The 69,694-nt window shown below is 44.6% G+C and overlaps 5 protein-coding genes and 1 pseudogene across 10 annotated transcripts; 2 read left to right on the top strand and 4 right to left on the bottom strand.

The window, feature by feature from the left end:
• Window positions 1-19,090: 19,090 nt before the first annotated feature.
• Window positions 19,091-20,657, top strand: LOC101761629 (zinc finger protein ZAT4). Its single transcript, XM_004986836.3, has one exon. It carries the CDS (start codon window positions 19,363-19,365, stop codon window positions 20,578-20,580), a length of 1,218 nt encoding a protein of 405 aa, XP_004986893.1. The 5' UTR covers window positions 19,091-19,362; the 3' UTR covers window positions 20,581-20,657.
• Window positions 20,658-26,325: 5,668 nt separating this feature from the next.
• On the bottom strand, window positions 26,326-29,173 carry LOC101779464. The gene is made up of 3 exons (XM_012843104.3): window positions 29,018-29,173; window positions 28,064-28,400; window positions 26,326-27,971 (listed from the first exon to the last, which is right to left on the bottom strand). The coding sequence occupies exons 2-3, from the start codon at window positions 28,392-28,394 to the stop codon at window positions 26,818-26,820; spliced, it is 1,485 nt and encodes a 494-aa protein (XP_012698558.1). The 5' UTR covers window positions 28,395-28,400; window positions 29,018-29,173; the 3' UTR covers window positions 26,326-26,817.
• A 488-nt stretch (window positions 29,174-29,661) lies between these two features.
• On the bottom strand, window positions 29,662-36,484 carry LOC101779858 (diacylglycerol kinase 1). 6 transcript variants are annotated; one of them, XM_022829861.1, is made up of 9 exons: window positions 35,631-35,740; window positions 34,183-34,274; window positions 32,778-34,091; window positions 31,818-32,184; window positions 31,673-31,749; window positions 30,811-30,930; window positions 30,560-30,724; window positions 30,337-30,474; window positions 29,662-30,224 (listed from the first exon to the last, which is right to left on the bottom strand). In XM_022829861.1, the coding sequence occupies exons 3-9, from the start codon at window positions 33,987-33,989 to the stop codon at window positions 30,075-30,077; spliced, it is 2,229 nt and encodes a 742-aa protein (XP_022685596.1). In that variant the 5' UTR covers window positions 33,990-34,091; window positions 34,183-34,274; window positions 35,631-35,740; the 3' UTR covers window positions 29,662-30,074. The 6 variants fall into 6 exon arrangements, with proteins under 6 accessions (XP_022685596.1, XP_004983987.1, XP_004983988.1 ...); XM_004983930.2 differs by lacking the exons at window positions 34,183-34,274; window positions 35,631-35,740 and adding an exon at window positions 36,347-36,484; XM_004983931.3 differs by lacking the exon at window positions 34,183-34,274.
• Window positions 36,485-39,163: 2,679 nt separating this feature from the next.
• Window positions 39,164-41,780, bottom strand: LOC101780527 (WAT1-related protein At4g08290). Its single transcript, XM_004983932.3, has 7 exons — window positions 41,253-41,780; window positions 41,096-41,158; window positions 40,857-40,973; window positions 40,531-40,768; window positions 40,225-40,383; window positions 39,982-40,133; window positions 39,164-39,856 (listed from the first exon to the last, which is right to left on the bottom strand). The coding sequence occupies exons 1-7, from the start codon at window positions 41,444-41,446 to the stop codon at window positions 39,682-39,684; spliced, it is 1,098 nt and encodes a 365-aa protein (XP_004983989.1). The 5' UTR covers window positions 41,447-41,780; the 3' UTR covers window positions 39,164-39,681.
• Window positions 41,781-43,579: 1,799 nt separating this feature from the next.
• LOC101781204 (40S ribosomal protein S19) lies at window positions 43,580-45,607 on the bottom strand. Its single transcript, XM_004983934.3, has 4 exons — window positions 45,413-45,607; window positions 44,249-44,339; window positions 43,973-44,156; window positions 43,580-43,881 (listed from the first exon to the last, which is right to left on the bottom strand). Exons 1-4 carry the CDS (start codon window positions 45,500-45,502, stop codon window positions 43,809-43,811), a joined length of 438 nt encoding a protein of 145 aa, XP_004983991.1. The 5' UTR covers window positions 45,503-45,607; the 3' UTR covers window positions 43,580-43,808.
• Window positions 45,608-54,695: 9,088 nt separating this feature from the next.
• Window positions 54,696-57,114, top strand: LOC101762042 (annotated as a pseudogene).
• Window positions 57,115-69,694: the final 12,580 nt, after the last annotated feature.

The following is a 69,694-nucleotide window of genomic DNA, read 5'->3' on the forward strand; positions in this document are numbered from 1 at the left end:
ATAGGTTAGTTCATTCTTAATCTCACCATGGTGGGTACATGGACCTGGTAAGGTTGCCCCAGATCTTTGGATCAAACCAACTCAAATCCCATGTTCTAGACCAGTTCTCATTGTATTTCTCTGCATGTGTGTGAAGTAGGCCGAGAGGCGATCCAAATCAGGGTTGCCAACCCTCCTCTTACAATGGTTGGTCCATTGTCAGGTCCCCTTGGGTCTTATGATGAGAAAAGAGCCTTTGAGCAAAATGCATTGGTCATTCGACTTGATTTAGGGTCAACCAAACCATGGAGGCTTAGCTGACCCTTCTCTTTTGTCCGATTTGTGTCACAATCTTCCAGGGAGGCATAACTTTTGCATTCGAACTTTGAGTTGGATGAACCAAAAGTTCATTTCATTCAATCTCGAGGAGCATTGGTATTGTCCAACTTTGCATTTGAGATTGTTTGTGATGATGATATATTTGGAGTTCATTTGCACCACAATTGCATATATGTTCCACTTTATGTCATTCTGATCATATTCATGCAACATATTTTAAACCATCAAAACTCATGGAACATATTAGTTTAAAGTTAATAATGCATAGAACCATATCTATACCAATTTATTCATCGAGAGATAGACGGTCCAAATTTAAAATAACAGCAGCCAACATTAGGTACTTGTTTGCATATGGTCTTTGATAATGCAACCGGTGCAAAAATCGTTGGAAGCTTTAGCCTTCAAAGAAGCAGTACCTTTATCCGTAATTTGCTTTTTCACAAGGTCTTGGTGGCATCCGACTGCTTGACAGTGATAGAGTTCTTGAACAGTGTATCATTGGGCACTTATGACAAGATAATTCGAGACATCAATGTGTAGAAGTCTTCGTTTGAAGAGATGCAATTCAGCCATGGCCCATGGGAAATGCTGACACAACACACATATGCATATTTTGGCGAGGATTAGTATTTATGTCATTGTGTGTAGGCATGTGACAGGCACCTCTACTGCAGGTACCCCTGAGGCGGTGTCTTGTTGACGCTCGTTATTGACACACTTTTAGTGTTATTTAACGAGTGTTTTCATGCTTATTCTTATACTAACCCGCCACTTGGCACCTGAAATAACCCTATTATTGCATATGTGTTGTATTTTGGAGCATATTGTATTTTGTCAGGAAATACGACATAATCAAGAGGGTTTATATAAAGAGCTTAACGGATATTTGGACATGGGTCGTCGAAGGAAGCTAGCACGAGGAAGGAGAGGACTAGAAGAGCCAAGAAGGACCCAGGGCCCGGTCGACCTCCCGTTTCTTCAGCGTGAAATCTACGATGATCTTTAGGGTTTTTTCACCAACATTGACCCGGAGCCGCCACCTATTGGAGACTATAAATACCCCCTCATGGACTTCAAGGAAGGAGAGATGGAGAAGAGAGGAAATCACCACGAAAACACCATCCACTGCCGCCACAAGTAGGAAAAATGGAGAGAAGATTGGATCCAAAGGAAGGCATGCGAAGAGGAGCACCAGGGGAGGAGAAAACCCCTAAGCCGATCGGCTTAGAGGTACCCAGGCCAATTGGCCTAGGTCTTCCCTGGCCCTTTTCATCGTCATCTTCGGTCCAGTTGATCTACAGGGCGCCTTTACCCCAAAATTCATCAACATGTGTAAGGTTATGGGGTAATACCTCTGTTTGTCCTTAGGGTTGTATGGAGATCTTGATTTGTAATCGTCGAACCTTTGGTTAAGATCTATTTTGTTATCAATCATATCTTGATGATGCTCTTCCATGTAAAGGTTGACCAGTGCTACTTTGGGTTGCTTATTTGCTTACCTAAAATAATCATCGTGACGTGTTCTTATGATCCCATATTATAGTGATAGTATTGCGAGTGGGAAAGTGTTGGGCATAGTTCACAACCACTCACAATAACACCTAGATCTAATTCGTTCATGCTTGGAGATTGCATCTATAAGTGATCCTAGATCCCTAGGACAAGTGTTTAATCTATCTTGTTCACAACCTTTACTCTCTATCCATCTTAATATTGATTGCTTAGTTCTTTTGTTAGCATAATCATATCATATATAAAGAGCTTTCAGTTGCATTGATTAGTGCTTAGTTAAGCGTGCAAATCCCTTGTTCCGTGGATTGATAAACCTTGGGGGAATCTCTAAGGAAAAAGCTACAACTGATCCGTACGCTTGTGGTTCACAATTTGACGTGCTAACTGCCGTCAACAAGCTTTTCTGATGCCGTTGCCAAGGAACAAGTCAGTTTTTCTATGTTTAACTTTGTATTAATTTTTGTTAACCTCTAACATCTAACTTTTTCTCTAGAAAAGAAAATCTTTGTTTGTGTTTTTGGTGTCTAGATGGCTCTGATCAATCACTGCAAGGAGGAAGTAGGCAAGTCGCTGATGGACTATGCAATCCCATTAACCAATCAATTCGACATGCAGAAATCTGACTCAGTGCTTGCAGCCAAGGAGTACGATCTGAATAAAGGAATAATCGACATGACTAAGAGCAATCCTTTCTAAGGAGTGGAGACTGATAATCCATATAGACACATTGAGCGATTCACAATGCTTTGCAACACGCTACAACAAGAAGGAATTCCACTAGCTTGGTTCAGATGGAATCTGTTCCTATTTTCATTTGCAGGCGAAGCAAAATGATGGTATGTAGAAGCTTCTTTCGATGCAACATGGAATTGGGAGGCACTAATTATAAAGTTATGTGGGATATTTTTCTCTATGAGCAAAGTTCAAAACCTTCGGAAGGAAGTGATCAGCATGTAGGCAGGGATGTGCTATTGCTTGGTGAAGAATTGGTATCCTTAGCATCGGCGGACTAGTTCCTCAACGTTAGCGAGGGATGTAGGCCAATTGAACCCTACTTTGAAAGCTTTGCCCACGAACGTTCGTGAGGATGCATGGTTGCCGTAGATGCCTTTGTTAATTTCCTCCAGTATGTCCTTGCCATCTTGTCTCGAGACAAACTTCATGAGTACTCGTGATGATGCGCCTCTTCTATAAAGCTTGTCTCCGACTAGAACATAGTTCTTGCCATGCCGTGAGACCTGCTCTGCTTCTGTTTTGTCTGGAGATAACTTGTACTCTTTGATGTAGTCGATGAAAGGAGCTCTCCAGTCTGCGTTGATGATCATAACTTCCCGGTCTGGTGCGTCATGACCTCGATCAGTGGTTGTTGATGGTGTCGGCTCCGTTGTGGATGGCTTGTGTAGCTCATGGACAAAACCCCTGCTGGAACTTTAACATGAGTAGATCCATGCTTGGATAGGACGTCTGCGCCAACGTTGTTGTCATGAGCTATGTGGTGGAACTCCGGACCAGAGAATTTATTCTCTAGCTTGCTTATTTCTAGGAAGTACGCATCCATGTTCTCCTTATGGCAATCCCACTCGTCATTGATTTGATTGATCACCACAATGAGTTGCCATAGACCAACAATCCCAGCGAGACTGCCAGGCGGAGCCCGTGCAGAAGCGCTTCGTATTGAGCTTCGTTGTTGGATACTTCCTAAAAGATTTGCAAGACGGGAGTTGTTCACCTTTGGGGGATATCAGGAGTACTCTTGCGTCGGCGCTCTCGAGCTTGAGTGATACGTCAAAATACATAACCCAATGCTTTGGGCGCTTTGCTGGTGTTGGTAGTTGATTTTCTCGCTATTTTGCCATGAAATCAACTAGTGCCTGGAACTTGATCGCAGTCCTCTATTTGAATTCCAGGGACAATGCTCTGAGTTCTATCGCCCACTTGGATATTCTTCATGTTGGATCCTTATTGTGGAGAATTTCTCCTAGGGGGAAGTCTGTGACGACGGAGATGTTGTGCTCCTAGAAGTAGTGTCGTAGTTTCAACGAGGTGAGTAGTATTGCGTATAGCAATTTCTGAACTAGCAGGTATCTTGCTTTGGAATCTAATAACACCTCGCTGACGAAGTAGACTAGCCTCTGTACTTTGTATACATGGCCTGGCTCTGGTCTTTCAACCACAATCGCCGTACTGACGATATTAGTAGTCGCGGTGATGTAGAGCAGCAAGTCTTCGTTGGGATTTGGCACCGTAAGGACTGGTGACTTTGATAAGAAGTCCTTTAACTGTTGCAGGGTTTGACTGTCTCCTCGGTCCACTGGAATTTATCTTGCCGCTTGAGTAATTTGAAGAAGGGCAGTCCCTGTTCTCCAAGCCTTGAGATGAATCTGTTGAATGTCGCCATGCATCCAATTAGCTTCTGGACATCCTTGATGCATGATGGGTATGTATGTCGGTGATGGTGGAGATCTTCTTAGGGTTAGCTTCAATTCCTTGGTGGTTAATGATGAACCCGAGTAGTTTTCCAAAGGGTACGTTAAAAATGCACTCTATTGGTTTAGTTTCAACCGGAATTCTCGCAAGCTTGCGAGGTTTCTTCTACGCTTTTACGTACGTCCACGTCGTCCACGTATGCTTCTACATTGCGGTGTAGCTGCTTCTTGATGCACTTCTAGATTGCCCATTGATAGGTAGCGTCGGCGTTCTTCAACCCGAAGGACATTGTTGTGTAGTAGAAAGCTCGTATGGGGTGATGAATGCAGTTTTGATTTGATCTTCTTCCTTAAGAGCTATCTGGTGATACCCCAAGTAGCAATCGAGGAAATAGAGTAGAGCACACCCAGCTGTGGAGTCGATGACTTGATCAATCCTAGAGAGCCCGAAGGGACCCTTTGAGCAGTGCTTGTTGAGGTCTGTGTAGTTGACATCCACCACTTGTTGTTTTTCTTTCGCACCAGGATGGGATTGGCAAGCCACTTTGGATGATAGACTTATTTTATGAAGCCCGTTGTGAGTAGTCTGGCTAGATCTTTTTTGATTGCTTCCCTTCTGTCTTGGGCGAATTGTCATAGGTGTTGCCTTTTTGGTGTAGCTTTTGGATCCACGTTTACTGAGTGCTCGATCAACTCCTTGGGCATCCCTGGCATATCCGTTGGCTTCCATGCGAAGATGTCTTGGTTAGCCTGAAGAAAGCTGACGAGCGTGATTTCCTATTTGGGATCCAACCCTGCGCCAATCAAAGCTGTCTTGGATCTATCACCAGTCTCAAGGTCAATGGCTTTAATGTCTACTTCACTTGCCAGCTTGACCTTGGTTGCCCCCGACTTCTTTTCTGGGATCTCGACTGTTGACGGGGACAGTTCCTTGGATTCGGGCGAAGACTTGCATCATCGAATTTGGTACTTGTGTAGTTGCTGCTAGCTACACGGCTTCTGTGTTGCAGTCGTATGATCTCTTTAAGTCTCCGCGGAGGGAGAGTAGTCCCTTGGGCTCCAGCATCTTGAGTACTAAGTACACGTTGTGCGGGATGACCATGAATTTGGCCAATGCTGGTCTTTCGAGGATAGCAAGATATGATGTTTCAAAGTCTGTCACCTCTAACCGGATGTATTCTGTCTGGTAGTGTTCTTTGATCCCAAAGGTAACTGGCAAAACCACCTGTCCAAGAGGTACAGCCGTGTTGCCTGGGACAATTCCGAAGAATGGAGAGTTTGTTGGGGTGAGCATGTCAGTGATGTCGAGGTCCATCTTCTTCAGTGTCTTGGCAAAGAGTACATTGAGACCGCTACCGCCATCGATGAGTACTTTGGTGAGTCTGGAGCCAGCGATAACTGGGTCCAGGACGAGGGGATATTGTCCTGGGTCTGAAAAACTAGTCCATTGGTCCTTCCTGGAGAAGGTAATTGGCACCTCAGACCATTTGAGTAATGTTGGTGTTGCAGGTTCGATGGACATAATCTCTAGGACCGCTCAGTAGCAGTACCTGAAGTGCCGCCAAAGATGACGTTTATGGTGTTGGATGGGTTCTAGAATTTACCATTGTCACCATCATCTTCATCGTCATTAGCCTTGCCGTTGTCTTTAGTACCAGATGGCTCCGGCAGTTCTTTCATGACTCTGCGTAGACTGAAACAATCTATCGCAGCGTGCTTGTGGTATGGATGCCATGGGCACTGCTTCTTCAGGAGCTTGTTGAACAAGGGTCTCTCTTGATTCCTACCGCCGCCTTTCATGGATGATTGTGACATTGCCGCAACAGTATTGTCTAGCTTTTGCTTGCGGTTATGACCTCCCGAGTAGTTATTTCAGTTGTCATTGTTAGGGCAATCGTTACGGTTCTTGTCATTGCATTGGCCACTGTTCTAATTACTGTTGTTCCGACCCTTGTTGCGATTAGACTTGAACCTCTCGATCTCCCTATCTTCTTCATCTGCCCATGCCTGTACCATGATATTGAGAGACTTGACATCACCGGGGCATTTTCTGCTGAAGTACTGGAACATTCGGCGCTCGTAGAGGCCGTTCTGGAAGCAATCTATAACGTCGCGCTCCGTGACGTTCACAACTGTGGCTTTCTTGTCGAAGAAGTGACATAAGTAACTCCGCAGGGTCTCACCTTCTTGCTGTTTAACTTGAGACAAGTCAATCCTATTGCCAAGATACTGCATTGCCTCTTCGTAGTTGGTGAACGCCACCTTGAGGACCTTCCATGTGTTGATGGAGTTCTTATCCAATGATTTTGAGCCATGTGAGTGGCGCCGCCTCCATGCATATGGGGAAGTATATGACCTTGGTGTCGTCGTTTCCTCCAGCTGCTTGCACTAACAACGAGTAGCACCGGAGCTATTGGACTGGGTCCTGCTTGCCATCGTACTTGGTGATGCCTAGGGGTTTGAATTTTTCAGGTAGAATTGTCCTCCTCACATGTCTGGAAAAGGCTGGAAACCCGTCAGAATCATCCCCTGAGTGTTCGACTTCTTGCTCATGCTCGTGACGCTGTTCGTCAATGATGGTACGGGCACCGCGGCCGGCGTTGATCATGTTGCAAAGATGTTCTACTAGGCGTTCAAGCTCTATGTTAGCCCCACGGTGGCCACGGCCTCCCGAGGGTCCCGCCAGACTACCCTCTGCTCCAGCTTGGCTTGGTCTGGCACCTCCAATTTGACTTGGTCTGGATGGAGTACGCCTATGGCTACTGCCATGTTGACTACACTAGGATGGGGTGCGTTGAACTGAATGTATCAGGTTTTGCTCGAGTTGTTCATGCGCGCTCTACTAGTTTATCCAATTGTCTAGTGTACTTGTCCTGTGGCATTGCGCGGGTAATAAGATCAACGGACGCGATGGTAGCAAGGGGAGTACGATGTTGATGCAATTGAACTACTTCAAACGTGTGATCCCGATTCATGATTGGCAAGTTTGCTGCAAGACGGCGGCAGTGCTCTGCTCTTGCAGCATTTCTTGCTCACCATCGAGTTATTTGGGCTTCAGTCTCCTCTCCGAAAACATTGGTGATGAGCTCATCCTGCGAGACATCATCTGGGTGACGTTCATGCCGTGGATTCCTATCCGGTTGCTCTTCTTCTTCACCCTCTTGAGCAGTGATGAGAGTGAAGAGTTCTCATTCCGGAGAGTAGCTTCCCAAGCTTGAAGTGATGACCTCCATGGAGCCACCTTCTTCGTAGATAGGCAATAGAGGAGCTCCTTCTTGGTATAGGAGGGTATCAAGGTAGGCGATAAGGCGTGAATCGTCGCCCTTGGAAAGAGAAGGTGGCTTCATGTTAGGCCAGTAGACGAATCTGCCTTGTGGAGTCAATGTGATTACCAGGCCCTGTTGCGAACCTGATAAAGGGTCTCCTCGTCTGGGTTCGAGTAGTAGTCGAGTTCCTCGATCGTATCTGTTTCGGATTGTGATCAAGATGGGACTGCCTGGTAAACAGTGGTCGTGTTGCGGAGTTTGTACGGGAATCGACTTGAGTAGTAGTCTGACTCGCATGATGGCTTATGAGCTAGCTCGTGAAAGTCAGTCCGACTAGGGGGAGAAGTCAAGTTGTACTAGGATTCGTCCACCCAACCTCTGACTAAGTCAAAAATTGAAAATTCGTTGAATTTTTCGACGAGATCCTCCAAAGTTAAACACTGGACCTTGATGGCTTGTTGCTCCTTCTCTGAGGCCGACGCAATGTGGCAATGGAAGTTTCCAGCGCCGTCTGCGACACAAACCCAGGAGCCGAAGATGAACGTTGCGCTCGCTTCGAACGTGACAGTTGCCTTGATGATGACTTGGGCCATCAAGTTCGCTAGTGGATTCTCAGTGAGAGCCCCTACCTAGCACGGCAGCTGTCGGTGTTTAGACCCAGCAACCTACCGAGGGGGGTGCCCGAGGTAGTGTTTGGTTTGTGGGGCTCACCGAGAGTAGGAACTCGAAGATGAACATAAACACACGATTTAGATAGGTTCGGGTCACTAGATTGCGTAATACCCTACGTCCTATGTGTTGGTTGGATTGAATTGATTTGGAGGGGGTCCCTGTCTCACCTTATATTGCCGGGGGCAGGGTTACACATCAATTGATTTACAAGAATACTAGTCGGATTTGACTAGATGAGTCCTACTCTAATTGCTACGAGTTGTTTTCCTATTCCTCGACTAGTTCCTGCCCTGCCACATAGACTACGCCGTCATCCACCATAGCCTCCATGTCAGATACGTCTCGGTGTCCAGCCCTGTATTTAGGACTGTCCAAACCTTCTGGTGGGCCCATATATTTATATACGACACAAGGCAACTAGGAAGGATCACTTCCCTTTGCCTTTCATTGATGAAATGCTTGAAAGGTTAGTAAAATATTCTCACTTTTGCTATCTTGATGGATATTCCAGGTTCTTTCGAATTCCTATACATCCGGATGATCAACATAAGACCACGTTCACCTGTCCCTATGGAACTTTCGCTTATAGAAGAATGCATTTTGGTCTATGCAATGTGCCCGCATCATTTCAACGCTGCATGATGGCTATATTCTCGGATTTTATTGAAAACATTATGGAGGTATTTATGGATGACTTCTCAGTACACGACACTAACTTCGATAATTGCTTGGAGAATCTTGATAAAATTCGAAAATGATGTGGGGAAGTTGATCTAGTCCTGAACTGGGAGAAGTGCCACTTTATGGTGAAACAAGGAATAGTGTTGCGGCATGTCATCACAGAGAGGGGGATAGAAGTTGATAAAGCAAAGATTGAAACTGTGGAAAAGCTACCTCCTCCAATAGACATCAAGTCACTAATAAGCTTTCTCGGACACGCCGGATTCTACAAAAGATTTATTAAGGATTTCTCGAAGATAACAAAACCATTAACACTTCTGTAGAAGGATGTGATCTTTGAATTTAATGAAGATTATCTCCATGATTTTAGAACTTTAAAGCAATCACTTATCAGCGGGCCCATTATTCAACCTCCAGATTGGAATTTACCTTTTGAGATAATGTGCGATGCGAGTGATTATGCTGTTGGAGCAGTCCTTGGGCCAAGAAAAGAAGGAAAGGTACACGCAATTTACTATGCTAGCAAGACTTTAAATGAGGCTCAAATAAATAATGCAACTACATAAAAAGAATTGTTTGTTGTAGTATTTGCTTTTAAAAAATTCAGATCATATATTGTGAATTCTAAAGTAATTGTGTACACCGACCATGCTGCAATTAAATATCTTTTATCCAAGAAAGATGCTAAACCACGTCTGATTCGTTGGATATTGTTACTACAAGTGTTTGATGTGAAAATCAGAGATAAAAAGGGGTCAGAAAATGTGGTAGCTGACCACTTGTAAAGGATGTACCAACAAGATGATGGAAAGGAGCCTATTGAAGATCGAATGAGGGATGGACATTCATACAGAATACTTAACAAGGATGATTGGACGCATGACATTATTAGAGCAATAAAAAGAGCATCTTTGCATCATTTGGATAGGAATGAAAGAAGAAAAGTTGTTGCTGAAAGTAAGAAATACTATTGGTATGCACATTTTCTATATAGATATGGAGCAGACGGAGTATTGAGAAGATGCATTCCTAGAGAAGAAAGAGATGCGGCGCTTAGAAAATGCCATTCATCGGAATACGGAGGACATTATGGACACTTCAAAACTCAAGCAAAAGTATGGGCAAGCAGATTTTATTGGCTGGAGATGCATGAATACACAAAGACGTTCGTTGCTACTTACCTAGAATGCCAAAGAATAGGAAATCTAGAAACTTTATACCCTTAAACTATAATTTGCAAGTAGATCTATTTGATGTTTGGGGCATAGACTTCAAGGGACCATTCTTAAATTCACATGGGTATGAGCATATCCTGGTTATGGTTGATTATGTGTCTAAATGGGTGGAAGCTATTCCATTTCGAAAGGCATTGATAGAGGAATCAATTCACATGATCAAGACGATGATATTTCCTAGGTATGGAGTGCCTAGAATATTGATAAGCGACGGAGGATTGCATTTCATAGGAAAAGATTTTGGCAAAGGTTTGAAGAAATTGGGGATTGAACATAGAGTGTCTATAGCTTATGATGCTCAAACAAATGGCCAAGAAGAAACCTCAAATAAGTAGCTCAAAGATATATTGAAAAATACCATAGTCAAGGAGGGAAAGATTGGTTGAAGAAACTAGACGGAGCACTATGGGCGTATAGGACAACACATAAAATACCTATAGGTATGATCCCGTATCAATTTGTCTATGGAAAAAATATGTCATCTTCCTGTTGAACTTGAACATAAAGATTATTGGGTCATAAAAGAGATGAATCTTGATGTTGATGCTGTGAGAGTAAAAAGAAGCATTCAAATAAGTGAATTGGAAGAGATGAGGCTTATAACTTATCACAGTGCAAGCATTTACAAGGAAAGAATCAAGTGATGGTTCGATAAAAGGTTTCACAAGAAGGAATTCAAAGAAGGGGATAAGGTGCTATTGTTCAACTCCAAGTTCAACCTCTTCGTAAAAGGAAAATTAATGAGCAAGTGGGATGGACCATACGTGGTTCATTTTGTGTCACCTACCAGAGCAATAACAATCATGGACGTCAAAGGAGATCAATATATTATGAATGGACAACGGCTAAAGGTATTCTTGGAACCAGATGTCATGCCTATCAATTATGTTAATGTCTATACCATGGAGGAAGAATGGCCACGTTAAGCCTGACGACACTAAAACAGGTATCTTGTACATACTCTATCTTAAATTCTGTTATTTTCTTTCAAATTTTCTGTGGGACTTGAAAAGATAGATATATTTTTAGACGTACGTGCTGCTACGAAAAATTGGGAGGCAGAGGGGCTGAAAACCCCCGGGCCAATCGGCCCAGTAGCCCCCAGGCTGATCGGCCTGGGAGGTTTTCACCTCTGATTCGGTTCCCCCTTTCCCATCTTTGGTAATGATAGAATATGGAAGTGAATTTTTGCGGGAAGAGGTGAGGAAGTTTTTGCAAATGTGTGGATCCCTGACCAAGATTTCAAGAGTATATAATGAGGCCAATTGGAGCTTGAGTTTCGCATCTACACAAGCAATTCAGATCCACCAAATTAGAAAAAAAAGTGCAATATCGACGTCCAGGAGCTCGGGAGATGAGAGGGGGCAACAGCCGGCGAAGGAGGAGGCCAGGCCGATCGGCCTGACCTCCCCAAGCTGATCGGCACCACCCCCTCCTTTGGCCGCCACCTTCACCCTTCACATGGAAGCCAAGAGGTGCGAGTGGGGTCCCAAAACTCTGCCAAGGACCGCTTGTAATGCTCGCATCAGTGTTGGAGGCAAGACACCATCTGGAAAGCTCATGGATCGCAAGTTCATCGTCCTCTCGAATGATGATGAAGCAACCAAGAAGAAGAAGAAGGAGGCCGTCATTGCTCCCACAAGGCGTTCAATAAGGCTCCTCGGAATCAAGCGCAAGAGGTATGTGGAGAAGACATCCGAGTACTCGCCGGGTGACTATGGAGGTGATAGTGATTTGGAGGACGACAGGAGCCCCGGATTGTGGGGTGCCGCAGGCCGTGATGAAGAAGAAGATGACACCATGTACTGGGATTTGGCTGAAGACAAGAAGGAAAGAAAGGAGCAAGATGGCCGCCGTCAAGACAAGGGCAAATAAAAAGATCTAGAAGATGACGGACCATAACCGGAGGAGCATGATCGTACGTGTTGCACCGCTTGTATAAAGAACATCCACTACCTCTTCGACGCCGTCGATGACATCATGCAAGCCTTGCAAGCTCTAGATCAAAAGGTAGAATATAATGATCGCCGTTAGGAGGACGACTTCAAGTTCTTGCAGAGGCAAGTGAGCAAGCTCTTCGGGATGTGCAGCAACATAAGGAAGAACATAGCTCATGGCAAAGGAAACAGCAACCGTCCCATATGCAAGCGGTGCGGGCAGTGTCACTAGTGCGTTTACGAGCGTCTTTTCGTTTGTACTTCATGTAGTTACGACGAGGACGTCGTAGATTTTAAGCGTGGGGGGAGATCACCGCTCATAAAAAGTTTTTGGATCTAGTTTGGTTGAGTTGAGTCATGTGAGAGTCTAAATTAGTGTTTTTATTTCAATCAAAAGTAGATTAAATAGTAGTCTTCTTAAGCTTCTGGGAAGACTTAGGCCCAGATCGCTACTTTAGTGTCTTTGTGAGAAGAAGCATGAAAAAAATTCAAGGATCGTGCGAGTGTTTTTAGTGTCTACCTTGGTTTGCTTGTCTTTTACTTTGTCTTTGCAACATTGGATCATGAGCATTGTCTTGAATTCTAAATCTTTATTGTGGAGTTTAGTAATCGGTTTGCTTATGCAATACCCATGCTTTATGATGATCAAGTGCTTCGGTTTTGATTATGCTTTATGAGTAAGGCTTGAATTGGAGGTTATTTAAAATTTTATTGCTTATCTAAAACCTGTGCAAAAACAAGATTGATCAAAATCTTTTAACCAAGTTGAGAGTTATTATTTATCCTACCCAATGCTTAAAAAGATTTATTCGTACCACCATAAGCAGAATTGATGCTTTGAATTGAGTTAGGATCACTCTCACTTGGTTTGCTTTAATTCTCAACATTGATCATATCCTTTTTACCATGTTTGATTGCTAGCCTCGTCAATTTTAGTAATAAGAGTTCTTCACTGGAACAATCATATTTTCTACTGAATTCCTAAACCCGAACCATAAATTTCCTAATTTTATTACCTATCCCTTGAACACAACCCAATATACGTAGATCTGTTCCATTTCTGATCGAGTTTGATGAAAAATAAGGAAAGAAACAAGATAAGGAAGCTTCACCACAAAGGAGAGCTAGAGGGGAAGAAAGGAGAGGCCAGGCTGATCGGCCTGGGGCTTCTTTGCCTTGTTTCGCGTGCAGAAAAATCGTTGAAAGCCTCTGGAAGGATCTAAAACTAATTTTATGGTGTGGTGTTCAGAGCAGGTTCAGAGAAAAAGATATAAAATAAAAGAAAGAAAGAAGGGAAAGAAAGAGAAGAAGTATTGAGAAAAGGAAAAAGAAATAATAAGTGAAAAGGAAGAAAGAAATTAAGGAGGAGTTTTATTGTCATGAAGATCAAGAAAAGTGCAAAGGAAGATGATCTTGTTTACGGAACGGATTTTCATTCCAACCATGTGTAATCTAATGACGAGAACATCGCTTGCGCCTCAGAGTCACTATTTTATTTGCCTTTGCACATGTCCACCATTCTATATCTTCTCATTCTTAAAAACCTCATATTATGTGGATATTCTTATGATCATTGGCTCGGAAGGTAGGCAACCGTTAGAGAGTTTTCTTAATTCGATAATACAAGTGTTGATTCTAGCTAGCCATATCCAAGCTCCACCATATAATTGAGTGACCTTTGAGAGATGAGAGCTTGAAAGAAAATAGGATAGCTACCTTTTATTTAGTGACATTTGAGCACCTAGAAAAGAATTCATGTTTCAATTTTGTTACAGTGAGATTGTTTTATGACGAAAGAAAAACCCTCCGAAAAAAGTCGAAAAGTAAGTGTAGTTGATTCTTGAAATTACTTGGTTCTGAATGATAGCTGTGGGGGAATCTTTGCTTAGGTAAATATTTGAACACCCATACTTTGGTTATCTTTGCTACTCCTTTGATCTTTTGTTTGAAGGCTAGGTACTTGACTCGCTTACTCAGGTTTAATTCAAGATCTTTGTTCAACCCTGCTAGAGAATTTTATAGTCGCCTGACTTGCTCGAGGACGAGTAAGAGCTAAGCATGGGAGGATTGTTGACGCTCATTATTGACACTCTTTTAGTGCTATTTAATTAGTGTTTTCATGCTTATTCTTATACTAACCTGTCACTTGGCACCTAAAATAACCCCATTATTGCATATGTGCTGTATTTTGGAGCATATTATATTTTGGTAAGAAATACGACATAATCAAGGAGCTTAATGGATATTTGGACATGGGTCGTCGAGGGAAGCCAGCACGAGGAAGGAGAGGACCAGAAGGGCCAGGAAGAGCCCAGGCCGTTCGTCGTCATTTTTGATCCAGTTGATCTACAGGGCGTCCTTTACCCCAAAATTCATCAACATGTGTAAGATTATAGGGTAATACCTCTGTTTGTCCTCGGGGTTGTATGGAGATCTTGATTTGTAATCGTCGAACCTTTGGTTAAGATCTGTTTTGTTATCAATCATATTTTGATGATGTTCTTTCATATAAAGGCTGACCAACACTACTTTGGGTTGCTTATTTGTTTACCTAGAATAATCATCTTGACGTGTTTCTTATGTTCCAATAGTATAGTGACAGTATTGCGGGTGAGAAAGTGTTGGGCATGGTTTACAACCACTCACGATAACACTTAGATCTAATTCGTTCATGCTTGGTGATTGCATCTACAAGTGATCCTAGATCCCTAGGACAAGTGTTTAATCTATCTTGTTTACAACCTTTACTCTCTATCCATCTTAATCTAGATTGCTTAGTTCTTTTGTTAGCATAATTATATCCTATATAAAGAGTTTTCGGTTACATCGATTAGTGCTTAGTTAAGTATGCAAATCTCTTGTTCTATGGATTGATAAACCTTGGGGGATCTCTAAGAGAAAAACTACAACTGATCTGTGCGCTTGCGGTTCACAATTTGGCGTGCTAATTGCCATCAACAAACTTTTCTGGCCCTGTTGCCGAGGAACAAGTCAGTTTTTCTATGTTTAACTTTGTATTAATTTTTTGTTAACCTCTAACATCTAACTTTTTCTCTATAAAAGGAAATCTTTATTTTTGTTTTTGTGTCTAGATGGCTCTGATCCATGCGCTTGCGGTTCACAATTTGGCGTGCTAACTGTCATCAACATACCTGACACCTCGCTTATGGTTGGCCACATGGCCCAAATGACCCGCCACACACCAAGACGGCCCGCGCCCTGACCTCTGGGGCAGACGGGGGCACATGGCGTCTCGCCGACCTCCCATCGGTCGGGCCTAGTGGGAAGTATCATCTAGCATCACGAGGCACCTTGGCGGACCGTGACAACAGGAGCACGTGGGAGCCACGCCGATGGGACGGCCACGCCCCACCTGCCCGCGTACGATTCTGCGCCAGGGACGAGGCGAGGCGAGTTGGCATCGGACTGATGAGTCGTCCAGTGCTGCCTCACCCTAAGAACCGCCACCCACATGGCCCCAGCAAGGGGGCCATCATGGCCCATACGCCATGCTAGGGGTGGAGCACTGTGGCGCTTGCCCACTGCCACGTCCCATCATGAACTGAGCGGTAAGGCCACACCCGCCTCGACACCAGCTTGCACCTAAAAAGCAGGACCCTCCATTAGGGGGGCCAAGGCTAGCATGGCATCAGGATGTATTGCTCAATCCAACAGGGGGCCATCGAGGCCTAGGCGGCCGCCCATGAGCCCCCGTACCGCATGGGGATGCATGTCGTCCTATCTCCTGTAATGGGAGTTGGTGGATGGAATGACCGCCACGAAAAGCATAGTCCCTTCTACGATGCACAGGACCCCAACGCTGCACAGTGCCCACTCCATCGCGCGGCGCGGGATGACGGTGCCCGAAATGCTAACAGGAACTAGGGCAGGATGCGAAGCAGGACCGCAAGGGGCCGACATCCACCAACAACGAAGGAGCGCCAACCACCTTCTACTGGAGCCCTGACCACCAGGGCTAGGGGGTCCCCTCTTTCTCATTGTTGCCCAGCCCCCAACCTATATAAGGGGAGCCGGGTGCTCTCTCCCAAGACTCACGCATACACAACACACCACACTCGCACGCTAGCTTATGAGCACCCTGTTGTAAGCCTCTTGCGCACTTGAGCTAAGAAACCGACTCCTGCTAAAACTGGACGTAGGGATTCCTCCCGAACCAATATAAATCCTTGTTCTTGAGTGCAATCTATCGGGAGCGAGGAGAGCGCGGTGTAAAATCACTTGTCGGTGGTACGAAACACCGACAGCATGCATGACTGATTAGTCCACCTGAACACTTGTATTTTAGAAACAATTGTGACGTCGCCATCCTTCCTTGCGACCTTGCACATCTCATGCTTGCAACATCGCCGACCCCACCGACGACGACAGCCAGCCTCGATGGTGACCCTACGCGAGAGAGCTTGCTTGGTTTCCATTCCTCGCTTGGGCGAGGAGGACTAGGAGGTTCCTCGATCGTGTGGGTGGAGAGGAAGCCGCAGCCGGATCCAAATCATCCAACTCGACGCCACATGTTCCAGCTCCCAATCAGGTATGGTCGCCGGAGGAATCAGCTTATGAGTAATCGCCAGCATGTCCAGTGTAGTGCCATGGACGACCTCTCTGCCGGAGTACGGAGGAGTGAAGGGAAGCGGAACCTAGGGTCCTAGCATTAGGTTGTAATCACGCCAGGCAAGATGACCCAAGGGCGCAGACCCCACCACTGCACTACGCCCTCAACATACGCGTGATTGCTGTCGTCGAGTGGCGCGGCCAGAACCACGCGCGTGCGACACAGGCGGTCGCACAATCTGCAAATCCGTTATAGCCGAGCTCGTCTTTGCCAGAGACCAGCATCAGGCACCCCACAGACGACCCTTCCTCGAGCACTTGCTGCATGGGCTCCCGAAGGGAAGCGGCAAGGGTGCGGGTGAGTGCAACGCGGATGCCGGCGCGCCCAAGCTCGTCGATGGGGAAGGCAACGGCGTCCATGCCCGCAGTGAGCTCGCAGGTGGCCTTCTCGTACTTGGAGAGCTTGAGGAGAGCACGGCGGCGAGGCGCACGCGGCGGTCGCCACGGGAGGAGTCGATGTGTGCGATGGGCTTGGCATGCTCGCGGGCGAGCATGGCGTCGAAGTGGCACAATAGGGGTGTCGCGGGCGCAGAAGCGCACGCCCGCAGACGTGTCAGAGGTGGGTCGTGGTGGCGGACGCGGCCGGTGGGGCGTGGATGTTTGATGTTTCGGTTTGGCGATGTGATGTGTATGTTGTGAGCCTGCGAGGCATGAAGTATGAACGAGGTAGGCATGTAGTATCGCGTGTCTGCGTGTGCCGTTCTGATTTACACTATTGGGAAAATAAAATTGGTTTGCATGAGCTTATATATATTTAAATATCACATGTATTTATCGAGATAAGTTATCTTTTTTTTCAGAGTGACTAATCAATTTTCAGTAGAATGTTTTGCATGTCCAGCAGAGTGTCTAATCGATTCAATAGTGTTCTTGCATGTCGAGATGAACGGATGATCCTTCTGCTGCCTATACGGACAAAGGACCTTTCAATCAACCTAGAGGTGTTTCTAAAATTGGTTACTACTCAATATGGTTTCCCTTGGCAGTTTCATACAATAACTTACATAATGATACAACAGACCATTGTTCCCAATAGGTGATAAACACACTATATATTACTTCATTTATATATGTAAAAGCACACTATATATTTGTACATTTCTACATGTATAGGATTTACCGTGGTCAAGATGACAAAAACAGGTGTTACACTTTAGAGGTATTTTAATTAAAATATATGGGGTCACATATGATTTTCTCTACACTAAGTTTACCACTTAACATGCTAATGATAAAATGTATGATGTGATGAAATTTGATATTTATTTTTCCCATAGCAACGCACGCTATGCCCTGGCGTACATTTAAATTTTAGAATTTCAAAAAGAAATAATATACATAAATTGTATACAATGTGTTACTTTTATTCTATACAATATGGTTGTTTAAAGGGATTTGATGATAGACTAACCATTTCAAAGGAAAATGCATTTCACGTTTGAGATTAAACTAATTAATCATCTTTCCATTTCATCCGAAAATGTTGTTTTTGTGATTTGTAATGAAACAATTAAATATTTATCTTTTGATTATCAGCATGCTAAATCTATTTGGACATTGGTTCAAGTGGCTTCTGAGTTAGCATCACCTAGATATATAATTTATATGCTTGATAATTGGCTAGCAGGCATATGAAACAAGAAAAGAAGATTCGTCTTTGTAAGAGTCCCTACTTTTTTAGGCAACATGACGTACTCTCATAACAAGTTGTTTTTAAGAAAAAAAATGATTTACATCTGTCATGTAAGCCTCTGTACAATTACAACGTGACGACACAAATGAGACCAGTCATTCGGCAAGAAAAGCCATGAATGTTGTCCCTTTGGAGATTTTTATCGAGTATGGGTAGAAAAAGCAATAACATATTTTTCTTACTATTTTTCTTTCATTGTATAAATTCGTTTTCCTTTCTACTTTGTGGTCAGCTTTATGTGCTGAGTATGATGTGATGAGTCGACTGTGTGCGGTTACAGAGGTTGGAGATATTTTATTTTTCTAAAAAAATCTACCCATTTTATATGTAATTAAATTGTGACATATGTCATTCATATAACTGATTGGTTTTGCTTCCTCCTACTTCATCTCAACGTCGATCTCGCATTAATCCATCCAAATATTCTGATGAGCCCAAAGTTTTGACAAACCTGACCGACGGTTAGCATCTCCCTTATCTCCGTGCTGGTTTTGGAGGCTCGGCAAAGAAACCAAGCTCGCGGCCCTGCCAGACACGGCACGCCCTTCGATTCCCATCCGTAGCTTGCATTGCCAGCTAGTTTACGTGGGCTTGTGATTCGTTTTCTCTCTCCTGTCAGTTTGCTAATTTTGCTTGCTTGGTTGCATGCTGGGCAGAGATTTCTCCTGCCCAACCAACCGCGCATACGAAGCATGACCTCCTCCTCCACCCTCTGCTGCTTCCTTCCCCTCCTCCCATCTACTGCTACTTTAGCTGCTCCTCACCTAGCAGCTTCCTCCCGCAAGCTCGATCATTCGCGGGCAATGCATGGATCTCTCTCCAGCTTGATCTTCTTCTTCTTCTTCGCTTGACTTCTTCTCCTTACACCCACTTCTTCCACTGTGGCCTACTTATACCTTTCTTGGCTAATCGATCTTGATCCGACGCGATCGACGTGCTTAATTAGTTCCTCACATCTTGTTGATCCATCGATCCATCCTCAACCATACCATGGGCGATGTGGTTGTGCTTAGTAGCAGCGCCACTCGGCACAGCTGCAAGGTGTGCCGGAAGGGCTTCCCCTGCGGCCGATCGCTCGGCGGCCACATGCGCTCGCATTCCCTGGCCGAGGTGGAGACGGCCGTGGAGGACGACGCTTATAACAATGGCGAGGAGCAGCAGCAACGGCGGGGCTCGGATTGTGTGATGGCTCCGGGCGCCGGAGGCTACGGGCTGAGGGAGAACCCCAAGAAGACGCGGCGGCTCTCGGGACTCGATGGCGGCGACGAGAGCGGCGGTCGCCAGGACGAGTGCGGCCATGGCGACCGCGGCGAGCTGCTCTGGCCACGTGCTCCGGAGGTGGACAACGAGCGCTGCCATGCGCCCGGAGTTGGGTTCGTGGAGGTGGAAGAAGCGGAGCGGGAGCAGGAGGACGCCATGCTGATCCCGGCTGAGCCGGCTGCCGGCCTGATGCCGGCGCCGAGGCGGAGGCGGCGTTCTATGCGCGTGCCGGCCCCCGCGCCGCCACCTGCGTTCGACAAGGAGCCGGAGGACGTCGCGCTCTGCCTCATCATGCTGTCGCGCGACATCCTAGACCGCCGGGACTCCACGGATACGGGGGGCGGATACTCGCCGGAGAAGGACAGGAGGAGGAGGCGGGACTACCACCACGACGCCGACTCCGACGACGCCTCTGCTCTCTTCCAGTACACCGACATCGAGATCAGCACCAAGATCAACAAGAGGAAGCCTAATCGCAGCCTCGCCGGCGACGAGAAGCGGGGCCGGTACGAGTGCCCCGGGTGCGGCAGGGCGTTCCAGTCCTACCAGGCGCTCGGCGGCCACCGCGCCAGTCACAAGCGCATCAACAGCAACTGCTGCATCGCCAAGGCCGCGCCCGATAAGCCCGAGCTAAGTGTGGAGACCAACGCATCCTTCAGCACGGCGTCGCTGGACACCGAGTACACAGCAGACATCACGAACAACACTGCGGTGGTGGCCTTGAAAGCAAAGCCACCGAAGGCGATCAAGTTTGAGTGCCCAATCTGCTTCAAGGTATTTGGGTCAGGGCAGGCGCTCGGCGGGCACAAACGGTCGCACTCAATCGCCGGCGAGCTATACCAGCACGCACCTGCTGACGGAGACGCTGGCATTGATGAACCGGAGCAGCCTATGATCGCTGATGGGTTTCTTGATCTCAACCTGCCAGCTCCAGGAGCTGAGGATTGAAGCATGGCTGGTTGCATTGGGTACGTACAGACTATTCAATTCATTCTTCGGAGATTGGAGTTAGAAGTGAGCCTGGGGGAATAAACAATGCAACTTGATAGTTTCATTGGATTCAGCAAGCTATTTCAAGCTATTGTTTTACTAGGTTCTTTTGTTCTTCTGCATATGAAGAGAATAATAACCAATAATAAGCATTTCATCATCTGCAATTGGAGAAATGGAACTGATAGAATGAAAGGCTTTCATCATTATCTCGCTCACTTTGAGTTCAGTCAATATTTTTTTTTCATTTTTCAGATGACTCTGCTTTGCTTTGTTGTCTCTGTATCTGATTTCAAGTGTTCATGAGTTGTGCTATCCTTTTTACTGGCTAGAACTAGAATTCAGAGCGAGCAGTAGCAGCCAGCTGACACAAGGACTGCATTCTCTTGATACTAGTGGTTGGCTAAATTAGGCAAAGATTGAAGCAACAAACAGATCAATCGACCCCTCCCTTTCCATCTCATCATTTCTCCCTCTCTCTTTATGTGACACACACCTGACACAAAGAATGAATTGTGACCCACCCTAACAGAAACAATGGGGGAATAAGAACGTGGCAGAACCCAAATTAATGCGGCTTAAATGTGCTAAATATCGTCTTAAATGCGATCAGACACTTTAAAGATGGCAGTTTGCTGGATTTCACCTGATACAACCACGTATTTGAGATCGAAACAAGCATGCAAATACTCGTACGAAGACGAGCCCAGATATTATAACAATCCAGATAAAAACATCACAGAGGTCCATATTTATTTATTACAAACCGAGTTCAATTCATAAAATGGTTCAGAGTTCAAGTGCAGCAGAAAGAAAAGATACTCTAACGACGATACATGACATCATGGTGAAACCGTCCATGACATCACTCACCACGGTCCTCGCCCACCGAGAATGTGTCCCACTCAACCGTCCATCCCGGAGGGAGCTGGTACGGCCAAGTCAAACTAGCAACCATTTCATCAATTTCATTACTTGAAAACAAAGCCACAAGCAAGATTGAGTATACTAATACTCCGCAAGGCTTACCGACAGGTGGTATCTAATCCACTCACTCCTAGATATGCAACCCTTTTTTACTGAGGGGTTGTTTTTGCCAAAAGCTTCTAAAGTGGGTTCTTACTTCAAGTTTTAGCATCCAATCTAGTAGATTAACCATTCTAGAAAAGTATCTATTCTAAGCAAGCATGGTAAAACAGTCAATTTAATCAAGCCTCAATATTTAGTATTATCATTGTTCATCTTCTTACTCAATGCAGCATAGTGGTCAAGCAGTCTCAATAACTGCGAGAAACAGACGATTCGAATTGAATTTCTTAACCTTGCAAGGTGGACCTAAACACACGACATGCGCATACCGTAATGGGTCCATGCATTATCAATAGTTCCCATCAATCCCCAGTGCGTGTCCAGGGTCCACTTCCCTTGGATACAACGTCCCAGCGGTCCCCCGAATGATGTCGTACCGTGGCCGCACTTGTACCCATATGATGCACCAAGGGGAACGTTTTCAGAGAGAGCCGGGAAAAAGTCCACACCCCGGTTCAATCAGGTATTAGGCTTACCGATTAACATATTCTCAGCGTTTAGTACGTTCAAAAACTTGACCACGAACACCGACATGTTTCGACCTTAGCAATTTCCTCTATATAGACGGGACATCAACAAATTCAGGAACATCGCACAAAGCTCCACCTGTCGACCTTATGATTCCAATATAAGTAAACAGGCAACTCCTATATCTCACAAGTGACAAGAAATTACTCGACTTTTACCGTGTCCCTATTTAGCATAGCAACTAAGTGAGCTATCATGCTAGTATTCAAAATATGGGTACTAGGATCATGCAACTAAAGTTTCAATACAACTCCTACGGACTTAATGCATACACATAAGCAACAAGAATATTCCATAAATTTGGAAACCAAGGTTATGCTTCGGAGCTTGCCTTCCTTCCCTAAATCAGTCTTGGGCTCTTCCGAACTTTGGTTCAGGCTTTAGTTTGCCTTGATCATGTTCAGCTCACCCTCCTATTGTCCTTCTTCGTGTTCCGAGACGAGCTCGTACGTTGTGTCAGCGAGGTTAGCGTCTACACGAGATGCGTATGCATAAGATTTCTTTTATAATTTTTTTATGACGTAGGTTTTATTTTGTTAACCATTACAGAAACATGGGGTGTATTTTCTTTTAGCCACATTCACCTAGACAAGTTTATAAACATTTCTTTTCTTTTGGCCACGTTAACCTAGATAAGTTTATAAACATTTACTATTGTGAATTTATCAGGATTTTATGAGTACGAAAACTATTTATTCCACAATAAGGAGATTAAACAACATGCATTTTGATAAGCAACAAATTTTCATAAGAACAAGTATTTTTACTAGTCAGATATGAGCATTAGGAAACTAACAAAATTTATTTAGCATTTATCATTTTTCTATGATTTTATACGGATTTCCAAAGTTTCAACCATATCTATGCATTTTATTCAAACTTGAATTTTCTCTTTTACAGAACGACCCTCAGAACTTTTCAAGGTTTACAACTATACCCTTGCATTTTGCACTAAGGACCTTGAAACTAAAATCTAGATTGCAATTGGGTCCTTGGCCGGCCGGCAGCTCAGGGAGCTCGATTCCGGCGATGTTGGGCTGCTAGGTCGTGGGCTAGGGTCACAAGGGCGATGAGAGACTCACCAGCAACCGGTTTGGTGTAGGACTCGGGGTTGGAGGAGGGTCAGTGATGGCTCGCGGCGGAGCAGTGGCTGCGCGGCCGCTTCGACTTCGGCTCCGGTGGTGGTGGAGGTTTGTGGGGCTGGGGAGGTGGAGTGGTGGTAGGGGAAGGTGCTCATGCGCTTGGGTAGCGACGGGGATGCCTGGGAGGGGGTGCTCGTCGTGCGGCGGCAATGGCGAAGCAGCGAGGGTGCGTGCGGCCGGCGAGGTATGGGCACGGGGCCTTTTTATAGGCGGCAAGGGGAAGGAGGGAGGGGCGAGACGTCGAGGCGGAGCTCGCAGCTCACTGGCGCGATGGGGCAGTGGTCGGGCGCGCGGGGAGTGGCCTGGTGACCGTGGCATGCGCCGGTGCTCGCGGCGTGGCGTGGACGGCGGTTGGCCGCTGCGGATTTGCCGTGCAGGGGAGGGAGATCGCGCGCGCGGGAAGTGGGCGAGCTACGGCGCGCGCATGTGCGGTCACCTCACCGCCGGCCATTGGCTTGGTGCAGCACGGCGGCAGGAATCGCACGCTGCCTGGCAACGGCGAGCGCGTCGCGTGCGTGTGTGGCGTGCGAAGGGGCCTGTCTTCACTGCAAATTTTCTCAAAAATTTTGAATTACACGTTTGAATCTCCAAATATAAAAGTTGGAGTTCAAAGTATAGGATACATTTTTTGTAAAATCTAACATATGAAAACTCGATGGATTTGGAGATAAACTTGGGAGAAGTTTGGTGGAACGCCAGCCAAAACTGGTTTTGAAAATGATTTGATTTTCAGCCGAGCTTCAACTCAGTTTTTGAACACTTTCCACTCAAAATCAAGAAAACTGCTAATTATGAAAGTTGCTCCATTTGAAGGGATCTATCACTTTTATATTGACCAAAAATTGAGTTCTTATATAAAATTTGTTTTTATTTGCCTCCCAAGTGCATCATTACAAGGGTGTTTAACACTTAACCACTTCGATTTTTCTTTGATTTATTTCTTAATTTCTCTTGCTTTGGCTCTTAACTACTTGAGATGTCACAAAGAAAAGGAGAGAGCATCACGAAAGAACATTTTCTAAACAGACTGATGGAGAAGTTTAGTCAGGAGCAGCAGCAAAAACCATGGAGGTGAAATAATTGGTTTGTAACTGCAGTGAACCGACCAGCAGCAAGATCTTTCCAAGAGATTGATCCCAGATGATGGGTGCAATGAACAGATTAGTCCTATTATTCTATCCCATCTAAGTACTAAGTTTGTGATGATTTTTGTTGCTTCACAATCTTGATATTACATGTTCTTAGAACCTTATTTTATTTTTTATGAAAAAGATGCAAAAAAAATGACTGGTCCAGTGAAGCCGGCTTCTGGCTCCAGAATATGGTAAACTTGTGCAAATCAGCTTTAGAAAACACTAGGAGTGTCTAATAATATTCCTGCATTGTATTGAAAAGGCACACTATTCCATTGCCAATATTGCAGTTTATGTTCAAAGCTTCCAAAGTTAACATGATAGCATCACATGACTTCCTTGGATTGAGCAGACACTCCTTAAACCAACTCTGGAAGAAATGAGCAGCTTTCATAGAATGGTAGGTGTCTCTAGAAAAAGAAAACGAAAAAAAAGGAGTGAGAAAGAAACTATTTATGAGATTTGAGAGGTGTGCAGAGAACTTCCTATTTCTGGTTGCAACAGACCTGTGCAGCTGTGCTCACCAAAAGAACGCATGCTCTCAACCTCCAGCTGAAGCAATTGAGGCTGTTGAGCCAGAGCAGCAGCATGGCCAGTCTATTTTTGCAGAGATCCAGATCTGCAGCAAATGTGCGTTCAGAAATCAGCTCTTCTTCACTCCTTGACACTTGTACTGTCTATGTGTAGCTCAAGCTTGTTAATGGTCACGAGAGAGAGAGAGAGACTCCTGAAGGTCTGACCAAGCAAATTGGTAACCACAAGCCAGAACTGCTGACCGACAAACTTGGTTTTTCTATATTATTTTTGGCTAATTGTTCAGTGGATCATTAGCTTGGAGAAAAGGGATTAAAAAGCACCCCCACTATGATAGATGTTTCTTGATTGTACTTATTGGGACGGTTGATTAGTTAGTGAGCAAGCTTTCCTAAGAAATTAAAATAATGGTTAGCGAGCAAGATCGCATTCACAACAGCTATGCTTGGGTTACACTCTTCAGAAAAAGGTTTCAAGCTTCTTCTTTTTTCATCTGTCTTGTGCTGTTGTGCACATCATCGTAGCCTCATCTGTCCTGTGAGTGAGATTGGATAGTATCATCATAAAAACCTTTCTACAAAGAAGAAACGATAGGCTGCTTTCGATCAAAGATTCCAGGCATATGACAAAAGGCTTTCACGAACAAGGGATGCTGAAAGTTTTGCTTGGCATGTATCATTATATCTTAGAGATAGAACCTAGTTTATCCTTGTGTTTTTGCCAACATGTTCTGCTAATTTGACATCCAAAGGTAAGATGATGAACTGCTCCTTCTATTACTCATTTAATGTTGTGGTTATTCCTTCTTAGAATATTTCTGGTGTTCAACAATCTATCCAGTGGAAGCAGCCATATGAGCCCGTTGCTGGCTGTAAAATAAGAACCCCCGACAGCCAGGAGCAAAGCAAACAAGAAAAGCCACTTGACAAACCGCCAGATAATCCGGATAACGGCAACAGGCAACTTTATAATCTACGGATTCCAATTTCTGGAGACGAAAACATTGGGCATCCCCTCATGAGTTCACAGCACGAATAGCCCACTTTGAACTGGAAGAAAAATAGACGAATTATGGAGGATTCAATTTCTACAGGAATTTTCCTATGAAAACCTTTGGAATTTGTATGGAATGGGCACCACGGGAATTTGAGAGAAAAACAAGGATGAGATCCAACCTCAAGTTCTCTTCTTTTGTTTGTTCTAAATTTTAGCCCACTTTCAGTTGCATGGGCGTTCCAATAATGTTTTTACTATTCCTACATTGTAAGAATCACGCGTTCCAAAATGCCCTAAGAGGGTCTTTCATATGAACACAATAAAATAGATTGTACATCAACGAACAAGGGGGATATTAAAAAACCCCGCGCAAGCTCAATTTAGCTCCACAAGCACTTTACAAAATGCCGCAAAAAGGCTCTGAGAAGCTAAAGAATGTACAGCTCCATGATGCTTCCATAATCCATCATCTAGAGATGTGGCCATATGTTTGAGCTCCATGAGCCCCCAGCACATTACAGCATCTCACAGCAGAATTGAGTTCAAGCACCAGTCTGAACTAGATGTCATATTCAAACTTCTGCCTACGTCTTGGCTATGCATTACTAGATTGCTGTCCATAGTTTTTTTTTCATAACTTGCTTGACAAGCAATGTAAACTCCAATGTAATATCTCTATTGGAGAAAACAGTACTTCAGATTCTTGGGCATATCTTCTCTGTACAACTCCTACACAGATGTGCCTTGATTCCCGAGGTTTCTTGGAGCATCATTCAAGAGAACTCAGCACACTGAACTCCTTTAGGAGTATGAGCTCCATTGTGTTGGCCCTCAAATGATGCTCGCAGCTCATCTTGGTCGTAGACATTTTGTGCGATATTCTTTGCATTTGAGTACAAATGCATCTGATTTGGTAGATGTCTACACTCGCTTGTGCACTCATGGAAAGAAGGTCCTGTGATATGTTCTCCTCCATATTCTTTATGGTCACCCTCTATGGGCAGAGAATTGTCGATGAAATGTTCATGTTTAGGGGACTCCACTGCTGAATCCTCTTCCTCATGGCAAGCTACTGAAGACTCACCATGCAATTCATCATCATCACTGTCCACATGCAACAGGTCTGACCTGTTCTGCTGAGCTCTCTTCCGGAGCATGAAGACATTAAAATAGTAGCTAACAAGATCCTTGCTAGTTTTATCAGGAAATGCAAGTGGGAGGTGGTCCCAAAAGTTTTTGCCCAGGGAGCCAGAATTTGAGAAAACAACTCTTTGAAATCGCTTCTCCTCCTCATCAGTCCACCTTTGAGCAATATCCTCTCCCATTTCACAAAGACCTAACTCACAAAACTTGTCATGTCCCAAGCTCATTTTGAGACTTTCCCTTGCTTCAATAATATGCTGTCTTGCACACCTAACAGAACCTTCATCACTGCATTCACAATCTGCTTTGTTGTCTCCAACCCAATCAACAGGTGATGAGCAGGATGATATTGGAATGACACAGTCCCTGATCCACTTGGCATTCTCAAAGTCATAACCTCTGGAAACAGGTTCTGAAGTAGAAACAGAACTGCAATCCAGATCAGCACAAAAACCAGAACCACCAGTTACACTCACAGAGACTCGGGGTCTCCATTCTGGAATGTCAGCCTGGTGCTCAGGTCCAATTGGCACACACTTTCTAGGGAGGTACTCATGAACAGGTGAATCAATGTCCCCAACCTGGTTATATCCAGCAACTGTTCCCCAATCTTCAAAATAACTAGGGAAAGAAGTCACCCAATCAGGCAATTGTAAGTTCTCTACTCCAACTGATTGTTCGTGGTTAGGGCAAGGGATGCCTGAACTAACGCTGCAGGTTGTGGCACCATTACTTCCAGGAATGTGATCTGGTTGTTTGGTCTCAACTAATTCATCAGCTAAAGCTGAAACAAAAATAATAGTTACAGCTAGATATCTTCTGGATTAATTAATATTTTTAAAGCACTGAGCCCAGAAGGCAAGTGGAGTAAAAAACCTGAAGCAGATATCTCGGTCTCACTTGTGAAAGGGCATTCCTCAAGGGAATATAACCAGGTATTGTGGTCTGTTTGCTTTGGACGTTTGCAGGCAACTTGGCATGGTTTGACATCAGAAAGAGGGCGCTTGTCATGATCTAGTGTGGCAGATTGACAATTCTCGACAGGGAGCCAAGGAAAGCCGAACTTCTCAGGAGGAACTGAAGAACTGTCCTTACAGCCATTTCCAAAACTGGATTCCTCAGAATTTCCACTGGCGTCTAGTCCCCTTAGGTTACCATAAGAAAGACGATCAAATTGGTCAGCATTCTTCTCATGTGTGAACAACATATTATCCTGCCAAACGACAAAACAAAAAACTTAAAAATGTGCATCCTAAACTATCAACATTGGAACTGCCAATGGCATACAATTTATTTTATAGCTATATGAAAAGTACAGGTTCCTGCAACTGCAATTTCATGCACCATATAGACAAATTAATGCTACTCCCTCTTTCCCAAATAAAGAAAAAATAAATAAATAAACAACACAGCAGTTGGGTTGACATACAACTGATGTTCACACACGGCACATTAAACACGTCCGATTACGTAATACATGAACGTTTGTTCCAACTAGCACTTAAAGTCGTGATGCATACAAAATAAACAGTGACCAATCATCATCTGAGTGCATTGTGATGCTCATTAGTTGTCAAGCTTGCTCACACATGGAAGTAAATACATATGACATTTGAGTAATTCTTAGGAAACACAGCATTCAGTAAAGCCCATATATATACGGACAGCTAGAACTACATCGCCAAAGGAAAGAACACTAACAGCGGCCCCTAACTCGCAACATTCCAGCTCCAAATCAAGTCAATCTCGTAATCAGGTCGCTGCACACGAACAACGGAAACCCTAACACTAGAACCCGATTAAGGCAGCGGGGGGAGGGGGAATCGGTACCGATAGCAAGCCGGCGTCACGGGCAGCTCGGATCCGCGGCCAATTCTGGGAGCGGGACCTCGAGTGGGGCGGAATCTCAGCCGGAGCGGGTGGGGAATCGCGAATTTGGGGGCGAATCGCGAGTTGGCCTCGTGCTCTTTTGCCTTTTATGGCGCCAGTGCAGCTCGTGCTGCCGGAGAGGCGAAGTTACCTGAAAGCCCCCTGGCTGCTTCGTCTAATTGCGGCGTGGGCCGCAACTGCAGCGGCAGGTCAGTTCTGGAAGCATCGAGGGGCAAATCGGGAAGAGGAAGTGCGAATGGGACATCCGGTGGCACGAGGCGGAGGTGACATGGCCACCACGTGCCACGCGCCGCGGAAATCGGTCAAGCTCTCTGCTCATGCTCAGCAGCCGCACGCCACGCCCGCGCCTACGCCTCCAGCCGTCGCAGAACAGGGGAGCAGTGATGGAGCGCAGAGGGAGGGAGGGAGGACGGTGCCGAGCAGCTCAGGTGGATGGATGTGTTTCATCTCGAGCATCTTCGGCGTCTACCAATAGAAGAGTAAAGAAAAGATAGCGCTGTAACAGTTATTGAATCTGGAAAGATTTTCCGAGATGCTCCAAGCAGTCAAGTGAATGCTTTTCCGAGAGCAAAGCCCGGCGATCATATTCAAACATGAGAAGAAAATAATTTGACGTGCGTGCAACATTATTACATACAAGTATTTCAGAAATCCCATTTTATTTACAAGCGAGACACCAGCCGAACTGAAAACAGCGGCTAGAGCGGCAAAAATTAAAGTCCATACTGGCCAACGGATCACAAAATGGCCAGACGGGGGATTCCACTGCACAAAGTGGAGCATGCAACAGATGCATGCTATACAGCACACGTAACACACATGCACGCAGCATTACATGGTATATTTCCCACAAGGAAAACCTAACCAAAACTCACTTGTATTGTATCCCCCGGGTAGATCCGGATAGTACTTCGTGCTGCGAGAGAAACCACTCTGTAGCGAAGGCAGAGCACTGCGCAGGAGGCAATGCATTTGCAACATCCGGATGAGCTGCGATTCATGCCAGCCTTAGAGCCATTTCTTGGAGGAGGGCTCTCTTCTGGGAAGCATTGATTACGTGGCTGGATTCAGCATGCTCAAGCACGTCCGTGATGATCGCAGCAGCGTGACCAAGAGGCTCTTCGATCGCCGCCCTCAACATGAAAGCCTGAAAAGCATGGCGAAAAAAACAAACAAGAAAAATTAGTATATAGAACTCTATCTGCTAATCATCACATGGTATGTGACTAGCATTGCATTAGGCCAAACCCACAGCAAACCTGTCCGTGATGGGATATCTTGAGCGTGCAGGGCTGCTGGACCCAGGGTTCACCATCCACTTGAACAGGGAAGGGAGCAAACATCTGCATCTTGATCGACTGGCCTTGCGCGATCCTCCGTGCCCGAGAAAGTCCAACCTGAGTGCAGCTTAATTCACTTCTTTTAGGCCTCAAGCATTCTCTTACCTAATCGTCGAAAGATTACTGAACTGTGATCACTTACCTGGAGTGTTCCCAGATGCCAAGTTCCGGTAATGCTAACCACTTCGAGCATCTTGTCATGGATTGACTGCGGATCAAAGTTTTCAGGCTCCTCATCCTCATTTTGCCACAGGTCAACACCTCCCATGTAGCTTGGGATGTTTGTGACAAGCACGCCTTCTGAGTCCTGAAGAATTCATAGCCTAACATGTGAATGCCTAATAAAAATAGCTGGATCCGTGTGCAACAATCACTAAAGTTATCTTACACAACCTCTGGTATATCAATCTCGGTGCCATCAACTTCTAATCGAACTTGCCATGGTAAGTCCACAAATGCCTTATCGATGATGCTCTTGGCGCCTTCCCTCGCATATAGCACCTTATTTAAGAACTGAGACCAAAGAAAGAAACATAAAGAGCCATTATGAAACTCACATAAATCATCCATGCAATGAAAGAAAGCATCACAGTAATAAAGACACCAAAAAGCTGCAAAAGTTTAATGATGTCAACCCAGGTCCAGGTCAGTTGTTTGACTTGTTTCACTCACGAGTCACGACAGCTATGGTACCCAACAAAATGAGAACATACATGGAGATCACAATATATATTTTTAAAATATCCCTAGTCTACAGGAGAAAAGTTCAATCTTCAACAAAAAATAGTGATTTGGAGAGTATCAGTAGGTCCTAAGTGTTCAGCTCACTGAGATTGAAAAGCTGCTTAGCTCTACGCGGTTCACAGGTAACCTGTGTAATTATTTTTCTCGTTTACATATTTCTCAATGCAGGCTGCAGCTATAAAACTTGACAATTAGTATTGATATTATGTGATAAAGAGACCCAGCTATCTACAAATTCTATTTGTTTAATAGACCTTTGTCAATGGAAATACAATGCAATTAGATACAAAAAGGAAATAAAATAAGGACTTTTGTTGGATTGGCACGACATAAATGTAACACATAGCTTAATTTGCATAATAAAGCACGTAATAGATAGAATCCTTCCTGTCACAGAGCACCAATATTTTGAAAAATGTGAAACAGAGCACTTTATGGATATAAACTACATAAAGGAGCTATGAAAGTTAAGTGAACACTTGTCGTTGTTTATGATAGGTACTGATAGTACCTGACTGTAAAACTTTTCAGGATTCTCTTCACGGAGATTATGAATGTCAAGTGCAACCTTAGCGTCACAACCAATACCTGTCACCATGGCAAAATAAGGTTTCTTGGATAAGGGGCACTGATAAATGAAGATTCTATGTACCTACCAAGATAGTTGTTCATGTACTTCACTAGAAGTACATTATTTGATTTCTTATCTTCAAATGTCACCTTCCATCTATCCAGGATAGTGACTGCTGCATGCTCTATGTCATGTAAGACTGTGCGGAGACCACCTTGCTTCTCAACAGCACCTAGGCCACCTCCCCATGATAAAACTCTTGAAAGATCATTGCCAGTGCCAGCTGGAAGAATTGCAACAGGTGGAGGTGATTCATAATTTTGCTTATCTATCGCGTCAAGAACCCAACCAACAGTACCATCGCCACCACACACAAGTATTCTGAAATGTGGTACCTTTCTGAACAAAATTAATCCTGTTTCTGGCCCTTGTGAAGAACTCAATTCAAAAACCTAAAATAATAAGAAGGCACATTATCATAACTGAAATCACAGAGATTTAAACAGCATTTGCTAAGATGGGTGCTGAACCTGAACTACAGGTGAAAACAGAAAACATCAGCCTTCAGTTTTTGAAACACACGATTCACAGGTGTGGAAAATAAGTCTTCTTTATACATGATTCTACAGCACAAGATGCTGTTTCTTCAAAGGGTTCAGTGTTTCCAAATTTTACACTGTTGTATCCCACTGCCATATATTGTGCTAATTTAATTACCTAAAGCAGACAAATCTAAGCTCCAAGCACTCAGCTGAGCAGTTACTACTGACCGTCACAAAGTTTTTTTTCTTTTTGAGTGAACATGGTACTAGAAAAATGAGAAGAGAGTGAGACTGCTGATTCCATCACAATAGTTTTTGTAATATGAAATGATCCAACATCATATGGATGAGATGGATGAGTTTATGCGTGCACCCAAAGCACAATGCGTTTGGTGCATTCTACAATGGAGCCTTAGGTAGCACAACAAGTTGAATGTAATTTTCATTATAAAACGGTTAATAACTAGACTTTCAGTAAATTGTAGTGTGAGATGTATCATGACCTGCACTGGATTCAAAAGGAAATGTAGCTTGTGCTTGAGCGAATCTCCACGCTGAGCCCCACTTCTCTTGTTGATAAAAACTAAAAGAGGCCTGGCATCAGCAGGCAAGTCAGACAATGCGTACTTAAGTTTAACTCCACCAGTCTCATCATTGAGTCTTATGGGCTCTGATATGAGTTCCCTACCATCACTCTCACTGCTGTAATGCTCACTGCTGTAATGCTCATTCTCAGCACTCCTTTGAACACTTCCCCCAGTTGCTTTTGATTCCTTAGCCCTCTGGTTAGAGTTCAGTGTGGTGTCACTTGATGAGTCATCGTTACTGTCGCCTTGTACGGAGTCAGATGGCAATCTCTTGTGATGCTTCACCTTTTTACCTCGACTCCCAAGATGTACCCGCACAGTGGATGCAAACTCATTTGCTCCCTGAGTTATAGAACTTAAGATGCCACCAGGTTTGCTAATGGTACGGACAAAAAGTGGTGAAAGAATAAGGCGTTTGTATGGACCGAGGTCACAAATGTCACCTGTTTCAGCAGCCATGGCTGACTGGCAATCAATATGGACCGATCGTTGGCACCACATGCAGCAATATATGGGAGGACCTCCAAGAAAAGATTCACTGCATAGCTCCTCACAGTAACAACAATACTGGCCTTCTTCGGATTGATCAGCTACATCTGTCCAGAGTACAGTCCATTGATGGATCACATGTTTGGACCCAAACATTGAGACACATTTGCAGTCTTTCTGAGAATTTGGAGAGCATATTATGTGTGCAGCTACACCACAAACATCACAACGGTGAACCATATTTTCCGAAGTCATCATTTGCCCAAGGGGCTGAGCTGGTGAAATAGATTCCAAGCATACACAGCACTTCAGCCCTTTTGCACGAATCAAAGATTCTGTATTCCAAACATGTTCAGAAGTAGGAACCTTGTGGTTTCTTTCAAAATTCTTTCTCTTTGATCTGGCAATTATTTTCATCCAGCTTAAACTGATTTTGCGCCGCCACAGTGAAAAGAAGTACCAAAATGTCCAAAGACCAACTAAACCAACCGTGAAGTAAGCTGTAACTGCTATCCAGAACTCTGATGGAATAGGGGATCTGCTGTTCCAGTGGAGCTTATGCATTTGGAATCGGTCTTGCAACCAGGCCATTCTCACAACAGATGGTCCAAACAATGCATAACCTTGAATCTTGGACATGCACAATAAGAAATTACATCCTTCCAACCATGAATGACTCTAGATCAGAACAGTAGGATCAACCACGTCTGGAAAAGCTGAATAGCCCCCTGGTAAAATGTGCTGCAATTGGAAGACATGTTAATCAACAAAGGGCACATATATGACAGATGTAAATGTAACCAATGTGACCAAAAGGGTGAATGGGTCATACTGGACAGAAGCCTCTGTATCAGTCAGTGAGTCACTGGTCAAACTTCAGAAGTTCTAACAAACATGTGTTATCGAATTAAGTATCAAATGGACCTATAGGTTTCCAACCACAGTAAGAAATATGCCAACTACTCATGTATGACGATTCATAAATACATAAACTGAAATTCAGTAGAGCTTTCTAGGAAATTTTAAATACACAATAGTTGCAATATTTCACTACAAACATAAGTTGCAACCAAAATACATCAGAACATATCCGCTGGGTGCATAAGGAAAGATACCGAACAAATGCATAACTCAACTGAACAAATAGAAATTTGTAAACCAAGTGCCGTTGCTGAACATGTTTCGTGGCTGATGAGACATCTTTCTGATGATTGCATTTTTTATCAGTATCAAGACTGGCAGGTCTAAAGAACAAATTACCGCACATATAGTTGCAGGACTGTTTTCCTATTTAAGTTCTCAAATATCCAGATGCAACATTTTCTTTGTGTTCTAACTGGTTGATTTGCGAAAACTGGAACTCTTTTACCATGTCACTGAGTGCCGCTTGTTTATTAAACTTGAGAAGTCTATTGAGAAAATCCTTCCTCTTTTGGAAAAGAAAAATCAAGATTTTAGCAGTATGTTCCTGCAGGTGGATCAACTGCAGGGCTTCCGTAAAAAAAATGGTTCAGTTGCACCTGAGGTTGGTTAAAAATTGAAATGGACCAATTTCATACAAAACAACTACACTGAGGCCCGGCTTAGCTCCTGCCATTTGCTTGACCGTGAAATTGCATTTAAGACATATGCAGTAGGTTTCAGGTTTGAACCAACTTCCATCGAGGATTCGAGGATCGACTAAAATCACATTCACCGCGATAGCCAGCCTATTGAATTGACAACTATCGCCTATGAGCCACAGTCATAGTAAATTAGAAATAGCCATATTTCATATGCTTGGAAAACAGATAATACGCATCCAAGTGTGCTCATGCAGTTATATAGTCATTTTAATCCACAGCCATGAACATAGAAGATTGTTGAAAACTATATCAAACAAACAACCTTGCGTTCGTGGCCATTAACAGCACAATATTGATCTGTTTGCACATATCAGTTAGGCTGAGTAGGATGCAGATGGCAACAGCTCATCAAAAGCATACGAAGATGAGATACTCGTCTCGAGTCTATTGTTGGAAGTGCATAGTGATGAAATACTAAAATATATAGGACGGTTCTCCCAGAAAAGGAAAAATCAAGGCATTTTAGTGGACGTGTCTATTAAAATTTGGCTTGGGGAGTAGTTATGTCGGCTAAATTCGAAGCTAAATTCTGTACGCGAAGACTAAAAAAGCAGAAAGAGGGAGCGGGGGGAGCAACAAGGTCGGCCAAATCGAGCACAGAAATCAATGGAATAGAAATGAGCAAACAGAGAGGTCAGAACCATCCCCAACTCACACAACGAAACCAGGAGGAAATGGCGCCTCTCTCTCTCTCTCTCTCCGCCCCACCGCCGGCGGTCGTCCCCGCCGCGCAGTCTGCTCCCTCCCTCCGTAACGTTGCGTCTTTCCTTGGCAAAAGGCCAAAAACAAACAGAGGAAGGCATCGATCAAAGCAGGAGAAGAGAGCAGGTGTGTCTCCGGATGCTTCCACGTGGGGCCTGGAATATATTCCGCCCACATCCCAGCCGTTGGTCCGATGATCGGGCGGCTCGGACGGTGAGGATTCACCCACGATGGCTGACGGCGTGAATCTTTCGGTCAAGGTCACACCGAAAGGAAGATACCGGTCGTCTCCACTTTACAGCAAGGCCCCTCAGGCACGTGATAATTACACATGGCTTCAAGATCATTGGAAATGCAAGCCAAAAGAAAGAAAAAACGAACTAGTACCCCAGCTTGGGATTTGGAAACATATAAGCCAGAGGTGGGAAAAGCAAATACTAAGGACATGTTTATTTGAGCTTTCAAAAAGTTGAAACTTCAAGAAACTATAAACTTAAAAGCTAAATTTAAATTTATATGGAAAGTTGGAAAACTCAATTAACTTTCTGAGCTCTTCTAAAAGATACAGCTTTTCAAAAAACTTAAAGTTGTTACTCGAATAAACAGATCCTAACTCCTTTTGAATTGAGATGAATGAAAAAATTAGCAACGCAGGTTACGGTTACGTACCTGCAGGCTGGCTGATGGAGAATTATTGGAGATGGATCAGCTGCGACGACGGCTTTGATGAAGGCGGTCGGAGGTTCAGGCCGGCCTAGCTTTCTGATAATCCCTCGATGGCTCGATCCTGCCGTTTTACTTAAACGAGATGGGATCCGCGTCGAGGCCGCGGGCGGCCGCCGCTCTCGTAGGCACCCCGGGACGGGAGGCAGCGGCCAGCAGCGCTGGCGGCTCGGCCCGTGCATGCCGCCGCTGCTGATCCACTCGGGTGGCCGACGGCCGCGTGTCAGGGTCGACCGCCACGTGGGCCGGTGCGCGCCGGACAGCGCGGCGCTTAATCATGCATGCGTGACTGGGGCCAAGGTCCACGGTGTCGGCAGGTGGCAGGGTGGGCGGGCGTTCCGGTCGAGGCACGACACGGGCACGTCGGCATGATCGATCTTTCCGGCAGTCCGGCTCGAGTTTCAGTTTCATAAATATTAAATTCTATACCACGTTAACAATTTTGTTGACCTTAGGGTATTCTTAATGGTGTTATTTCGTATGACTTTCATGAGCATTAAATTTAATTAAATTTGATGTCACATCATCAATATTGCTGACTTAGCAAGGTTATTATACGAGGAGTTTCATTAGAGAAGAGAGGAGCTTCATCCCCTAACACTTAACATAGTTACTATAGTAATTGTACAATAGAATTGTGCACTGAGACTTAATCTTAATAGCAGGATTATTATAAGAAGAGAGGTAGATGTACCTTACGGTGATGTGGTTCCCAGGAAATCCATTAAACTCAGTTACCAGGGGCGGACACGCGACAAGGACCATCCGGGCCATGGCCCTAGACGCGGTCTAACGAACTCCACTGCCCCCATAATCTTTGGCTTCAAAAACAAGACTTGCCAGCCCAGTGACTAGGGCAGAGCGGTAGAGCACAGGTCAGATCGGGAAATCCTATCCATCTTTTGGAAGATGGTCCAACAGTAGCTAAATAGCTAGTCCACAGAGGCCCACTCAAACTATCTAACATTTTAGATGAAATATCTTAATATATTTTACGTAAATATCTCAATATATTTTACGTAAAAATATTGGTGAATTTTAAAAAAATGTTGATGATTGCAAAAAAAAATATTGGTGCACGTAAAAAATTGTTGATCAATAATATTGGTAAATGTAAGTAAGTTAAAGAAAAATATTTGTATATATAAAAATGTTGGTAAATGTTAAGAAATGTTGATAACAATTAAGTCTTTTTAAAAAAAATGTTGATGAATACCAACAAATATTGATAGATGTTAAAAAAATGTTGTACATGGACTATATGGCCTTTAAAGATAAATTGGTTATCTACCTTCCAGAAAATATATAGGAACTTTGTCGATCACTCTAACTCTGACTCCGACACTGAAGAAACCTTGTATTTGTTGTTTGACTCGGGCGTGTTTGGAGGAGCTCCGGCCGGCTTCGACTCCTCCTGACGCGCGCACTGCTGCATCAGAGGAGCCGGAGCTGGTTTGTGTGGCTCCTCCGGCTCCTCCAACATTTGTGAAGGGGGGAGGAGGAGAGAGGAAATTAGCTTCTAGGAACAACGTTACTACAGTACATAAATAGTATGTCAGGTGGAGCCGGAGCCCGATGGGAGCTCCACCAAACTGACCCTCAGGTCATAACGAACGGAAGGGTACCACACATGTGTTCACCGTGTAAGAAATGCGAGCAACCATGAACACTTCTCGATTCTGTCTATCTCTTTAGCAAAGAGTGTAAGTGCGATAGATGAGCCTGTCGACCAGGAAAATCCTCTGATGTGCTCCCTCCGTCCCAAATTGTAGGTCGTTTTGATTTCTTCATGTTTATAGATATTTATATGTATTTAAATAAAAGTTAAAATAATCTACATTTTGAAACGGAGTAGGTACTCTGAAGACAGCCGAGTACACGCTGTTCCGTGTCTCGGAGGAAGGGATCAAGTTGAGCGATCCATTGAAGGAGTTGCGTGGAGTGCACGAGTGTGGATCCACGGAGTGACCGCAGCCCACAGAGTAACCTTTGTGGATTTTCCTACTTTTAAATTTCACATATATGATGAAGGAATAAAGTGTTACTATTGCATTTTGTCATGGGCCAGCAATGCCATGGGCTATCAAGCCCATTTGCGAGTCACAGCCCAAGAGTAGCCGGCCGCCCAGGGTAGTGAGCAGTGACACATTTTTACTCGGTCATCTTCAACTCTATGCGCCCAGGAAGAGTTTTTGAAGGGAATGCCTTCAGGCCGATGATGCAAGTGTTTGCCACGATTCAAGAAGATGCCAATATGCGCTAAAGGGCGTACGGGAACCCAGTCCTGGGTTAGTGTATCTTAAGTTTTCTTAATGAGTAAACTTAGGGCCTGTTTGGCTCCACCCTGTTAAAGTTTAACACCCGTCGCATCGGATGTTTGGATGCTAATTAGAAGTATTAAATATAGACTAATTACAAAACTAATTGCACAGTTGGAGTGTAATTCGCGAGACGAATCTATTAAGCCTAATTAGTCCATGATTTGAAAATGTGGTGCTACAGTAACCATTTGCTAATGGTGGATTAATTAGGCTTAATAGATTCGTCTCGCGAATTAGCACAAGATTCTGCAATTAATTTTATAATTAGCTCATGTTTAGTTTTTCTAATTAGCATCCGAACATCCGATGTGACACTGTTAAAATTTAGCACCTCGTATCCAAACACCCTGTTAGAGAGATAATTTATTTATGTAATATCGAACTTATTGTAAATTTGAACTTCTAACTTCTTAAATGAATTTAAGAATCAGCAGTGCTCCTCCTTTACTTAAAAAAAAAATCTTCAACTCTATCTCTGGTTGCCGTGCGAGTCAATCGGACCGTGTCCCTCTTGGATCAGAGCTGCAATCCGCAAATGATGGGACTATGCGAAAATCCTACCTCCAAGCCTTCCTCTTAAGTCCAGAACATCTCGACTTGCGTGTAAAAGTCGCCTGACGCTTGACGGGGCCCCATCTCACATCGATGCAGCTGTGCTAGTACCGTTCGGTTTTATTTTTGAGATGCTGTTCTTGAGTGCTTATCATTCAATTTTGTGAGCAAGATGTACTGTACATGATGTGTTCCTGATCCTTTCCAATTTTCTTCCTTTTGGCTACTGAATTTGCATACACCTGGATCCTATCTGACAAATGTTTTCCTTACTAGCTGCCTTGTTTTTATAGTGAAGGTGAGAATTTATCAGAGAAAATTTTGTGCATTACAAACTGGAGTCTGGAGTAGAATTGGGCACGGGGCTTAGGCTTTCAGTTCTGAATCCTTTTGATCACTTCACCATCTTCAGTGCTTTGTCCGTTTGTCGTTCCATGCTGAAGAAACATCGCTTATTACCGTCTCCTGCTTCTCACAGTCCAACCCTGAATCCTGCTCTTTGGTGGCTTTGTGCTCTTGATCTCTGTCCTTGCCCCATAGCAACATGTAAAGGCCCAGAATCACAAGGACCCCTCCAATTATGCTGCGGATACATCAACGGGAAGATCAATGATGGATATGATCATGGATTCATGGTCAGCCACATTATTACTCATGAAGAGGAGAGGAACATAAGCTTCAGGAGCAAGAGAGTGACATCCCACGTACCTCCCGACGTATAGATTTTCACCAAAGATGAAGTAGGCTACTGTGGTCACCATGACCGTCAAGAGGGGGTTGAACATGGTAACAAAGACGGGGCCTTTCTTCTTGTTGCACCACAGCTGAATGAAAACTGTCAAGCCATTGCAGGCGATTCCCTGAAGAATTCAGACACCATGTATCAGCACAGGAATGGGAACCCTGCCGTTTTGTGAGGGAGCTTGGATCCCATACTTACTAGTCACATACCGTGTACACGATGCACCAGAACTTGAGGCCGAAGCCTATGAGCCAATCTTCCAGGTTGCGCTGCATAAACGCCGCGAAAACCGCCGCCTGCATCCCTCCAACCATTGAGATCCATGCCGTCAGCGAGAGCTTGGCTGGGTACCTCTTTACAGACGACGCCTGCCACCATTTTTGGACCAAATTTTAATAAGCTTTATATAATTAAAATTCTTTTTAAAAATCATTTCCTATCTCCAATCAAATTTTATCTTTCCTGCACTACTGATGCTCTTATGTAGTAGTAACTGAAAGCGGCTATTTAGGCACCTGCAAGATGAAGCAGATTGACCAGCATATGCAGCTAGCCACCGCAAGCAGTGATCCTTTCACCCAGCTTTCATGTGCCACTGCAACGCCGCTGCCGTGCATGTGAATAGGGGCCTTCCAGAGGCTCCTTATCGCCGCTCCTTTGTACAGGCTTATGGTGGTCACCCCAGCAAACGACACCATGGCCCCTGCGATTTTCGCGAGTCCTCGCAGGCTCCTGACGTTTACAATCTCCATCCTGAACACGAGCCAAACCACTGTGAAACTGCAGACGAATGCCAAGAACGCATCTGCTGTATGCTGAAAGTTTCTCCGGGACACGTCACCTGAGGATGATGGCGATGACAAACGTGATTGAGGCGACGGCGTTCACCATAGAGGTGACGAAAGTTGGAGATGTGTACTTCATGCTCGAGAAGTACATGTTCAGGGTTAAGCTCCCCCTGCAAGACCCAAGGTGAGATTGGAAACCGATCGAACGTGTATTTTTTTTTCTAAAAAAAAATCTTGTAAGATATCATGCATACTTTCTTTTCAGAGAGAAGAACAGGAACAGACATCTTACCCCAGAAGTGACAGTACAAATATCTCCAGAAACAGCATGAGTGTCATTTTAGGCCTCAACGTCCTGCAAAAGATTAAAAGAACACCAAAAGTCCCAATAACGAGCAAGGTTCAGACTTCAAACCATCAGAGCGACGAATTAAAGTGATCTTATTTACTTCTCGTAGAAGTAGGCGAACGGCCAGAGGACACAAGCCGCAAGGAGGTGGCGGTAGGTGACGTAGACGTAGGGGTTGAGCCCCCGGTTGAAGGCAGCCTCGGTGACGAAGTAGAGGAGTGTGAAGAACACCTGCGCCAGCACCATCAGAGCGTGCGGCGCGTACCTCATCATCCACACCGACCCACACGCCATTTCTTACTGTGATGTGCCTCTCGACGAAAGCTGATCAATCAATCAGTGGTGCCAAGACCAGATCGCCCTGTGGTTATAGATACAGGGCAGGGTTGCGGCAATCCGTACGGTGGCTTCTGCTGTGATAGCCTCTAGTATGTGTATACGCATGGTGGCTGCATGAACACTCTCACGGCGGCAGCCAACGGCAGCACATGGGAAATTTTTTCAGAAGTTAGGTATGCTCTTCTCTTTCAGCTCCTCGACAAGGCTAAAGGAGTAGTCCTTTTTCAGAAGCTTGAACCATGAAGAGACTGTTTCCTTTTACCACTGTTCTTCAGCACCTAGAGTTACGATTAATGGAGCATCCACTTATCAACCCCACTTTCTGTTATGCTCTCCTAATGCGTAAGCGTAATGCTCTTTACCTGTGCCCGCTGATTGCTTTATTCTCCTATTGGATTCGTCCAGGGTGCCACCGATGGTTGGCATCTTCCTTTCAGGGAAGTGTGTTTGCTCCCGTTCTTTCCATTACAAGAACAGGTGCCGCACTGGCCATTCAGAAGACACATTAGTCAGATGCATGTGCCTCAGAAGATATATCACTTTGTTTGTATGAGTAAAATGTACTCTCTGAATGATGTGTGCCATTACCTTTGAAAATCTCTGGGTTCTTTTTTTTTCCTTTTTTTCCTTTTCCTTTTTTTTCCCATTCCACCACCGTTTCCCTGAAAAGTAAACAAGATATCAGCGGTTCAGAGTGTAGTTAGGGGCAGTTTTTAGGATTTTTATGGATTTTCCATGAAAATACATAAAAAAGCTAGACCAAAATAGTAAACAATATCTGTATGAAAATCCACAAGTATCATTTCCAAAATCCTGAATTAGTTGCTAAAAATAAAGTGTGCTATGTTTGGCATTATGGAATTCTCTATGTAGTTGATCAGTGTGACAGTACCCCAGACAAAAAAATGGCTTGTGCTCGCCTCTATTGCCGCTGCTTTTGCTCTCCATATCCTTCAGAAGATTACCATTACGAATACAGGATTCCACTGCATGCTTCATCGGAGGGCACTGGTGGCTGCAAATGGGAAATTACTGGTGGACATTTTAAATGCATTTTTGTTTAGTGCGCATGAGATCATGAGAATCGAAGAGATGAGTTCAATACATCGCGACATATCGCAGCTGGATCATGAGAAATATTTCATCTCAAATAGTTTAACTTTATACATCTCAGATTTGACCGAGGAATTGCCTTTAGCTGCATCACTCTGGCCAATCCTCCATTTGATCAACTGTTGGGATCTGCAGTATTTCTTCAGCATCTTCAATTCTTCATGCCAGAACGTGTCTGGTACCAGCTGCTCATCCCAGTCACATACCCCTGGGTTCATTAGTTCAGAACCTAAATTATCCCTCTTTCAAGAAATGTTGGCAAGCACTTAAACTGGAGAACATCCGAGTTCAACTGATTGAGCAAGAATCAGCCGAGATGGTTAAATTTGTGTTGGCCTAGAAAAGGAATTGGGTTTGCAGATCATTACGTTCCTGTGGTGCTGGTCGGATGCCAGGAATGAGGCAAATGCTGGTGAACGGCTACAATCAACTGAGGAGGTGGTGGTGTTCGGAGCAGGCAAGTATGTGCATGCTTTCAGAAGTGGAGCTGCTGGACACTGTGGCCAGTATGACGATGAACAAAGTAAAGGTTGGAAAAGCCACCGCCAGAGATACTCGAAGTGAACTTTGATGGTGCATTCTCATCATACAGAACACGGACCACGCAGTATTGTCAGGAGCCCAGAATTTAAATGCAGTCCGCGATGCTGCGTGCCCGGAATTTTACTGCAGTGCACGATGCTACGTGTGCTGAAGCACAAGCTTGGTTAGCCGCTTTAGCGGCTACGGTGCATAATGGTATGACGAAGATCATTTGGGTTTACTGCTTAGTGACCTGGCTGATTCCCAGGCAGAATAAAGGGCGAGCAACCATGAGTTCCCAAAAAACAAATGCAAACAGCAAACTCTGCCTTATGAACTCATAAAAAGAAACCCCACGAGCAAATTTTGGTAACATGGCTAAAGAGTAATCATCTAATCACCACAATTATCAGTGGTTAATCTATAGCAAAAGGAAAGCACACCATGACCATAAATAAGGTCACGCACATCGCAAACACAATTCCTTTCTTCAATTCCAGAATGAGTTCAGATACTGCATTAGGTACTCAAAACATAGTGCGATGCCATAACTAGATGCATTAAACTTCAAATTCTCTGAACCCAGAAAGGCAGGGCAAGTCCTAGTTCAAAACTGCAAATAAAGTGTAGCCATCTCAACCATCGAACACGACATCATTGAAACAGAAGACAAGAGAGATGCTCAAGCCTCGACAGCAACCCTTCCAGCCACTTGGTCCAGATCACGCCTTCCCTGGGAGGTGATGAGCCGCCCACTGCAAAGAAAACACAAGATAAGCTTCTCTAAGCCACAATGCCACAAAACATTATCAAGCAAGACAAAAAGGCTCTTTGTAGTTGGATTACCCCTTGGGATCAACATCAATGATGCCCATCTTCTGCAACTGCTGCAGGATGTTACGTGAAATGGCACCACTACTCTTGCAGAAGTGCGGTGGGCGGGAGCCGTTCCTCTGGCGACCACCGTAGATCTTCTGGAAGCCACCCACACCAATGCCTTGCCTCAGGTAGATCTTCCTTGCAATCGAGGCTGAAGGAGGAACAAAATTGGAAATCTGATTATGTGCAAAATCTGGATATTCAGATTCATAAATGATATTGCAGAAGAACAAGAGTCCTCACCAGCCCTAGTGTAGTACCAGTCAGGGTCATAAGGAGGGAGCTCCTTGAACCTCGCAGTCTTCACAATGTCAACCCACTCAGGGAGCTCCATCTAACAAGATAAATTAGTTATATTAGTTATAAGAAATTCAACATTGTATATATGGATATTGACAAGCAGACAATTAATGCAACAGAGAAGAAACCATTTCTCCCAGCCTCACATCTCTAATCTAATTGCTTGTTCAGATATAAAACATAAGCTTTGTTTATTGAAGCAACAAAAACTGCAACTACAATTTTGAATTAAAAGCCAACTAAATAAAAGGAAAGCTTGATAGTAGTAGCACTTGCAAAAAAAATGAGCCGAACAACATTCACGTGATAAATGTTTGATGCAACAACCAGAATAAGCTATTTCACTCAAAGACTACTTGACAGATAAAAATAGAAACAAATAAATCACCTCATATGGGGCCTGTTATGCTCAGGGAACTTCCTAGAATTTGCCCAAATCCCAAGTAATATGGATAATAAAACAGCCTTTACAATCCAACAAATACGATCAAAACTAACTTTGACAATCTACGTAGACTTCAACATATCAACACCAACAACTGAGTATTGATCTGCCACATATACCAAAAGACCCAGGAAAGCAGCATTTCCACACGGCAAGTTTGTCTAGGACCAACACAAACACAATTCATGATTGAAGTTACTAGTGCTACCCATTCAGTAGTCCAACTAAGGTTGCAGTTTATTTGCCACCACAAATCTCCAATCAATCCCAAATCCGTTCTCCCTATCTCTAATCAAGCAAGTCGGCGAACAAAGCATCTTTTTTCCACAAATCTGAGGATGGGCGCCATGTACCGGCCTCCAGAGAGGTGTTGCCAGGGAAGAGCTGAGGCCGCGCACGGCCTGCTGCTGCTGCGGGATCCAGCGTTGGGCGCAGCCTGGGACAAGATGTGGCGTCGAGGGCCAGCGGCGGGCGCGACCGGCGGCAAAGCTACTGCGCGGGTGCCGGCGGCGGATCAGCCAGGACACGCTGGGCCGCGCGACGAAAGGCCAACCTACGGAGGTGCGCAAGGCCGCGAGGGGGCTTGGACCGTGGGGCGCGACCATTCTACGAACTGCAGCGTCGAATCGGAAGGGGAAGGCGGGCGAGTCGGGCGGCGTTACCTTGCCGGAGCGCTTGAGGTGGGCGGAGTAGGCCTTGACGAACTCGTGCGGGTTGACATCCTTCACCGTCCTTGCCGTAGAAGCCGCCATCCTGCCACCGCCACCGCCGCCGGGGGACGAGAGGGAGACAGGGGAGGAGAAGGGGTGGGCGCTGCGGCTGCTCGGGGTTAGGGTTTCGTCGAGGGGCGGCTTGGGTGGCGGAGCGCAAATATATACAAGATGGGTTCGGGATTGGAGCGTCAGATGGGAAACGGACGGTTGAGATGGGTGAGCAGGTGGGTTTAGGGTTGGGGTATGGTATGGCTGTATGGGCCGCGCTGAGCACGGTGGTGTGCGTGTTCGAGTTGGGCCGAGAATGGCTGACGAGAGTGGGTTCTAGTTCTAATTGGTCCAATAGGATATGGTATAAGGAAAAAGTCCAACTCCCTCATCTATTATTCGAAGTCTATGCTAACTACTACAACCTTTTGTTTTCCATCTCAAAAAAAGAGAATATATATTTATGTGTTGACAGATATTACAAATTATATAATGTTGCAATGTTATTTTGTAACGTTGCTGGTGTTATTCTCCCATGCTGCATGCAACTAAAAACATGTAGTACTACACAACATGTAGTCTTTACCGTGCTATAGTGTAAAGAGCTTCAAACTTTAACTCTGCTTAATCCCAACTTCAAACTTCAAGCGGCGGATTCCACCAAAGACGACGAAGATCAGCATAGAAGGCCTTGGGGGACTAAAATGTAATTTTAAATTCTATATGTACGGGTTTTGGTGTAACACGATGGATGCACTAACTTGCGCTTCCGTCAATAAAACCCAACCTATTGCTCTAAACACGAAAACTAGCTTGCCTCATTTCTTCAGAAGAAGGGAAAAAGGTCCATTCATCCTTCGTTGTGGAGTCTCATACTCCCTTGTGCTCGATGTATTAGGGTTTGGAAAAAAAATCAAACTTAATAAGTTTTGACTAAAAATGTTTGTTTAGTATCTAACAATTACTCATAGATTTGTATTTTACATGTTTTCTAATATGGTGGTGGTGACGTGTGTGTAACAGTGGATATTATAAGATAAATAAAATCTTTACCAAGTCCTAATACGCCTTAGGTGAAAGAAAAGAAGGGGGGTGCTTCCTAGTTAGTCAGATCATTTCTTAGGTTTAAACGTTTTAATTTTGGACCAACAATTAGTCTAAGGATTTATGACTTCATATTTTGCAAGTGATCTAATACAATATCAATTATATGGTTATGAGCAATATATATAGAAATAAAATATTAATGATCAAAGTACAATGTCTGCACGGTTGGTCAAATTGCATCCTACGAATAGGAGGAGTACTACTTGAGAGAGGACTACCTATCAGTAAAATATTAAGAAAAAAATATAAATTACTCGCCTAATGTATAAGCAATATCAGATAGAACTCTAAATTTTTTTGTTTGAATTTACTCCTACAAGTATGTCCATTGATCCAATTTACCTCTTAAAAAGATTTCTCTTTTTTTTCTCCATGCACAATTGGATTTTTAAGTTAAAACTTTTGCAGGGCATAATAACCTATGCTTAAAAATATTTTATGACATTTTTATCATTATTTCCGATAGACTACAACACCTAATAAAAAATTAATCCTTTGGATATATAATTGTTCAAATAATAATATAAATCCATAGTATATTGTTTACATAATTTATGATGCTCACTATCATGCTATAAAATTTAACTTAAAACTTAACTTGTGCGTCGAGAAAAAAAATCTTGTTAAGTGATAGATTGGACTTGCAAAAAGTTGTATAATTTTTATGTAATTGTGGGAGTAAATTGAAACAAAAAAAATTATTTAGAAGATTATCTAGACTTTGATCTATAGTAACAAGCTCACAAGAAAATGCAACTGTGATCTGAAAACCGTGAGAAGTTTTCAAGCTCGTATGAGATGTTGAAACAATTAATATCAGTATTTCAATTTTTCTTAAAAAATCAGTATTTTAATAAAAGTTTATTTTGTTTGTTTGGAAACTGAGATCAATCTTTTTTTAGAGAGAATATTTTTTCTATTTATACTACAATCCTAAAAATCTGAAACTGAAACCCCCGAACCCTTTCCGAGTAGGTCGTATGGTACTCCACTCAGAGTAGGATCGACTTGGGCGCCCTTGGGCGAATTCCACACCGAGCAAATGTCGGCCCCCTTCGTCATCATCTCCCCACCACCACCGTGCCGCGTCTTGGGACGATCAAGGTCTGCGATCCTTTGGATTTATTGGTTCCTTTCCCGGTTGCCCCTTTGGATTTATTGGTTGCTTCACTCGCTCCTGCCCTGGTTCAGCCCAAGAAATGAGACGAACCGATTAGGGTATTAGGCTGAGGCATAAACAAGATTGCGTCTCGGGGGAACTCTCAATTCATTTTTTGGCTTGTTCCAGGTGGCGCGAGAAGAAGATTTGCGCTCGCAGATTGGGCATGATGGCTACTACTTTGATCTCGTTGGCTTCAGCAGGGTCCAGGCTTTCCAGGTCCCGGTAGATACACCCATCTGTCGTTCCAAGGTATTGCTATTTGCTACGCACATGTACTCTAGGTATGGTCTTTTTCTGTTAGGTATATAAATGAAATGGACCTAAATTTCCATTTCTGAGAATTCAAGCCTACGCACCTCGGTGATAGTCCCAGGAAAGCTATCACGTGCGAATCCCTATCTCAGATAGTACAAATCCATACCAACACAGAAATATAAAGCAATAACAGAGTATGAATATTATAGATAACATAAGTAATGAATACATCTCAGCGGCACATGTCGGTACAAGTCCATCTGGACTGAATCAAGAAAGGACGCAGAGGAAACATAAGCTATGACGAACTCCATCTCCAGAGGCGACTCGAGCGAAGAACAGTCTCTAGTCTTCCCAACCGTCGTTGTTGAAGTCGTAGTCGGGCTCCGACCCTAAAAAACCACCATCTACCCGAGAAGTAGGTAGGCTATGTCAACTCCCAAAGCAGCAAGCTAAGGAAACGAGGGAATTATACTACATGCATGAGTAAAACCTATATATGGTTGTAGGGGTTTATGCAGCAACAACAGCAATCAAGGAAGTGGCAAAGCAACATCATTTCCAAGGTCAACACCTCAAACAAGAAAGTTGTCACAAAACCAAAACCTTCACCCAAGGGTCCAGCATCCAAACACACCAGGCCATGTGAGAGCTCCCTTCCCTCGCATCTCAACGGCAAATGTCAGCCTATCTCAAAATGGGAAGGTAGAGGAATAAGAAAAAGTTTAGCCAGAAGTAGCGGTAGTCAACAACACTGTTCATAACTAGTGGACACGGACTATAGCTATAGTTTTATACACTTTGCAGAGGTTGTACAACTGTACCCACATGAATGGAGCCTGAACGGTAGCAATCCATCCAAACTCCACCTAACAGCCGAAGCCCTAGTAAGTGGATAGCTCTTTCCTATTCCCTCGAGTCTGGAACCATCCTCAGCTGCAGGGCACACTGTCACCAGAACCTTGAAGCTATGAAACCTACCCACGCCGGGGTGCAGTCTGGTCAGAGCAGGCCAACACCTCGAACTCCCTACACGATCCTCCAATCTGCCTACAGGCAGAGCACTATCCACTACTAATCTCGAACCGAACCCTGCCCATAACATCAGCGAGCGGTAAGTATGAAAATAGCTTCTGTGCTGGTGGTAAACTGACTCAGTCCTTAAGCGGCTGAGAGCGAGCACTCTACCAACAAGTATGTACCGAAGCACCTGCGACGTACAAGTACGCCACCTGCTCCTCAGTAACAAATAAGGCACCCGCCGCAGGTACGGGGTATAGAGAGAGTCCAGAAAGCTCTCTCCCAGCAAGGCACTCCTTAGTACCAACCATAGCTCGCTCACGCCAATACACATCAAGGAATCACACTCACCCAACACACACGCGAGAGTGTTCAAGGAATCCCATCACCAGATCCATGGCAAAAGCCCATCCATAACTCAAAAGCATGTATATGGATATATGAGCGGTGGACTAGCTAGGGGTATGTAGCTAGTCCACAAAAGTGGGTAAACAAGGATAACAGGATAAACAATTATCAAGGTATGGCTAAAAACATTAGTGATGCAATTTATCATCATCAAGTAACATAAATAAAGTGCTAACAACTAAGCATGCATAGGATCTATATGATTGGAAGTGACATGACATCTTGTCCATAGTCAATTGGATCCTCCTTGGCGTAGTTGGGGTCTTGAAGGTCTTCCTGGTTGTAGCTCGGGTTTGAACAAAATAAGATACAACGAAACGTAAATTAAACGGCATTACATCTAGGAAAGAACTTCAAGAAAGCTAAATTTAGAAGATCCAAATAACACCAAACTATCTACAAACAGCACAGGCTCGATTTTACGAATTTAATGCAACTGTTTTCATATTTTTCAGAGTTAAAATGCATTAGTTATGAATTTTTAAAGATTAAAATATTTGTTTAATTATTTCAATAATTTTAGAAAACATTTATTAGAAAGGTGACACATGTAAACAACCAATTGGGCCACGTGGCAACACGAGGGCGTGCCACATGTCCGGCTGACGTTAGCGTTGACCCGATCAACGATCAATGGTGAGCCTCACGGGTCAGTGGGCCCCTTAGCTTGTCAATGGGCCCCATAGGTGGCCCAGGCTTGGACACGTTAGTGCCACATGACAGCCACATGGCTCTTGCGCGCGCGTGGCGTGGTGCGACGTGGCGCGTCACGGCGCAGCGTGTGCACGTGCTGGCAAGCGAAGGCACGCGGGGACAGCGCCCACGATGTCGCGGTGCTGTGCGCGGCCAGGGCGTAGTGGCGTGAGGCGCGGCGCTGCGTGTGCGGGCGCGTGTGCGCGGGCATGGGACGGACCCCGGCCGCGACACGGGCATGGTGGCGTGCGAGGCCCCGTTGTCCCGAGCTCGCGGCGGCCGGCGGCGAGGCAGTGGCGCGGCCTACAACTACGGCGCTACTGCTAGGGAACAAGGGAGAGATGGGGAGGCGTGCTCACAGCGAGGGAGAGGAGGCAGCGGCGTCGAGCAGCGTCGGGCGGTGTCTCCTCGGCGGCTCCCTCAAACGGTGGTGGGCGCGACTCCCTTGGGCGGTCCTTCTCCCTTCTCCTTCTTTTCCTCTCCACCTCCTCTTTCTCCTCCCCCGGCTTCTCCTCCTCTTTCCTTCCTCTCCTCCCTCCCTTCTTCCTTCTCTCGGTGAATAGCGGCGGACAGGCGGCACCCGATTGTATGGCTTGGAGAGCACCCGGGTGCCCCTATTTATAGCGGAGGAGCGCGGCTAGGGTTTAGGGTAGGTGCGTAGGCGGCGAAGCGGACGGCCGGGATGAGCGGCGGAGCGGTGCGGGCAGCGTGGAGCTCATTCGAGGCTGCTAGCACAAAAGGAGAGGCGTGGGCAAGGGTCGTACACGCGCGGATGAGCGCGATAGTGCACTCCAGCTTAGGCGCGAGCGCGGCGTGCACGCGCGACGAGCGTGAGGAGGGGGTATGGACGTGGGGAAGAAGAAAAACAGGAGCTGGGCGACGCTGACAGGCAGGGCCGGGCGGCAGCGAGAGAAGGAGGAAGGCGGGCGCGCGGGCGGAGCGCATGCGTGAGCTGGGCCAGCCTGTTGGCCAGGCGGCGGGCTGAGCCTTGCGCGGGCGAAGGTGAGGTGGGCGAGCGCGCGGTTGGGCCAGCTGGCTAGCTACGCCGGGCGAAGGCGGGCTAGGCAGAAAGGTTGGCGGGCCGGTCGGGTTAGGTAGGTTAGCATGCCGGCCTCATAGGTTAGGATGTTAGGTTAGTTTGATTATTATTTGATATAGGTTTAGATTTAGATTTAGTTTGAATTTTGAATTAGATTTAAAATTCAAACAAACACTCAAACATAAACTCCAAATAAAATCCAAAAAAACCAACTCAACCCACATAAATTTTAAAATGGAATTTTTTGGATGAGGAGAGAATTAGCTAACATTTCCAAATGGGCACACAATGCAAACAAAAAGGTTTTAAATTGTTGCAAATTTCACTCATATAAATATTAATTTTTTTTGGAATATTACAATTAACCCCCAATTTTGGTTGCATACGGGTAGAATTTTAGTTTTTCAATTTTAGGAATTTCTTTACGAAGCCCTCTGCTAGTCTGAGATGAAATTCAAGCTAAACTAAACATACTGCAAATTTTACTGAACTGATGTGGTTTGGTTTGTTTGTATTTTGTTCTTTCACCATGCAGTGCTTCACTATTTCGAGGGTCCTTGTTGCTACACGGACAACAGAAAAAAAAATCAATTCTACAAATCTAAGACAATTAAATTTCTTTAGGCTATTCCACGAATTCTGCATACCCTGCTAGATGTATCCTGTTATAGCTTTATTGTTGGAGTAAGAGCCGGAAGTCCTGGAAAGCATGCAATCCATAATTTTTGTGTTTTCTTGTTGGTGCGTCAACTGTTTCTTTAACGGCACAGGTTTGCTATTTCCTTATCCGCGCCCACTGTTCCTTTTAACAGCTAAACTGTATGTTTCAAGCTTATGCTTCTGCCATGCCAAACATCTCTTGTAATGGGTGAACTGTATGGTTTAATTATATTTGTTATGTGAAAAACGTATCCAGTTCTTTCCAGACTGCAATAGACTTGTTACACCTTGCCTACTCATATACGATTCTACATCTTACTAACTTATCCTTCTGAGCTCAATGTCATCATGTAAATTTTGATCTTTTCATAATTGTTCATGGTTCTATTTTAGCTTATTGTGCTGAAAGAAGACATTCATGCTCATGAGCTTGTTGTGCAGGCTTTAGTGGAATTTTTTGGACCTTTTATAATGCTTCTTACTGTATGTTCATAGTGCGATCTCCATGAACTCAGGTCCATAGTTTTGTCTGGAGATTATACTTTTTACTAAAAAATAGTGATGGTTGACATTATTGTTTATTCTCTGAGAACTAGACGCAAGCAAAGGCTAAACGATGCTCTCATTTGTATTGTTCCCTTGTATAAACTGTAGAAGATGAATCTGACTGATTCTGATTATCACCCGGTCATTATTGGTGTCTCATTGTTCAGCATACTGCATACTGAGTGGTTGAGTTGCTCCACAGGAAGAACTAGCTGAAGAATTCGGCACCTCAGTTCAATCTCAACGCCTCTGGTTGTGGGCTTAACGAGAAAACAACACATACCGTCCTTACAGGCCTTTATCTCCCAAGGAAGAGAAACAATCTGTGAGTTGCAAACTGTTTCTTGACACAGTTTTGCTTTGAAGAACTTTGTTTTATCCAGGATAAATTATGAAATCAGACTCCGTTCACTGCACCAGTGCTTCATTTGTAGGATTTCTTTTGCCTGGATTGGCACAAACTAATAGACCGAAGGGAATTCCACTGGCAACTTACTGGTGGTTCTTGCCTTTAACCGTACTAACTGGTGGGCCCCAGTATTATTTTGCAACTGGTCAAAAGTTAGGTTTAATTTCAATCTTAGCCTTTGAAAAGGTTTAAAAAACTGTCATCACAACTGTTACATGTTGCATGATGGATTTGGCTTGAATAGGAGGATAAGGAACCAAGAAGGACGTATTTTGGGCGGGTCTTCAGTATCTAGCATTCTAGTTGTACAAGAGCTGAGTTTATCTATAATAATGAAGCTTCACCTCCGGCCACATTTGGGGCATAGTTTTCATGTGTGGATCCATCATGTGTTGGTTGCCAAAGGTACAAGGGAGTGCTGCCACGTTTTTCCCTTCCTTATATCATGGCTTGGGTAGTTGGATGTATTGTCAGCTGTTATAGCCTATACAATTCATTTTCCACAGCTACAAAACCACCTCCAAGATCTCCTTTTTTGGGGAGGGAGGTGCTTGTGTTGTCACCAAAGGCTTAAAAGGGCTAGGATAACTGATTTTTTAGTCAAGGAGGTTGACTCAACGAGCCATCAAAGTTCAGGGGGACAATATTGACTCATTCAACTATTTTTTAACCTTTAATGATTTGATCTTTTTACATGGAAAGCAAGCATCAATTGACAGAGGTGGGACTCAAATTTACCCACCTGAAATGGAATTCTCGCCCTTTACCACTAGGGAAGCTATGCCCTTTGGTTTGTGTTATGTTGCAATATCACAACAATACAAAATCTAAGGAATTTGTGTTATTAGTCCTTGCACTACCTGCAGCTGCCCTTGTGTCTCCACTCCTCCTGGGTCCTGGCCCTAGGCCATACCAACTCTTGAATGGACATGATTATGTTTTGTTAGCTTGGTAGGTAATTGGTTGCCATATTTGTGTAATATAGCCCTCGCATGATTTATTTCGATGAAAAGGGATGTCCTTTTTGTGTGATGAATGATGCTTCCTTTTGCTGATACACATTTATTGATATAAGAAGTTTTCTTCATGAAATGTTAAATTATGAAAATTCACTCTTGTAGGTAGGTGGACTGAAGTTTCAGAAAAATGAGCTGCATCAGTTGTTGGAGGTTGAAACTCGAACTTCAAAAAATATTTTCTAGTAGATTTTTTCTTACAGGGACATATATTATTTAACACCCAGGATAAAGTTTTTGCTAAAGCACACCCCTGAAGCAGGGTACTACGAATCACTGCTATACACATGGGCATGAAGTGTTTAGTACAAGCATAAAGATGCTTGAGGGTTCAGACATAGTAAATCTGTGTTGGTTCTTTTCAGCTAAGTGAGCACAAAAATGAAATTTTATTGCTACATCCCTAGCTCTGTCCAGCATAAATTTTAAACCTTAGGTGTTAAAATACTATTCTTTAAAAGAATTCTTTTTCATCTAATGCATCACCATGTTTACTGAATTTCCCTTAATATGCGCTCACTTAGGTTATTGATCCTCTTTCTTCACTGGACCTGATAAGTAAAGAAGATCTGTTCGTGTTTCTAAAGCTCATCACCCAGTTCAAACACAGCTACGGTCAACAGTTATTTATCAATACCTCCCCGGCCCCCTCCCTTCCTTTTCTCCATTCTTCTTCCTACTTTGCGTTAAGAACATTCACTAGATTTTATTCTTTTGGATGGGACAAATAGATTTATTGGTTCCCTCTTTGTGAAACCTTCATCGAGGCCTTCTGATATTCTTCCACAACTAAGAACTCTAGCCGGTTTTCATGCACATGAGGAAATTGATTTATTTGAGGTTTGGTTTTGTACCTTCGTAAATTAGCTACTCTTAATCCGAGTTGATATGGTTTTGCTGTAATTTAAATCATATGTACTGGGTTATCACTTTGCAGGAAGTAAAATTTGCACCAGTCTTGTGTGTAAAAGTCGACATTGATAGTACCTTTTCATCTACTGAGGTTGGTTTATACTACCTGTCATCTCTTTTCCATTCGCTCAAGTAAACTTAGTTTCTTGTCTTATTTCACCAGTAGATTGAAAATGGGGACATCATTTGCTACCAGAAAATCCCAAAGTCAGAGGACACATATCCTTATGTTAGATTGTTCTTCGAGCATGTTCATGATCAGGTCTTTGTTTGTGGCTTTATGCTATATTTTTCAAAATCAATTTACAGTTTTCAGCCTCGTGTGACAAGATTGTATTTCCTGTTGGTTTTAAGTCCTGCCCCCTTGTATGCTTACTCCTTTATCGTTAGATGGATCTTTCCTACTTTTGAAGTACAGACTACAGAGGGAGCCCATATGTTTTTTTGTTTCTTTGACATTATCTCCTTTAATGGTTCAAATAAATGCATATTGTGCTTATTAATCCTTTAGCATAAATTTTATTCACATAATTACATGTAGGATGCACAAATGAAAATACAAGCTCTGGAAGAGGAGATTGTTATGTTAAAGCTTCAGGATCATTGTGAAAAAGAAGCAAAAGAGGGTAAATCAATGTTGGAAGAGCATCTTTTGTTTCTCTTTATATTTGAAAGAGAAACTAGCTGCAGCAATATATAACCTCCATTTATGTAATGCAGAATGTGATCAATTGAAATTGGAACGAGATACTGCTGTGCGACAGGTGGATGAATTACGGTATCAGAACAGGCTTATTGTTCTTGACTTCTCCCTTGAGCACTTGCAGCAAGCAACAGATCATTTCAGTGATGTGTGGAAGGTTGGAGACACCGAATATGGGTGTGTATACAATCAAACTATCACGTTCCCAAAGCTTATTTCAACGGGAGGTAGGTTCTCCTAGTGTCATAATGATCTTTCGATGATTCTTTCACTAATGCTTGAGTATTGCAGGTTTCTCTTCTTCGCGAAGGGAGACATCCAAACATGTCACCATTGTCGGAGTATGCTCAGAAGCTTCTGCTATAGTGTAGTACGAGTGGTTACCAAATGGAAACCTTGAAGACTGCATCCTTCGCACAGATAACTCCCCACCTCTGTTGTGGTACAATCGTGCACAAATCATCGCTGAGGTTTGCTGCATGCTGCAATTCCTTCACTCAAATAAGCCTGGTGCTTTGGTCCATGGTGATCTCCGGCCTTGCAACATCCTCATCGATGCCAACTACAGAAGCAAGCTATGCCACTTTGGTATGTCTGACCTATTTCTTGAGCCTGGCACCTGCCCACCAAATATGTCTGCAAGGCTGCCATACATGGATCCAGAATTTCTCACCACGTGGGAGCTCACGCCACTCTCTGATGTCTACTCACTCGGTGCCATTATCCTGCGTCGTCTCTTGACTGGAATGCCTCCACTATCTATAGCAAAGAAAGTAGCAGCAGCACTGAAGAGCAATAGCTTACATCTGCTGATAGAAAAATCAGCTGGGGACTGGCCCTACACGCAGGCCGAGCAGTTAGCACTCCTTGGTCTCAGATGTGTGAAAATGTCAAGGGAAAGGCGACCTGATCTTTCAACCAAGGTGTGGAAAGTCATTGAGCCCATGATCATGAAGCCACCTGTAGCCTCATGGCCATGCTTCCAAGTGGAAGCTGTGGCCCGGCCCCGGCTCACTTCTTTTGTCCAATTCTCAAGGTAAATAACTTTGTCGGCATTTCAGATAACTTGGAACGCATACTAAACAACCATATTTGATTGTTAATAGTAGCCACTGATTAGTTCAGTTTTCAGCATGCAAGGTAACTCCAAGTACTACATTTCCCCTTTTCCCTGGAATGTCAAATGTTTTTTCTCGAGAATCCTGAAATATTTAGTGTTCTGAACTGCATTTATGAAGTGGTAATTTGCATTTTCAGGAAATCATGAACGATCCTCAAGTGGCAGCTGATGGATTCACCTATGAAGCAGAAGGTATTAGGCATTGGCTTGATGAAGGGAACAATAGGTCTCCGATGACAAACATGGCCCTTCCAAACCAAGATCTCATCCCTAATCGCGCCCTCCGTTCTTGGATCCAGGAGTACCTTCAGCAGCAGAAGCAGCAGCAAGGGCGGTTAGATTCATGATCCTCGATTGTTATTTGGTAAGGTGTTCTGGCCATCGAACTTGCCTGACTAATTTGCCTCTGTTGCCAGGGTGTAGGCAATCTGTGAATGGCAGATGATAGAGTTAACAGAGGTGTTAGGTCTGTCTGATGACTCTGGGGTTCATCAGTTTGTACAGTGCTCCTTTCATGTTATGCTGTGTATATGGGTTTGGTCTCAGTGTAGGATTTTGTTGCCGCTTTGGGACTAAATGTTGGTCTACTGGCCGTGAGACAGCGAGACATATTTTTTCGGGGGGTTAATCTACATTCTCAGTTTGGCCGCTTTTACAGATGTTAGGAAATCCGAAACATGATAGCCATTTATAGTGATTCGTTATCGATGGCACATGCTTTCTAACTTGCCACATGTGCAAAGGGGATCATCGTCACATGCTTTTGATTGACGATACTCTATAGAAGGCTTACAGTGGACTACACATGTACGTGTGGCAGTGAGACAGTCTGTGTAGGCCGAAGGAGATTTGGACCAAAGAAGAAAGTTCACAGTTTACAATTCTTTTTCTAAGACTGGCTTACTGGGGTTTTAAGTAAGATTAGCTCTGCGTTTAAGTGTCTATATTATCATTTAAAGTGGCGATCGATGTTGAGCTAGTGCAATTAATATTTTAATCGATGAATAGTGTAAAAACATCACAACTAGCTCATGGTGAAGAGTTAAGCTCGCACATCTCTCCTCTCTCACTGCGCGAGCCTCGAGGTGTCCTTTTAGGCTAACGGCCTGTTTGGATACACCGTGTTAAACTTTAACAGGGTGTTAAACTTTTAACAGGGTGCTAAAGTTTAACACCCTCAAATGGAGTGTTAACATTCAACACATTAGGGTGTTTGGATGATCTGTTAAACTTTAACACCTTTGATGGGAATTGACAATATTGCCCCTCCTTTCCCTCCTCTCCTTTGCCCCTCCTGCTCGTCGAGGCTGCAGCGCTGGTCGGAGGCCGCCGCCCGCCGCCCGCGCGAGGCCGCCAGCTAGCCGCGGGGGGGCGGAGGGGAGGACCGTCCACCGGCTTGCCGCGTCGTGGATCTGGGGTAGCGTAGGGAGGAGACGAAGGTGGGCGGAATGGGAGGACCTGTGGGCAGGGATGGCCGGCAGGATGGATAGCCCGGCGCTGCTTGCTTCCGCCGTCGCCCTCCTCCCGAGATCCCATCCCCACGAATTGCGGCGGCCACCAGTGCGGCGGAAGACAGCGTGTGAGCAACGGCCCACGGCGCGGTGTCCTCGACGGCGCGGCATCCCGGCGCAGGAGCGACGCGGACCGGCGGTGGCGGGCACAGCGCCGGCGCGCGACGGGCAGACCGGCGGCGGCGGGCACAGGTGCACAGCGGAGGGAGCGCAGAGCGGCAGCACCGCCCGCGGATCGGGGGAGGAAGATGGGGGGCAGCGGAGGAGAGAGAGGGGGCAACCAGGGGATATGTGAACTAGGGGACCACTTTTAACACATTTAGCAAGTTTTAACACTCCCTCCATGTGTTTATGAAAAATGGGGTGTTAAACTTTAACACAACCCTTTAACATAACTATTTGGCAGCCAATGTGTTAAAAATGTGTTAGGCCTAACTTACTGTTCTTTCTCTTTCCCATTAAATTAGCAGCTAGCTCAAACCGTTGGAGAAGCCCTAAGATTTGCTCTGCGTTGTTATACCTTCATTCTAATAAGCCTATTGCTCTTTCTTCATGCATGTCACCTACAGAACCAAGCTCTGCAACTTTGGTACATCCAAGTATCCAACCCATCTCGAGCCGGGTGCATGCGCAGCCAACTTTATCCTGCCCCGGGTGTCATTATCCTGCGTCTGTTTAACTGGAAAGTCACCAGTATCTATAGCAGAAAGTAGCAGCAGCACTGTAATGTGAGAGCTTACACATGCTGATAGATAAAAACTGCTGGGGATTGGCCCTACACGCAAGCCAAGCAGTTATCGCTGGACGCCCTGGGCTGTTGTGGAGATTGGAAGGGAAAGCGGCCTGATCTTCTAACCAAGGAAACTTCCCCGTTTCCCTGGAACGTTCAATGATTTCTTTCTTCTAAGAATAAGATCCTGAAGTGTTCTTATTTCTGATCTGACTAAAGTGCGTTTACGAAGTGATAGTTTGCATTTTTTGCTTTTCTCAGGAGATCATGAAGGACCCTCAAGTGGCATCTGATGGGTTGGCTTGATGGCGGGAGCGATAGGTCTCCAATGACGAACCTGGCCCTTCCAAACCGAGACCTCGTCCCTAACATGCCCTCCGATCTTGCATCCAGGAGTACCTAAAGCTTCAGCGGCAACATGGGCAGTTAGATTCCTGATCGCTATACTAGCATACTAAGTTGGAGAGCTTGCTGCTTTTGGCGTGCGTTGGAGAGCTATGTTAGATTGATCCTAGGCGGAACGTACCCAGACCGTTTACGGTGGTAGCCATTCTGTAATGTTGGGATACGAGGTAGGCTACACTAGCGCAAATCAAAATTTCTACCGCGTAAAATCAGGAAGAGCTGTCGTATAAGGATCATGGGATTACCACTCGACGCACTACTGGTGCGGAAGATGTAGATATGCGCCGATGCAGTGAAGACGATTACGTAGTCGTACGTAGTCGATCAACGTAGTCGTACGTAGTCGATCACGTCAACGTCCAGGAGCTCCTCAGCAGCTCGTCCACGTGCAGCAAGATCGCCCTCGTGCCGCGGCTCGTCGTCGGCTCATCGTGGCTCGTCCAAGTGCCGCGGCTCGTCGTCGGCTCGTCGTGGCTCGTCCCCTAAGTCCTTCATCGAAAAACTATTTTTCAGTGAAGTCTTTACGGACTCAAGCATAGGAATGTTATTTCCAACCAGTAATATGTCATCCACATATAAGATTAGAAATACTACAGATCTCCCACTAACCTTCTTGTAAACACAAGACTCTTCTTCGTTCTTGGTGAAATCAAACCCTTTGACCACTTCATCAAAACGAATGTTCCAACTCCTAGATGCTTGCTTCAATCCATAAATGGATCTCTGAAGCTTGCATACCTTTCCAGCATTTTTCGGATCGACAAAACCCTCGGGCTGTATCATATACACGTCCTCAGCTAGGTTTCCATTCAGGAAAGCTGTCTTGACATCCATCTGCCATATCTCATAATCGAAATATGCAGCTATAGCTAGAATAATCCGAATGGACTTAAGCATCACTACGGGCGAGAAGGTCTCGTCGTAGTCAACTCCTTGAACTTGTCGAAAACCTTTTGCGACAAGTCGTGCTTTATAGATGTGAACATTTCCATCCATGTCCTTTTTCTTCTTATAGATCCACCTGCACTCATCGTAATCATGTGTAACTTTTTCTGTAGATCAATTTTCATATACAATTCGCCTCGATCCGAGATTGTACCGAAAAGTTACGGCTGTTTTACCGAAGCACATGCACACGGCAAAATTCCGACCCCGGTAGTAGATCCCATCTACTATTGCACATCTCATGCGCCTGGCGTATGAACCTGGATTTCGATTCGACCAATCACATTGATCTTTGCTCACTGCAACTGGAATTACGTGTATCACTTAACTCCGATGGCGGAAACCGACCGGTAGGAGTATGTCGTTACACTACCATTACAGCAAGGGCACGAAACCAGGACATAGATCAAACGGAAAACTCGCATATCTCCATATGCACACATCCCGAATCCAAAACTAAGCAGCTACGGCTCTGATACCACTGTTGGGATACGAGGTAGGCTACACTAGCGCAAATCAAAATTTCTACCGCGTAAAACCAGGAAGAGCTGTCGTATAAGGATCACGGGATTACCACTCGACGCACTACTGGTGCGGAAGATGTAGTTATGCGCCGATACAGTGAGGACGATCACGTAGTCGTACGTAGTCGATCACGTCAACGTCCAGGAGCTCCTCAGCAGCTCGTCCACGTGCAGCAAGATCGCCCTCGTGCCGCGGCTCGTCGTGGCTCGTCCAAGTGCTGCAGGCGCAACACCTCCAAGGTATCCACACGTGCAGGGAGGAAGCGTCGCAAGCCGGACTGCTAGATCCGTGAGTTGCAACAGGCGAGGGCGTGGGAGGCGCGGCAGATGTCTTTCGCCAAAAGGTGTCAACCCTAGGGCGCCCCCACCCCTCTATTTATAAAGGTTCCTGATGGGCCTCTGGGTCCGAGGCCCATTAGTACTTCTAAACCTAATCCAACTCGGATCAGATCCGAATTGGGCTTCCAGCCCCTTAAGTGTGTGACCCTATGGATTCGGATACGTATAGACATGGCCCGAGTACTCCTGCTCGGCCCAATAGTCGGTAGCGGCCTCTAGCAAGACGTGCCAACTCCTATACGCACACGAAGATCATATCAGACGAACCATCACAACATAATATACATGCTATTTCCTTTGCCTCACGATATTTGGTCTAGCTTCAAGCCGACTGCTCTTTCTCAATCCTGTGATTCGGAATCCCTTTGTAGGTTAACTCTTAACCGTACGTAGCATGGCCATGCATTTTCGGATCCGATCACTCGAGGGGCCCAGAGATATCTCTCTCAATCAGAGAGGGGCAAATCCCATCTTGATTGACCATGTCTTATAGCATGCTTCTTGACAAACCCGAAAGCTACCTTTATAACTACCCTGTTACGGCGTAGCGTTTGATAGCCCCTAAGTAGGTCGATCCACATCTAGAATACATGCGACAATCTCAGGTCTAAGGACAAAGCGTATATGTTGTTTAAAGAGAGAACTACTTCTCGTGTTGGGTCAGTCCTAGCACATGTCTCCACATGTGTCCACACTATTAGTTCAACATCTCCATGTCCATGACTTGTCAAACATAGTCATCAACTAATACATATGCTAGTCTAATATTCATGTGTGTCCTCGCATGAACTCCGACTAGGGACAAATTTAGAATAACCATACAAGTAAAGAGTTTCACATACAATTCACATAATTACAAATCAATTCAAGTAGCCTTTAATGGATATTCAATGAACACAATATACAAATCATGGATACAAATGGAATATCATCATCTCTATGATTGCCTCTAGGGCATACCTCCAACAGTCTCCCACTTGCACTAGAGTCAATCTAGAAGGTACCTAATACCCATAGCTCTTACATGCGCATCATGCTTAGCCTACGGGAGTGGTTTTGTCAACGGATAAGAAATGTTCAGATCCGTGTGTATTTTGCATATCTTGATCTCACCCCGGTTAACGAAGTCTCGAATGAGATGAAATCGCCGCATTACGTGTTTGTTCTTCTGGTGGTTCCTTGGCTCCTTTGCTTGCGCAATTGCCCCATTGTTACCACAGTAGAGATTCAATGGGCTGGACGCATTCGGGAACACACCAAGCTCAATGAGGAAATTCCTTATCCAAACACCTTCCTTCGCGGCTTCCGAAGCCGCGATGTATTCGGCTTCTGTCGTAGAATCGGCCACCGTCTCCTGCTTGGAACTCTTCCAACTAACAGCACCACCATTTAGCGTGAACATAAATCCTGATTGTGACTTTGAATCATCTCTGTCGGTTTGGAAATTAGCATCGGTGTAACCTGTTACAACGAGCTCCTCCTTACCTCCATAGACGAGGAACATATCTTTAGTCCTTCTCAAGTACTTAAGAATGTTTTTCACCGCTGTCCAGTGACTCTCACCTGGATCAGATTGGTGTCTGCTTGTCATACTTAGCGCATATGAAACATCTGGGCGAGTACTTATCATTGCATACATGATAGATCCAATAGCCGAGGCATATGGCACTCTACTCATGCGATCCCGCTCATCAGCATTCGAAGGACACTGAGTCTTGCTGAGATGTATGCCATGTGACATAGGCAAGAACCCTTTCTTTGCCTCTTCCATGCTGAACCGCTTCAACACTTTGTCAATGTAAGTATCTTGGCTTAAACCTATAAGCCTTCTCGATCTATCTCTATAGATCTTAATGCCCAGAATATATGCCGCTTCCCCTAAGTCCTTCATCGAAAAACTATTTTTCAGTGAAGTCTTTACGGACTCAAGCATAGGAATGTTATTTCCAATCAGTAATATGTCATCCACATATAAGATTAGAAATACTACAGAGCTCCCACTAACCTTCTTGTAAACACAAGACTCTTCTTCGTTCTTGGTGAAATCAAACCCTTTGACCACTTCATCAAAACGAATGTTCCAACTCCTAGATGCTTGCTTCAATCCATAAATGGATCTCTGAAGCTTGCATACCTTTCCAGCATTTTTCGGATCGACAAAACCCTCGGGCTGTATCATATACACGTCCTCAGCTAGGTTTCCATTCAGGAAAGCTGTCTTGACATCCATCTGCTATATCTCATAATCGAAATATGCAGCTATAGCTAGAATAATCCGAATGGACTTAAGCATCACTACGGGCGAGAAGGTCTCGTCGTAGTCAACTCCTTGAACTTGTCGAAAACCTTTTGCGACAAGTCGTGCTTTATAGATGTGAACATTTCCATCCATGTCCTTTTTCTTCTTATAGATCCACCTGCACTCATCGTAATCATGTGTAACTTTTTCTGTAGATCAATTTTCATATACAATTCGCCTCGATCCGAGATTGTACCGAAAAGTTACGGCTGTTTTACCGAAGCACATGCACACGGCAAAATTCCGACCCCGGTAGTAGATCCCATCTACTATTGCACATCTCATGCGCCTGGCGTATGAACCTGGATTTCGATTCGACCAATCACATTGATCTTTGCTCACTGCAACTGGAATTACGTGTATCACTTAACTCCGATGGCGGAAACCGACCGGTAGGAGTATGTCGTTACACTACCATTACAGCAAGGGCACGAAACCAGGACATAGATCAAACGGAAAACTCGCATATCTCCATATGCACACATCCCGAATCCAAAACTAAGCAGCTACGGCTCTGATACCACTGTTGGGATACGAGGTAGGCTACACTAGCGCAAATCAAAATTTCTACCGCGTAAAACCAGGAAGAGCTGTCGTATAAGGATCACGGGATTACCACTCGACGCACTACTGGTGCGGAAGATGTAGATATGCGCCGATGCAGTGAAGACGATCACGTAGTCGTACGTAGTCGATCAACGTAGTCGTACGTAGTCGATCACGTCAACGTCCAGGAGCTCCTCAGCAGCTCGTCCACGTGCAGCAAGATCGCCCTCGTGTCGCGGCTCGTCGTCGGCTCGTCGTGGCTCGTCCAAGTGCTGCAGGCGCAACACCTCCAAGGTATCCACACGTGCAGGGAGGAAGCGTCGCAAGCCGGACTGCTAGATCCGTGAGTTGCAACAGGCGAGGGCGTGGGAGGCGCGGCAGATGTCTTTCGCCAAAAGGTGTCAACCCTAGGGCGCCCCCACCCCTCTATTTATAGAGGTTCCTGATGGGCCTCTGGGTCCAAGGCCCATTAGTACTTCTAAACCTAATCCAACTCGGATCAGATCCGAATTGGGCTTCCAGCCCCTTAAGTGTGTGACCCTATGGGTTCGGATACGTATAGACATGGCCCGAGTACTCCTGCTCGGCCCAATAGTCGGTAGCGGCCTCTAGCAAGACGTGCCAACTCCTATACGCACACGAAGATCATATCAGACGAACCATCACAACATAATATACATGCTATTTCCTTTGCCTCACGATATTTGGTCTAGCTTCAAGCCGACTGCTCTTTCTCGATCCTGTGATTCGGAATCCCTTTGTAGGTTAACTCTTAACCGTACGTAGCATGGCCATGCATTTTCGGATCCGATCACTCGAGGGGCCCAGAGATATCTCTCTCAATCAGAGAGGGGCAAATCCCATCTTGATTGACCATGTCTTATAGCATGCTTCTTGACAAACCCGAAAGCTACCTTTATAACTACCCTGTTACGGCGTAGCGTTTGATAGCCCCTAAGTAGGTCGATCCAAATCTAGAATACATGCGACAATCTCAGGTCTAAGGACAAAGCGTATATGTTGTTTAAAGAGAGAACTACTTCTCGTGTTGGGTCAGTCCTAGCACATGTCTCCACATGTGTCCACACTATTAGTTCAACATCTCCATATCCATGACTTGTGAAACATAGTCATCAACTAATACATGTGCTAGTCTAATATTCAGGTGTGTCCTCGCATGAACTCCGACTAGGGACAACTTTAGAATAACCATACAAGTAAAGAGTTTCACATACAATTCACATAATTGCAAATCAATTCAAGTAGCCTTTAATGGATATTCAATGAACACAATATACAAATCATGGATACAAATGGAATATCATCATCTCTATGATTGCCTCTAGGGCATACCTCTAACAATTGGCCCTACACGCAAGCCAAGCAGTTATCGTTGGACGCCCTGGGCTGTTGTGGAGATTGGAAGGGAAAGCAGCCTGATCTTCTAACCAAGGAAACTTCCCCGTTTCCCTGGAACGTTCAATGATTTCTTTCTTCTAAGAATAAGATCCTGAAGTGTTCTTATTTCTGATCTGACTAAAGTGCGTTTACGAAGTGATAGTTTGCTTTTTTTGCTTTTCTCAGGAGATCATGAAGGACCCTCAAGTGGCATCTTATGGGTTGGCTTGATGGCGAGAGCGATAGGTCTCCAATGACGAACCTGGCCCTTCCAAACCGAGACCTCGTCCCTAAGATGCCCTCCGATCTTGCATCCAGGAGTACCTAAAGCTTCAGCGGCAACATGGGCAGTTAGATTCCTGATCGCTATACTAGCATACTCCGTTGGTGAGCTTGCTGCTTTTGGCGTGCGTTGGAGAGCTATGTTAGATTGATCCTAGGCGGAACGTACCCAGACCGTTTACGGTGGTAGCCATTCTGTAAATGACATGACCAAGTTAGTGGATCATGTATGGCATCCTTGTCTTGTGTCTCATCTTATTCTGGGGTGTGCGTTATATCGTGGGGGCTTGGGTCCCATTGTTGGGCCTTTGGTCTTCAGGTATTTTGGAGGTTACTAAGGTTGTGCCTGTAGTAAGTAGTTTCAGGCTGGCCACCTTAGCTTGCAGCGAAGGTGCTCCTGAATTCTGATCAACACAGGTTACGGGAGGTCGAAATAAGCCGATTCAGAAAGGGGGTCTTAAGGCAGCTTGCTTGACCGCCCTCAAGCTACAATTGTTCTACTCCCAAAAACACTGACCCCAGCGACCAACTGCCAAGAACCACACATAGCTAGTCGGTACAATGCCTCCCGCGAGCCCCTGGACCTGTACCTGATTTTCCCGACAGTCTGCTAGCTTTCCTTTTATGTGAGTTCCTCAGTTCTCATCTAACAGCTCGATCACACAGGAGATCAAAACAAAGCCGAGACTTTCGTTTCATGGTTCATTGAGGATGAGGAGTTTGTTTGGTTTTGAGTTTTATTTCAAATATTGCTCTTTCCATGCAGCACCACCATTTATTTTTGGTTTGATCTCATGCTTTATATATGTGTTTTTTTCCTTTTAGCATCATTGCTCCAATAATAGAACTAATTAAGCTGCAAGACTATGATCTAGTGCTTCGTTCGGCTTCGATTGACTCATTTGTTCTAAGCAAATCGAGGCATAAAGTTATTTTGTAAGCTGAAGCTAAAATAAGGATCTCTTTGGTGGAGCTCCTAAGTATTCCAGCTTCTCTAACTCAAGCATTGTTGTGGTACTGTAGCACTACCGTTCATCGAAGTCATTCTTCTCTCTTGCTAAAATGAACTAAGAAACAGGTGGAGCCGGTTCACTGCAGTAGCGCTACATATCTACGATGGTGGAGTCAGGTGAAGCTCCACCAAAGGGGCTCTAATTGCACTAGCTTTAAGCTAAGTGAAGCTAGTTTTTTAGGAGAGAATTCCCAATTTGACACTGGTAAAATGGCTCGTTCCTTTCTTGATCCTGAAAATTTCTTCCTTCCTTATTTGACACTAACCTCAACTTTCATCCCTAAAATGACATCGCAGTCAATTCCACTAGTCACCAATGTGAAACAACGTTTGGAGACCTGCCTGTTTTCTTGTAGGTGGACAAAATTGCCCCCGCCAGCCCAACAGATGGAAGCAATTCCCTTCTGGCTCCCTTTCTTCCTCGAGAGAATTCCCTATTTGATACTTATAAAGAGTGGTTCCTTTCTTAGCATTAAAATTTTTTTCCTTCCTTATTTGACACTGATTTGAACTTTGGTTCCTCATTTGACACTCCTGTTCATTTCGCCAGTTAACTCGGGTGAACAGTAACCCGTGGATACTTCTACCCTATTTTACTAAACAAAATGACATCCAAATCACCTCTAAAAATCATGAAATTTTTTGTAGTGATATAAAAGATATAGATGAACTTATTTTACACAAAAACACATATATATCATTTAAAATCTTAAACTAAAATTCATAAAAATATGTTACTTTTAAAGATTATGTGAATTTTTAGAGCATAAAAATACTTTCCAAAAATTACATTAAAATACCCAATATTCTAGTCGCACATTTAAGCAATTTATAAAATTATTATATTTCACATGTCGCAAATAAAAATTTTAAATTGTTTAAAAAATAATATTTGTTAAATAAATTATAATTTATGTATGTAAGTTATTATGGATAATAAATTATAAATTACTTCATCATGTTGTAGTGATATTGTGTATTTTTACATAATTTTAGAAAGTATTTTTATGCTCTAAAAATTCACATTATCTTTAAAAGTAGTGTATTTTGATGAATTTTAGTTTTAAGATTTTAAATGATATATGTTTTTTTTATAAAATGAGTTCATCTCTATCTTTTATATAACTATAAAGAATTTCATGAATTTTAGAGGTGATTTGGATGTTATTTTGTTTAGTAAAATAGGGTGGAACTATCCACAGGTTATTGTTCACCCAACTTAACTGATGGAACAAATGGGAGTGTTAAATGAGAACCAAACTTCAAGTTAGTGTCAAATAAGAAAGGAAAAAATTTTGAGAGCTAAGAAAGGAACCACTCATTATACGAGTGCCGGAATTCTCTTTGTTCCTCACTTGTTAGTCTATCACCCTCAAAACTCAGAACAAGCGAGGTGGCGGTGGCAGGGGATTCGACAGCGGCCTGACACATATACACGTCGACTACGCGAGCCCCGACGGCCCTGCTGCAGCGACGTGCTGCTGCTGCGGCCTCGGGCCCCGTCAGCAGGGTGGAGGCGGCAGCCATGGACCCTCGGGTGAGCTGAGGCAGCGGCCACGGCCCCCTTGAGCGGGCGGAAGCGGAGGCCATAGGCTCCCTCGGCCAGGCGGACGCGGCGGCCCCGGCCCCCTTGACCGGCCGGATGCGGCGGGCGCGAGCGCCATCGGCCAGGGGTGCGGTGTCCGGGGGCCACGACAGTCGGGCTGACGCTCGGACGGATGCAAAAAAAAAATTTGATGCAGGTTTGCTCATTAATAAGCAAAAATATGGTGAAAAAAGAAAGAAATTACTCAATATAATAAAAAAATATAAATGTTGCAAAAAAATAGGCAACAGTATTGCTACAAGTGCCCTACGCCCCTACATGCGCAACAACAGAGGTGTCAATTAAATTAGTTATACAACTACATGAGGGGTAAAAACGTTTTTTTCAACTGGCACTCAACGGTGTTATCTAACGGAATTGACTGGGTGTCATTTTAGCGATGAAAGTTGAAGTTAATGTCAATAAGGAAGGAAGAAATTTTCAAGACTAAGAAAAGAACGGATTATTTTTCTAGTGTCAAATAGGAAATTCTCTTTTTAGCTTCACTGACAGAGTAGTTTTTAAGGAGAAGTCCTTCCAAACAACCTGTAGGTACGGGTATAACTGCATGCGGTGCACGCACTGTACGTACGTGATCTCGGCACGCGTACACGCGCGCACGGCGCCATGCGTGTGGCTGCGCATCACATATGATCTGCCAGCGCTGTATCGCTGAGCGCCTGCGCGGGTATTGAAATCAGAAATTACTCTTGTGAGCCGGCCATCACTCATCAAGCAGCCATACAGTATGCATGCGGGCTGATACGCATCCGGTCCATGCATGCATGTTCCGACGCAGAAAGATGGTTCTCTGCTTGGCCATCACTACCGGAAATAGTACTTTTGCCGAGTGCCTCAGACACTCGGCGAAGGTCCAAATACACTCGGCAAAAGATTTTCCGAGTGTAACACTCGACGAACTGGACTTGGCAAGCTTTCCCTCTGTTTGCCTAGTGTCGAACGTCGTGCACTCGCTTTGCCGAGTGCCGGAAAACACTCGGCAAAATAAAACACTCGGCACAAAGGTGATAACGGACTGTCACGGTAACGGCGCCTTTGCCGAGTGCCAGACGGAAGACACTCGGCGAAAATTTAATGTTTGCCGAGTGTATTTTCCACTGACACTCGGCGAAAATAAAATGTTTGCCGAGTGTATTTTTCACTGGCACTCGGCGAAGATCCATGGTTTGCCGAGTGCCTACCTCGTGGCACTCGGCAAACCAGCCCCTTCCGCCAGATTTTTATGACGCGTTTGCCAAGTGTTTTGTCAGTGACACTTGGCGAAGATCCATCGTTTGCCGAGTGCCTGCCCCTTGGCACTCGGCAAACAAGCCCCTCCCGCCAAATTTTTATGACGCCTTTGCCGAGTGTTTTGACGATGCACTCGGCAAAGTTGTCAAACAGTAACAGAAAATGGCCTGTTTGCCGAGTGTCCAATCACCTCCTGCAAAACAGAAATGTTACGTATAAAGGACCCTTCTCAAAAAACGACCACAGAAGCACAGGCATATAAATTGCACCACAGGCATATAAATTGCACCACAACCATACTGGTAGGGCTACCATGCTGCCCTCATGTGTGGCGCACCATCTCTCGCTCTCATTCACCTTAATCAC

This window comes from Setaria italica, chromosome IX (assembly GCF_000263155.2).
Source record: "Setaria italica strain Yugu1 chromosome IX, Setaria_italica_v2.0, whole genome shotgun sequence".
In the NCBI taxonomy this organism is placed as follows: domain Eukaryota; kingdom Viridiplantae; phylum Streptophyta; class Magnoliopsida; order Poales; family Poaceae; genus Setaria; species Setaria italica.

What these genes read in the sequence shown, in the direction of transcription:
- LOC101761629 (XM_004986836.3), top strand. Translation starts at nt 19,363, where the DNA reads ATGGGCGATGTGGTTGTGCTTAGTAGCAGCGCCACTCGGCACAGCTGC.
- LOC101779464 (XM_012843104.3), bottom strand. Translation starts at nt 28,394, where the DNA reads ATGTTGTTCACACATGAGAAGAATGCTGACCAATTTGATCGTCTTTCT. An exon ending in GACCGAGATATCTGCTTCAG is followed by an intron (nt 27,972 to 28,063) that starts GTTTTTTACTCC and finishes TTTTTGTTTCAG; the next exon opens with CTTTAGCTGATGAATTAGTT.
- LOC101779858 (XM_004983930.2), bottom strand. Translation starts at nt 33,989, where the DNA reads ATGTCCAAGATTCAAGGTTATGCATTGTTTGGACCATCTGTTGTGAGA. An exon ending in CTGAAAAGTTTTACAGTCAG is followed by an intron (nt 30,931 to 31,672) that starts GTACTATCAGTA and finishes CTTTGGTCTCAG; the next exon opens with TTCTTAAATAAGGTGCTATA. An exon ending in GGCATCTGGGAACACTCCAG is followed by an intron (nt 30,475 to 30,559) that starts GTAAGTGATCAC and finishes AGCTGCACTCAG; the next exon opens with GTTGGACTTTCTCGGGCACG.
- LOC101780527 (XM_004983932.3), bottom strand. Translation starts at nt 41,446, where the DNA reads ATGGCGTGTGGGTCGGTGTGGATGATGAGGTACGCGCCGCACGCTCTG. An exon ending in TTTGTACTGTCACTTCTGGG is followed by an intron (nt 40,974 to 41,095) that starts GTAAGATGTCTG and finishes TGGGTCTTGCAG; the next exon opens with GGGGAGCTTAACCCTGAACA. An exon ending in GAAAATCTATACGTCGGGAG is followed by an intron (nt 39,857 to 39,981) that starts GTACGTGGGATG and finishes ATGTATCCGCAG; the next exon opens with CATAATTGGAGGGGTCCTTG.
- LOC101781204 (XM_004983934.3), bottom strand. Translation starts at nt 45,502, where the DNA reads ATGGCGGCTTCTACGGCAAGGACGGTGAAGGATGTCAACCCGCACGAG. An exon ending in ACCTCAAGCGCTCCGGCAAG is followed by an intron (nt 44,340 to 45,412) that starts GTAACGCCGCCC and finishes TTATCTTGTTAG; the next exon opens with ATGGAGCTCCCTGAGTGGGT. An exon ending in ATTGATGTTGATCCCAAGGG is followed by an intron (nt 43,882 to 43,972) that starts GTAATCCAACTA and finishes TTTTCTTTGCAG; the next exon opens with TGGGCGGCTCATCACCTCCC.